This window comes from Salminus brasiliensis, chromosome 25 (genome assembly GCF_030463535.1).
Source record: "Salminus brasiliensis chromosome 25, fSalBra1.hap2, whole genome shotgun sequence".
Classification (NCBI taxonomy): Eukaryota; Metazoa; Chordata; class Actinopteri; order Characiformes; family Bryconidae; genus Salminus; species Salminus brasiliensis.
This window is the reverse complement of record NC_132902.1, coordinates 8,109,129-8,181,217: the sequence shown is the minus strand read 5'-3', so window position 1 is coordinate 8,181,217 and position 72,089 is coordinate 8,109,129.

Sequence of the window (72,089 nt, the reverse complement as noted above, 5' to 3'; positions counted from 1 at the left end):
CGACATAGCTAACGATGCTAAGGTCGGAGTAGTTAACTACCCCATAGCGTCTCTCTTTTCTCAAGTAGACGTTATGTTGGGAGATCGTCTCATAAGTCAGTCGAGTAATACGTACTCCTACAGAGCAATTATGGAATTGATTTTAAATTTTAGCAAAACTGCTTTGGAAACGCAATATTCCACGGGGCTATTTTACAAAGACACCGCCGGACATATGGACGTGACGGACCCACAAGGCCGTAACAACGGACTCAGAAACAGAGCCCTTTTTAGTATTCACTCCAATATATTTTTTCAGGATAAACTGTTACTGAACGGTGTTGATTTAAAAATTAAAATGGTTTGAAGTAAAGATGAATTTTGTTTCATGAAAGAAGGAGTCAGGGATTACAATCTTAAATTACTTTCTGCGTCTCTGTTTGTGAAAAAAGTAACGGTGTCTCCGGCTGTAAAGTTGGCACACGCGCAGGCGTTGCTCAACTCCACAGCCAAATACCCGATCGAAAGAGTAAGCATGAAGACCTTCAGTCTACCGGCAGGGAGTCATATATGCACCCAAGAGAATCTATTCCTGGGACCTCTCCCTAAAACCGTCATTTTTGGAATGGTTGACAACGACGCTTTCAGCTGAGTGACGGATAAGAACCCCTTCCATTTTAAACATTACGATACAGAGTTTGTCGCTCTTTATGTTGACGGAACACTGTATCCGGCAAAACCATTTCAGCCTAATTTTGAATCAGGAAACGTCGTATGTGAATTTCATTCGTTAACTTTAGCGTCCGGAAAAGACAAGATTACGCGCGAGGCTACACCCTGATCGCGTTCAATCTGAGTCCCGATGATGACTGCGGACCTATCGTTAATAAAGTCTGGAAATATGAGACTGGAGCTAAGATTTCGAAACCCTCTTCCGAGAACCGTAAACCTAATCGTTTACGGCAGTTTTGATTCGATTCTGGAAATCAATAATCGGCGAAACATTCTCATCGATTATCAGTAAACATGGATACCGGAGAACTTTTGGATGTGATGAGAAGTTGCCCCGCTGTAAAAAAGATATTCAGAGGCGTCTTTGCCTGCGATGAACTACCCGAGAACACCGTGACACAATTTCCTGCGCTTTTCATCGTAAACACTCACCCGAGTTACATGCCAGGGGAACACTGGCTGGCTTTAAGCCTAAATGACGAAACCTCCGGAGAATTTTTGACTCGTACGGAAACCCACCGACTTATGAACTCTTTCCTAAATCTATTTATTCATTTTAAAAAAAGAACTGCTTTAAAATAAGTCACAACTCTAAGCAAGTTCAAAGGTTTGAATCTGTTTGTTGCGGACAACACTGCATATTCTTTTTATGTCACAGAGCTAAAGGATATTCATTTAATCATATTATGTCTATGTATACCGGTGATTTAAAAAAGAAACGATGCGGTTGTATCTTTCGTCAAACAAATGTATCCTAGAGTAAATAAAACTTGCCTCATGAAATGTGTTCAATGCGCTGACTGCGGTGAAAAATTTAGAATGTAATGCATAGTGAAATAACGCAAGAAACGAGAAAAAAAATCTATGCACCGTTTATTCAAATAAAGAACAACTTACAAGGTTATACAACTTTTTCTCATCATTTATTTATATCAACACGACAATACACGTCATTAAAAATTTAACCAGCTTCACAAAGTAAAACTGGGGGATTTAAAAACAGGTTCAAGGGTACCGTGACTAGATGAGTCAGAATCGCTTCTTTTATGATCCGAGCTGTTTGAAACTACCCGAGAATACAATGACTTGGTTTTCTTCACGTCGGATATTTTACGCCGAACCCCAGCGTTAGAAATGGTTGATAAGGGAATGTTTAAGTCGGCTACGGTTTGTAGCATTTCGGACCATCCTAGGGGTCTCCGGTCATCGGATACTTTTAGAGGCGCAGTTAGATTTTTAACCAAGTCCAACATGTGCGATCCTTTGATCGCTTTACCTTTGAAAATAAACTCTCCATCGTCGTTCCATGAAGCAACGCTGCTAGACTTTGATATTTTCTCCATGATGTAGGAAGCATTTTTTCTGGTTCTGGACGGTACATTATCAACGACCTCTTTGACAATTTCATCTTCGGTCAAACTACCATCCTCTTCCGAACCGGTAACCGTTTTATTTTGAGATTCAAGGGGAAGTGAAAGCGTTAATTGAGCGGTTCTTTCATCCCCTCTTTTGACTAGGTTTAGAAATCTTTGCAAGGTTACGGCGTAAAGTTTTGCCTTTTCATAAGGATTCAAGTCGGTCCTAGTCAGAATATGACGCATCTCTTCATCTATACCGTTTTCTACAGTCTTTCTACCATTTTCTTGACCGCTCAAGTTTTTCGAGTTGGTGGTGAGGTACCAAATAAATGTTTTCGGCAGTTTCCATGTTATTTCTGACGCGATGCTATTAAACTACTAATGAAGGGTGTAGCAACGCTTAACAAAGGTAAAAGAAACCCCCCGGTTTGTTTAATAGACTTTCTTTTAGCTTCCACAGACATTTGTTTATCTGCAAAAAGTTTAATCGATTTTTTCAGTTGCTGATACTGATGAGTCGTTAAAGGAATGCGTCCTCTCAGTAGATTTAGAGCTATTTCGCAGATGGCGAGTATGAGATCCTCAGGGGCGTTACATAATATAAGCTTCCTTTCTCGAGGAGTAGCTTGATATAGAGCCCTTAACACGTGTAAATTTCTCTTGAGTCGGGCAGATGTCATTTCAGTTTTTGTTTTGTTTTTTTCGGTACATACACTACCGGATTCTCCCAGGAAAACAGTCCTGACCTGAGACGAAGTTCTTCTGGCGTTGATGCTTTCAAGTCTACAAATAAATATCCGTAAGGCCTAGAGGTAGCGTCCTGGAAACTTTCTAAAAAGTACTTGCTGTTACCCGGATACATTTGACGCGCCAGCACGCTAATCTGTAACTTGTCCCTAGGATTTTTAAAAAGAACCATGTAGTTGGTGTTTAAGTTGATGGTTCTGCTGCTTCTTCCTTGAAAAAACAGATTTTGAACCATATAGATAACGCTCAGATTTCTATGATGAGTATATTTTGTAAAGGCTTTTTCTACTTCCTCATTCTTGCTAGCAGTTTCCATTAAATCGTCAATCACCAATAAATTAGTTTTGTGGGGAGGAAATAGTTCATCATCACATAGGCTGCCAACAGGTATAACACCAAACAATCTGATCTGGAATTTTTGACATGACATTCTTACAATTTTCAAGCAACATTTTGGTAAAAAAAAAGATTTCCCGCTATTGCTGGGACCACAAACGATGCAAGAAAAAGGGAGCTGAAGCCTAGCATCAAACCATTTTTTACCGTCCATTTTTTTTTAAATGTTTTCTTTTATTTTTTATTTGTTGACAAATAAACTCGATTAATACCCATAAGGTAAGGTTGTAAAGTCCGGGAATAGAATGCGTTTATCGTACACGACTCTGAACCTTTTCATCTGAGCTTTGTTTTTCAAGTGAAAGCCTCTTTTATCTCTGACAATTTGATTGTGGGAGGTCATTATTTCATCGTTATGATAGGGGGTTTTCACACTTTTGTCAACCAGTTCTGTCAAGGATTCCAAATTTACAACTTTAGTATTAGCATAGTTTAAAGTAATGCCTTTGACTTTCATCGTAGTCTTACCCTTGAAAGTTCTGTAACCGTAGGTTTTTGGTCCGCCGCTTACAAATTCTACAATATGATCACCCGGGTCCAGTTCACTTGTGAGACAACCCAAGTAATCCCCCAGAGGCGGCATTCAGTCAGCCGGTTTACTTTTGAAGATGACGCTGTCAGTATCTGTGTACAAACACCTCTGTTGCAGACGATCAATAACGCTGTACAGTTCGAGTCTAGCATAGGCCGTAGTGAAAATACCAATAAAGACGTTAGCTTTACCCGGTTAGACTGTTCCGGTTGGCGGCGCGTTAACACGCAGCGGCCACTCTTGGTCCGAGAAATGGTGCTTTTTGTGTCATTGTTTGTGGATATTTACATCCATCTCTGCAAATATGTGCACCGGAACACCAGTGCACATATTCTACCACCGCCAGACCCTGCTTCAGTGGAGAAATCAGCCTAGAAACAATCTTCCGGACGACGTTCTGCAGACGCTACAAGAGCTCAGCCTGCTACAAGACCCAGGCCTGCAGTCCGCGGCGTTTCCTGATGGCGGAGCCCGGCGGAAGTGTCATCGCAAGCGGTGCGAGCGAAAGCGCGGTAAGAGAGCCGGGGTTCGCGCGAGGCTAAAGGCTAGCCCTAGCCGTCCGGCTATACCATCGCTATTCCTCGCAAACGTCTGCTCCCTCGACAATAAACTGGACTGCATTCGACTCCAGCGAGCGACCCAGCGAGAGTTCAGAGACTGCTGTGCTCTAGTCTTTGTGGAATCGTGGCTCAGCGACAGTATTCCAGACAGCGCCATTCAGCTAGACGGGCTAGCCTCGTTCAGAGCGGATAGGAGCGCGGCTCTGTCCGGGAAGACCCGCGGAGGAGGCGTGTGTGTGTACATCAACACGGAATGGTGTAACAATGCTGTGACTGTCGCCAAGCACTGCTCTCCGCTGGTGGAGTTCATCATAGTCAAGTGCAGACCTTTTTATTTAGTACGGGAGTTCTCCGCCGTGCTGATAGCCGCCGTGTACATACCGCCTAGCGCTAGTGCTAATGCTAATGCTAAGGAGGCACTGTGGGAACTGCACGGGGGCATCAGCGATCTGCAGACCAAACATCCAGACGGGCTGTTCATTGTCGCCGGAGATTTCAACCATGCAAATCTCCAGTCAGTCCTCCCTAAATTCCATCAACATGTGGACTTTGCCACGAGAGGAGCGAACGCGCTGGACCTTGTTTACACAAACATCCCCAGCGCGTACCGGGCGGAGCCCCACCTCACGTTCTCGGACCACATGTCTGTGTATCTGACTCCAGCTTACACACCCCTCATCAGACGCTCCAGACCAGTTCAGAAGCAGGTGAGAACCTGGCCGGCAGTCCTTCAGGACTGTTTTGAGTGCACTGCATGGGACATGTTTAGGGAGGCTGCGACAGAAGGCGACTCTGTTAACTTGGAGGAGTACACAGCATCAGTCACTGGCTACATCAGTAAGTGTATTGATGATGTCACTGTCTCCAAGACCATCACCACACGCCCAAATCAGAAGCCGTGGATGACTCCTGAGGTGCGTGCGCTACTGAGGACCCGCGACTCGGCCTTCAGAGTGGGTGACAAGGCGGCCCTAAGGAAAGCAAGAGCCAAATTGTCACGAGCCATCCGAGAGGCAAAGCGCGCACACGCCCAGAGAATTCACAACCACTTTAAGGACACCGGTGACACACGGCGCATGTGGCAGGGCATCCAGGAAATCACAAACTACAGGACAATGCCACCGTCCTGTGACAGTGATGCCTTCCTCCCCGATGCCCTGAACGACTTTTATGCACGGTTTGAGGCACAGAACAACACGTCGGTGAGAAAGACCACACCCAAGCCGGACGAGCAGGTGTTGTGCCTGACTGCAGTGGACGTGAGGAAAACTCTGCTCAGAGTCAACCCACGAAAAGCTGCAGGACCAGACAACATCCCCAGCAGAGTGCTCAGAGAGTGTGCAGACCACTTGACAGATGTTCTCACAGACATCTTCAACGTCTCCCTGCGCAGCTCCACTGTCCCAACGTGCCTCAAGACCACCACCATCGTCCCCGTGCCGAAGAAGTCCACGGTGTCCTGCCTCAATGACTACCGTCCCGTAGCTCTCACGCCCATCATCATGAAGTGCTTCGAGAGGTTAGTCATGAGGAACATCAAGAACCAACTGCCCTCTTCATTGGACCCCCTGCAATTTGCATATCGTCCCAACCGCTCCACGGACGATGCCATCACCACCACCCTTCATCTCTCCCTTACCCACCTGGAGAAGAAGGACACCTACGTCAGAATGCTGTTCATAGACTTCAGTTCGGCATTCATCATCCCACAGAACCTCACGAGGAAGTTAAGCCTGCTGGGCCTCAACACCCCCCTCTGCAACTGGATCCTTGACTTCCTGACAGGAAGGCCCCAGTTAGTCCGGTTCGGGGACAGCAGCTCCAGCACTATCACCATGAACACTGGGGCACCTCAGGGCAGTGTACTGAGTCCTCTGCTGTTCACCCTGCTGACTCATGACTGTGTTGCGAAACACAGTTCTAACAGCATCATAAAGTTCGCCGATGATACAACTGTGCTGGGTCTCATCAGCAAAGGCGACGAGTCAGCATACAGAGAGGAGGTGCAGCAGCTGACAGACTGGTGTACAGTCAACAACCTTCACTGGAATGTAGAGAAGACCAAGGAAATGGTTGTTGACTTCAGGAAATCAAGACCGGACCACTCTCCGCTTAACATCAACGGCTCCTCTGTGGAGATCGTTAAGAGCACCAAGTTCCTTGGTGTCCACCTAGCGGAGAACCTCACCTGGTCCCTGAACACCAGCTCTACAGCCAAGAAAGCCCAACAGCGTCTCTACTTCCTCCGGAAGCTGAGAAAGGCCCGTCTCCCTCCACCCATCCTCACCCTCTTCTATAGGGGAACCATAGAGAGCATCCTAAGCAGCTGCATCACTGCCTGGTTTAGGACCTGCACAGCCTCTGACCGCAAGTCCCTCCAACGCATTGTGAGGACAGCTGAGAAGATCATCGGAGTCTCTCTCCCCTCCGTCATGGACATTTACACCACCCGCTGCATCCGCAAAGCAACCAGCATTGTGGATGACTCCACCCACCCTTCACACAGACTGTTCTCCCTCCTGCCATCAGGAAGAAGGTACCGCAGCATCCGGTCCAACACGACCAGACTCTGCAACAGCTTCTTCCCCCAAGCCATCAGACTCCTCAACACAACTCAACTTCTGAACTGATATCTTTCTGGTACATGTACACTCTCCCTCTCTCTCTCTTTCCAACCATTTATCCCAGATAACATGGGAAGCATTTTTTGCACAAGCATTTGCACTATTAACTTTACTACCTCACTGGACTCTATTTATCGCACATTGCACAACTTGCACACTACAGTCATTATTTATTATCCTCTGTCTGTACTGTGTTGTCTGTCCGCACTTGTTTGTTTGTGTTGCACTTGTGTCTTGTATGCACTGTCTGTTGCACCATGGTCCTGGAGGAACGTTGTTTCGTTTCACTGTGTGCTCTGTATGTAGTTGAAATGACAATAAACCCACTTGACTTGACTTGACTTTAAGAAACCTATCATCTGCGTACCTCCACGGCACCATAGCTACCTCATCGTTTAAAAATGAGAAATGATTCACGTCGTACATATCTGAGAACATGTATTGTAAAAACTCGCTAGGGTCTTTGATTAGGGAAGTGTTTGACCTGTGGGGTCTCTGACACATCTTACCCCACAAAGAATTCAGAGCCAGTTTAGCCACAGATCTCATTGGCCGGATTTACGGCGATGCGAGATTCATCTAGCTTGACCCCTTCATTCTCCAGATACTTTTCAACGTATTCCCTTTTACCGAACTCATCAACCGCCCAGGAGGGATAACCTGAGCTCTCCTGTTTCGTCTTAAGAAACATTTTGATGTAGTCTGCAAACAACTCTGTCTGATTGGGGAAATGCCAGATTTCAAACACCTTCATCACTCTGTACCCCTTCTCGAGGGCTTTCATCACCTCCACGCTACACCAGGTACCTGTCAGAGCCCTCTCCTCCTCCCCGTGGTTGCAACTTTTCAGTTGCAGGTTTGCGCATGTTCGACATAAAGGAAACACAAGCTTGTTTTACACCCGATAGTGAAGGACGGGAGCCCATAACCCCCTAGGAGGCAGAATTTTTATTCTGACGAGACCAAAGTAATTTTCCAAAGGTTTAAAATTGCGAAAGATGATGGTGGGGTGTCCCACCGGATAGCTCTTTGTCTTATCTACAGGTAGAGAGATGTGAAATCATAGTAATCTATTCTCTCACCTGGTTGAGCTACGTAGTGAAGGTGTACAGCGTTTGTCCGACCGCCGAAAAAGCGTCTCGCGGGTTCAAACGTTCTGGAAAGTCAAAGCGATCAAGAAACCGTTTCACATCCTGATTTGATCTTTTCATCTCGTTCCACACATGTTCCCACATTGTTGTTACATGCAATTTGTGGGTGCTTCGTAATACCTGAATTTTTTCCAAACTCTGTTGGCGAATGTCACCAAAGGAATGTGATTCCTTACTCAGAGGATGGGTCATGTTTAAAGGATAGCATTTATCACATCCGTGATAAAACATCCTAAAAACTCGAAAGCTTTTCTGACGCTACAGTCTTCAAAGTATCCGTCTACATAGTAGTTTCCGAACTTGACTTCGCCTTCGTTAAGGGCGTGTCGAATGGGAATCTTGTCTCTTCAGAGATGTACTCTAACCATTGAATGGCAGGTGTGGAAAACGATTTCTGTCTGTTGATGTAATTATCTAAAAGCGGGATAGCTAGTGTGTTTTCAGGAAGAAAGTTGGTTCTGAAAATTTTCAAACAAACGCTCGTGATGGTAATACACTTGAAGGCGTCTACCCCTGTGCTGTTTAGTATTTCACTCCTGAATGCCAGACACCCCATCCTCAGAATACGAACGTCATTTTCACAGTATTCAGCCATCTCTTTCCTAAAGTCAAACACCTTTCCTGCGAGTGTGCTGTACCAATCAAAAAATTCACCTCTCTCTTTGCTCATCATGGTGTCTACACCGTAGAACTCTGGTTGAGGATAAAGCCCTACGTAGTTTTGACTTTCAAGGGTATTCCAGAAATGTGGAAAATAACCTTTCTTTTCCGACGTGAACCCCATAGCCTTTGGAATTGCGCTGAGTCTCATAGGAAGAAAAGAAAGGCTGTCTGTATCTCTGATTACAGTTTTCATTTTCAAAACACAAGATTTTACCGCCTTGTGCTATGATTCTAAGAGTGATTCCTTCCTTTACCAAATGGTTCAACAAAATGTAGGAATCATACCCCCGGGCATTGTGCGCTATGAAAGTATAGCCTTTGTATTTCTTCCTGCGAAACCGGTTAAAAAATGCCGCTACACATTCAACGCCTTCCGCAGACCACACATTACCTTTAAAATCCATGCAACATACATAATTTGCCAAATGAAACCCTGTCTTCTGGTTTGTCTCTAAATCATAAAAGATGTACTTTTCATCCGCCCACTCTATTTTTAACGGTTCCATAACACATTCGTGCTCAATTTCAGAATTAACTTTGACGCCGCAGTATTTACAGAGACTTTTTTATGACAATGATGCTTTTTGGATCCTTTAATTCTATCTTGCGAAGTGTTGCACTCAGGACAGTAGTACCTTAAATTACACGGTGGGCAACTTCTACCTTCTTGAGATTTGTTTTGCGTAGCAATATGCCGATCTACAAATCCTTAGGCAATCTTTATATTGCACAGATTCTTTAGGATGACCGCGACATTCACCGTCAAGACAAACATTGCAATGGAAATCACAATTATGATGATTCATATTGTTAAATCCTGCATAGCAGTAAGGGCATACGTAGGACGTGCCTAATAGAGCTTTGAGGTTTTTCACACTGTAATAATGATTTTCATGTAGGAACAAGAACAAGATTTTGTCATGCGGCATCTTGCTGTTTTGAAAATAAGAGTACCCGTTTTTGTTTCCGTCACAGGACATCACTACAATTTTACAGTTCAGCAGCTGTTCAAAATGCGCTATGTCAGCCAGACTGACTGAATCATTTACAGATTATCCTGCATTGTGTTGCAATTGTGTCGCGAGTTGTTTGATTTCAGAATCATTTTTGTCAGGGTTCAATAATTGGGAAACGCATAAGGCAAAACATAGGTTATCTTTGTTTTGAAAAACATACAAGTGTTTCATCTTTTTCTGAACAGTGTCCGAGTTGAACAAGTGTGATAGCTCCACCACGGGGTGCATGTACGATTCGAATCACCAGTTGCAAAGTTTCGAAATTTACTCAAATTTACTCTGAACAGCGTTTTCAATCATCTTTAGAATTGATTCTAAATCTACAACCCCGTTTCTTACCTGAACAGGGGATGAAACATTCAGAGTATTACCTTGAATTTCAACGTGAACAACGTCACGCGGGCCCACTTCCTCATTAGCGACAGTGAGCATTTGATTTATGAGTTCTAGTACATAATTGTAAAACTCTGCAAAACTGTCAACATTTCCTAACGATGCAAAGTTTACCCGCCTTCTAATTTCTGTGGTATGGAATCTTTTAAGACGATTGATTACAATATTCGGATCTATGCCATATCCCATTTGATCATCGTCACTGTCGGACAAAAGGTTAATAGAATCTTCCAAAGGGAAATTACTTGGGTTATGTGTTGGGTTACTTGTTTCATTATCGTGAACAGAACTGTTTGACGAAATGTGTGATGCCTGACTTAAATTTTCCAGATTATCATTTAATCTCGATAGACTTTCAATCAGATCAGAGAAAAAATCTTGAGGAGTTGGGTCATACGCTTCACTATTGTCGGAAGATGATACAGAATCTATATGAGAATTGTGATCGCAGGGTTGCGACAAAGATTCATTGAGTCGATTCACCGCTTCTAACAGGAAAGGGTTTATTGCGGTAATCGGATCTTGTTCGTTCAGCACATTTTGCAATCTTGACAGACTTTGGTTTAGTTCATTAAAGACGTCGTGTTGAACGTCTGATGGGTTTTCTGAGTTAACGACTGAGTGTGACAACTGTGTAATTGGGTTATGTTCCTGAGATAAAGATACACTTTGATTAAGATTATTCACAGCTTCTAAGAGGAAAGGGTTCAGAGCCGCGCACGTACATCCTGAGGTGTTTCATTCGCTACATTAATGTCGGGAGATGATACAGAGTCTATATCGGGATTGTGTTCACAGGGTTGAGCCAATCTTTGGTTAAGCTCGTTTATAGCATCTGTTAAAAATGGGGTGATGTTAGGCTTCTTAGCATCAATGTTTAGAGGATCACCGTTGGGGCGTGAGACATGACTAAACAGAGTATTACAATGAGTAATAAGAAGATTCACACGGGTTTTAAATGTGGAAAAAGCGGATGCAATATCGCTACTTGACCCGTGCGTAGTCATAAACTCCAGTCGTCGATGAGATATTTCCACCGCTCTTGACAGATATCGGAAGTCGTAGAGATGATCCAATGTTTCGTCCCGATATAAATTGACGCCGGAATCTGAAACAATCAAATAAAATGAATAAAAATTCATAATAATTAAAACAAATAAATAAATGTGTGTATATATATATATATATATATATATATACATAAATTACTCAAAATCTACACACCGAATGGATGGGTGTCGGAGAAGCGGTCTGCAGATCCTTCATCTATTTGAGGTCCTATTAAAGGTATTAAATATGTAATTAAGTAAAGAAATATAAATAATTTTCTGACAAAATAAATGTGTTTAACATCACTTACTTGGAGAAGTTGGTTGATAGAGTTGATCGGATTGGTTGTCAAAATCTGAAAGCGAGGGATCGTATAAATAAGTATAACGTGTATTTAAATAATGTATTTACTTTAAATGAAATATAATTAACTGACCGGATGGTGTGTTAGATCTCTGATCGCTATTTTCCTCTAGAAAATCACTCTTCAGATTTGTAACCTAAACAAATAATACAGTAAGTAAATGCATTCATTCTAGAAAACTGGATGAAAAAAACATTGCTGTATTCAATTGACTTACTCAGTGGATTGTATTGTTGAACAAATATAACGTCATCAGATTGTTCATACGAATCCTGATCTATGAATAAAATATATAATTTTATGTCACAAGGTTATATCGCACAGAATACTAGTCATCATCATTTTAGCTAAAAAGTTACTTACTTGATGCGTTTGACAATGTTCTTCCGGAAGCTGATCAAAAAAAAAAAAAAAAAAAAAAAAAAAAAAAAACTATTACAAACTATGCGCATCTTCATTTGTGTTTAAAATTACTTCATAATTCACATTTGTAGATCACCAGGAAGCATGCAATACATATAACTTTAAAATATTACTTACATTACTTATGATCAAAAGTGTATTAAACCTTAAGAAGATAGATAAAAACATGCGTTGACTTAATTTCTAACGTTATACTTTACCTATTTTCTAATAAATGCATCGTATGTAGAAAAAAAAACGTTTTCTTACCTTGAGAGTATTCCATTTTGCTGAGGATTTCTCCAAAAAGAGAGACGCTTTCAAAATGAACTTCCAATTCGACCAAGCTGTTGCTTAAATGCAGTTTTGAAACAAAGGGGGTTGGGATAGTGGTCGTAAAAGGTAATACCCCCAATTTCCTAAGGGGCCATCAGGCAAGGAATCGGTGCCGCATAGTTTTGTCTTCAAGAGTTTTAAGGAATGAAATATGCAATGGTCGATTTTATACATATGTGACCGTGTAAAGAATTATTACAAAAATAAATAATAAAAAAAAAAAGATTCCGAAGTCGCTCTTGTTTTCTATGTTTTTTCACTATTGAATGCGCAGTCAATTTTTGCAAAATATTCGAGAATCATCTTTTGAAAATCTTTCCATGTAAAGACAATCTGAAAGTCTTTCATCAGATTCTTCCTCAAACGCGCAACATCTGATCATGTAAATTACGGTGAGACATACTTCAAACTTTTCTTCACTCCTTTTCGGACAGAGACTGAATGTTCGCAGTGACTTGCAAGGTTTCCATGTTAGATTAAAAATCTCGTCGTATTCTTCTTTGCAATCCGAATATCTAAATTTAATATAAGTATACATACAACCAAAATGTCTTTTAAAAGTATGCCATTCATCGCGTTGCAAGGAAAAAAGTTCAGAGGCATCCGCAAAACTTGATGTCGGCCCGCTGTCCAAGATCAACGCATCATTTTCTTCATGATAATAGACCCCGAAATAATAGCCGTTAGACAAACGCCAGGCATAAATTGTGTCTGTGTCTTTCAAGCGCAATCATTGCGTGTAATATGTAAATGACTCGTAAATAAAAGTCTATAGATCTCTGATCAACTCTCTCTCCGTCTCTCTCACGTGGCACAGGATGGGTTTGGCAATGGGTAACAGATGTCCGAAGGGATATCTATATTTTGCTGAATCAGGGTCTAGGTTCGTTCGGACTTTTTGACCCCGGCTAGGCTTCCCTTGTTTACACACACACACACACGGGCACAGGGGTGGGGTGGGGTGTTTGAGTAACAGATGAGTTACTCATGAGTCAGATAATGAATCAGGGTCTAGGTTCGTTCAGACCTTTTGACCCCGGCTAGGCATTGGTATGTGAGAATGGATAACAGACCTGTCAAATAAGTTTGATGAAAAGTGCCCAGCTATCCCATTGGACGGCAACACAATAGGCGGGACTTCCGGAAGGAGGGATATCCAGAAGGCGGGACTTCCGGTGAAAATGCACGCTTTTGATTGGTCGAACGGAGGGACATGCAGGGGGCGTGGCTTGATGACGTGGCATGATCTGATTGGTCGAGACGACCTGTCAAAACTAGTTTGATGAAAAGTGCCTCATATATCTCTCTCTGCGATGGTTTGAATCATACCTGCAGGGACGCTCATACCAGGTAAGATGGCAGGGAGACACGTCCACTCCTTGTAGTCTCTCCACTGGTGTTCCACAAGGCTCGGTTCTTGGTACTCTTCTTTTCGCACTCTACACTAGCTCTCTTGGTGAAGTGATATCCTCACATGGATTCTCTTACCACTGTTACGCCGATGACAGTCAACTCATGCTCTCTTTCCCACCGTCTGACAGGTTTCTGCCCGCATCTCAGCATGCCTCGCTGACAACTCTTCTTGGATGGCGGCTCACCACCTCAAACTCAACCCCAGCAAGATGGAGCTGCTGGACCTAAAAATTATCTTGCCATCTCTTTTGAGAACTCACTGGTCACTCCTTCTACAGAAGTTCGAAGCCTTGGTGTAGTCATGGATGATCAGTTATCATTCTCAAGTCATGTTGCAAACGTAACTCGGTCCTGCAGATTTCTCCTGTACAACATCCAGAGAATTCGACCCTTCCTCTCTAGAGAGGCCACCCAAGTGCTTGTTTAGTCTCTCGTCACTTCCAGACGTGACTACAACTCTCTTCTGGCTTCAATGGGTTGTCTTCAATGTCCCTAAATTCAGCCATGTCACTCCACTGCTGTGTTCTTTTCACTGGCTTCCTGTAGCTGCCCACATCAGATTCAAAACCCTGACGCTGGCCTACAAAGCCAAGAATGGCAAACAAAGCCAAACTTGATGGCAATGGTCAAAAGACCCCTTCGCGCTTCAAGTACGGCTCGGCTCAACCAGCCATCCCTCCGTGAAAGACAGGCTTGTCCTGGCACCAAAGTGGTGGAACGAACTTCCCCTGGGTGTCCGAAAGGCCGAGTCGCTCGCTGCCTTCAAATGCAGACTGAAGACCCACCTCTTCAGAGAATACTTGGACGAATAGAGTACCATGGTCACCTTATTGTCTTGTGTTTAGTAATGTCTAAGCTTAAAGGTATTTTTGAACTATTAGTCTACTCCAACTAGCTAAGGTTTTCTTGGGTAAATAGCAAAGCACTTTGTAAGGCGCTCTGGATAAGAGCGTCTGCTAAATGTCGTAAATGTAAATGGTCTGTTCTGTGGAGCGGCGTTACTTTCTGAAGCCCGAATCATTTTTGGGGCCTGTCCTTTCGACGAGCCATTAAAATGTCTTAAAGGTTTAAAAAAGGGAAAGACTCCGGGAGAGGATAGACTCCCCGTAGAATTTTATTTGACCTTTTTGGACATTTTAGCAACAGACGTTCTGACTGTTTTTAATGAGTTTGAAAAGTTTGACCGACTTCCAGACAGTTTTAGATTAGTGACAGTTACTTTACTTTTTAAGAAAGGCGACAAGACAGACCTGAGAAACTGGAGACCTATTACCCTTTTAAATGTAGACTGTAAACTTTTTAGTAAACTTTTATCAAGACGCATGTCGCCGGTTTTAGAGGACGTGATCCACCTGCCAGGAAGGCAGGTCTCAGACAGCCTAGTGTTGGTCCAGGACTCCATCTGTTTTGCGAGGTACAGAAAAATTCGGCTCATAGTTCTAAATTTAGACTTTGAAAAAGCCTTTGATCGGGTTTTGCACCAGTACCTGTTCCAGGTACCTGTTCCAGGTACTGCAAAAAATGGGTTTCCCCGGGAGGTTTTTAAAGTGGGTGGGTCTGCTTTACACAGAAATAAGCAGTAAAATCCTGGTAAATGGGCACCTCACAAAGGCGATCAGAGTTCACTCTTGCGTCCGCCAAGGGTGTTCGTTATTTCTGTTACTGTGCATGGCACGCATTAAGCCACTGGTGCAGATCTTGAGAAAGGACAAATGGATCAAAGGACTGGACTTGCCAGGCGGACTGACGGCGACCTGTACTTTGTACATGGACGACATTCCGCTTTTATGTTCCGACTTTTTAGCGGTCCAAAGAGCACTGGACTTGACTGACTGGTATGGAAGGGCTTTGGGCGCTAATCTTAATAGAAGCAAATCCGAGGCCCAGCTCTTTTCACCGTGGAGTAACATATGAGCAGACCTGGATCTGGATTTTAAAGACGAAGAGCGTGGCGGACGGGGCAACTAGACTCACACGTTAGGGAAAATCAGGCAGTAGTTGGGATTTTGGGGACTAAGACAGTTGACAATAGAATGCAGAGTTTTAATAAGAAAAGTGTCACCTGGAGAAGGAGGACACTACCCCTAATTATGTACTATTCTTTATCTGTATTGTGTTGAATTGTCTGTCTGCAAAGCAGTGTATCCAAACATGACTGATGTGGTGAATGATCTTTACTGCACAATGTTCTATGACCCGACAAATACCAACACTGAGTATGATGCAACATGGACACCAAACATGCAAGACTCCAGCATTCTCCTCACAACAGGAGACATCTTCATCGGTCCTCAAAGAGTGGCAGCTGCAGCTGAACTAGACCCCAAAACTGCTCAATGGTACAATGTAAACAACGCAGCTCCCCATGTTTCCCTAATGATTGCACAAGATAGCCAACCTCAAGACCTAGGACCGATGAAGGTATGTAGGGAAGTTAATTGGGTTAAAACTGACAACAAATACATTGACAGGTCAGCAGATGGTTCCTAATACAGGATCATTGTAGAATCAGTTGATAGAACCATAGCAGAAAGTTTTTGTTGACTGAACAATCACCCAAGAGCAGGCCAAAGCCAGACAAGTTATGGACCGCTTATGACACCGATATAGGCCTAGTAACATCTGGAGGTGAAGTCCAAATTCAAGTAAAAACCGAATGCCCACCTGCCGTACCAACAATGGGAATAACCAACTATAGAGGGTTTGTTAAAAGCAGGGGTTTTAGTCAAAACCAAAATGCCATGTAATACACCAAGTGGATGCAGAGACACCGGTAGTACCTGACCCTACACACTACTTTCCAACATTCCACCCGACACAGAGTGGTATACAGTCATTGACTGACCTACGCTCAGTATTTCCCATTGCATGAAAAAATTTAACTGATTTGCATTCACTTATGGACAGTTAACAATCAGCAGTCTACCACAGGGGTTAAATGAATCTCTATTGGTGTTTAACCGAATACTTGTGATGGACCAGGCTGACAAATGTAACTAGTACTGTTCTGCAGTACTGTGAGGATATCTTGATTTGTGCCCAAAATAGAGACCAATGCGAGGCAGACTCAATAACAGTCCCAACAGCGCTAGTAGAGAAAGGCCACAAGGTAAGCAAAACAAGTTACAATTCTGTCAGAAAAAAGTAGAGTACTTGGGCAGAAGACTAAAAGGAGGACAAAGAGCCATCACCACAGCGGCACAGAACGCACCTAGACCTACAGCGGAAAAATGCTAACGGAAGTGCTAACCTTTCTGGGCATGGCAGGCTACAGTAGACAATGGATCTGTGATTTTGCTTTGAAAACATCCCCTTTGCGAAGGTTCATTCGTGCAGCTGGTCAGCAAAACCTGAAGGGACAGTTAGATTGGGATGAGGAAGCACTCCAAGCCTTTGACTGTGGTACTAACTTCCACCTTTCTGAAACCTAGCGAAAACATGTATAGTGATCCTTTACCAGATGCTTTACAAATTTTATTTGTTGACAGTTCTTGCTTTAAAGGCCCAGGTGGTAATGACACATGGGACGGCCATATCTAAACTGTTGGAGGCCATTCAGATTCCTTCAAAACTAGCTATAGTCAAATGTGCAGGATATAAGACACTTCTGTAATCACTAGGGGAAACAATTTTGCTGATCAACAGGCTAAGGAAGCAGCATTCTCCACCCTACAGTGCCCCGTAGGTCTGTTTGGCAGGAAATATATCCTATATTCCTGATGACCAACAAGCCTACATAGCTGATCTCACTAGCTTAAAAGAAGCGCAGTACAGCGATAGTGTATTGGAAAAATTGCATGGAGAAAAAGGGGTGCCATGTGTATTTATGTCCTAAGGTACAGTCCCAATGGACTGTTTTTGGCCCCGTGTAAACTGCTCCCAACACTAATTTCGGACACACATGCCCCAGCCCATAAACAAAGAAAAGACATTTTAAAGGATATCAAAAGAGACTGGTGGTCACCTTATTTAGTCCCAACTGTAAATCATTTTTTTGTCCAACTGTGCAGTCTGTATTGCCTACAATTACAGAAAATCATTCACAGCAGCCTTAGGATACATTCCCGCTCCAGATGGTCCATTCAGACATGATGGATTATGTGGACATGGGATCTGAAGTCAGAAAATGTAGGTACATCATGATCATTGACGTCTTCAGTCGATGCGCTGAAGCCACCGCCACACGTCATGCCTCAGCTGCAGCATTTGCTAAATTTTTACTGAGAGATGTGATTCCTAGATTTGGAATTCCAGACAAGATCAGCTCAGAAAATGGGCCTCATTTTGTCAACTCTACCATTCACTACCTCACTTACGAGTGAAACCGTGACTGGGATGCGTTTAACACCCCCCAGAGCCAAGGTCTTGTAGAACGATACAATGGTATGTTAAAGGACAAAATAGCAAAGATTATGGATAGTGGAGACAAGATTAACTGGTAAGATGCTTTGCCTTTAGCTTTGATGGCTATGTGGACGCCTCATGAAATGATGACTGGTCGACCTATGCCAGTCCCGTACCTTAGAGTCAGATGGATGACAACATAGACAAGTGTGACCCATTCTTGCTCACATGGCCAGCTACACCACTGCCATCTAAGATCATAACTTCTGATCAAACTTACCCACTTTGTTTTTCTTCTACTCTCAGTAATACTAGGATGGCCCAGCAGTCGGTACAATGCAGTAGGAGGAAAAATCATTGTTAAGTCTAATCGCACCTTTGTTGCCAAGACTAACTTCATGCTGGATTTCACTGAGGGCACTCTCCCTATTGCAGACATTTTTTGGGTGTGCGATGACACAGGACTTATACAGACCATCCCACCCAACTGGTATGGTTGTTGTGCTCCTGTAGCACTAATGGGTAGTGTTATCTATTTGATTCATCCTCTTTAGTTAATCCAATTGCAGCCCAGACGGCCAGCCCTACAACAAACATTCAGGAACAGTACCATATCACCTATTCCATATCCATTCTATCTGGAAACCCAGTCATATCACTAGAATATTTTTCATGGGCAAAAGTTAGTTATACAATTGCTTATGGGTTAACTAACAGCATTTCTTAAATTATACTATTGACTCTTTGCAAGGAAACAACTGTGTGACATTGAGAAGCTGTATCACTCAAAAAGATTAGTAATTGATGCACGCAAGGCCTATATAGCAGGTATCTGTGTAATGTTTGGCAACCATTGCTGTACCTACATCCACCCTGAGGGGAATGTAGATAACCTAACAAGTATACTGAACATATTGACTAAGCGTTGTGATCAATACCTAGCCAGTATTGATCCACAGGATATCTCCTGGTGGGCCTGGAAGGAATCGCAGTATTGGCAGACCAAGCTGCCTCAAATTCTAGTTACTATAATTTAGTATTCCAAACTGTTCCAACACACCCTAGTGTCATTAAAATTGTTCTTTTCACTTATGTCTGCACAGTATCTCTCTCCTTGTATTTTAAAGGCACATTTTAGAAACAGTCTAATGCCAATGTCTCAATTCAGATCACAAATGTTTGGATGTCTTACGTATCCTTCACTGCCTGTTCCCTGACTAAAGATAATAGTGTCGTTTGTGCCAAGGGACGTTCGCACTCCTGATTTGGCCCGTCCCCTTTAACTCTTCTGACTGTGACAATAATCCTTGATGTCTCATCTAGTGACCTGTGCCTGTTTTGGTGTTTGATGTATAAGGGTAATTCTCTGTATTACAATTCTAAATAACCAAACCAGTTGTTACTGGGAACCAAACCAATTTGCTAGCCTTCTGGATCAATACCATTGTTTGCCCTGATTGTTTTTATGCCCCGATTGGCACAGGTCCCCAGCTGAACAACTTTACTGGCCATTGTGAAAGAATTGGGTGATACGACAGCGTTGGATATAAGCAGAGTCAAAAAGTACATAGGTATCTGGGAAAGGGACCTTTCCCTGGACATAAACAGATACAACCTATATGCATTGAACCTAAAAAAATATGCGTAGGGGTAACTATCAAGATGAGGATGGCATAAAAGACACAAGCAGAGTCAGACTGTCTTAGACTGCTTTGAGGAAGTGCTGGCTGTCTCAGGCTAACGCATTATGTTACATAGAGCCTTAGTCTTTATATCCTTTGTACACTATAAAAGTATATAAAAATAAAGGTTGTACTTTGCCTTTCTATTGACTATGGAGCTGGATTCTTTAATGCATCATATGCATAATGCATTATAATTAAAAGCTAGTAGATATAAAGCTAGTAAAATGGCCGTCAGGCAGCATGGCCAGGAGGAGAAAGAGAAGGAAAGGGAGGAGGAAGAAAGCACTTCCTCCCTGATCACGGTGCCGGAGGGCAACGTGGCCTCCAGTGGGAGTGGATCTGATGGCTCGCTCCCCAATGCTCAAGTAGGGAAGAGATCCTTGGGGTCTCCCTTGTCTGAACTGGCAGAGAAGAAACAGAGGGCAACACAGGATCCAGGCAGTTCCTCCTCGGAAAGTCTGGATCATCCGATGAATCCCCCAATGAGGTGTCTTTTCTGCACTTGCAGCTAAAGACATCTACTCCCAGGATCCTACAAGAGCATCGCTCTGTAGGCCTGGAGGCTGGAGACACCGGCCAACCTCCTAATCCCAGAACAGTGGGGGTAAAAGAGGAGCAGGTGTCACAGGAAATCATGTGATTTTAAAATGCCTTTTTAATCTTTTATTTATGTAGTCTGTTTTTATTTTCATGGTCTTTTAATTTCTTACCTGTCTTTTAAAACCTTACACTGCTCATGGCTCTCATCATTTCAACCATCAATGTTAGGAGTGTGAGAGCCTCCACTAGAGCAGAGAGTGTCTTGTCCCTTTTAAAAGATTTAAAGTCTGATGTGTTCTTACTGCAAGAGTGTGCTTTACCGTTCCTGAAGACCTACAGAGATTGGGAGCAGAGCTGGGCTGCCTTTTACGGAAGTGCATTTTCCTGCCAGATTAAAAAGACACCGTCCAATCGGATGGCTGGGGCACTTTATCAAACTTATTTCACAGGTCCCTTCCTACATCTGTCTCATTTTCTCCCCCCAAGCCTCTCTTCATAAGGTTTAATACACTTTTGATCGTAAGTAATGCAAGTAATATTTTAAAGTCTTAAGTAGCGCATGCTTCCTGGTGATCTACAAATGAGAATGATAAAGTAATTTTTAACAGAAATTAAGATAAGAATAGTTTGTAACCTCTTTTTCTTTATCAGCTTCTGAAAGAACATCAAACATATCAAATAAAGGCAAACAATCAAAGTAAATTTTTAACTAAAATGATAATGCTTAGTATTCTGCGTGATAACCTTGTGATATAAAATGTATATTTTATTTATAGATCAGGAATTGTATGAACAATGTGAAGACGTTATCTTTGCTGTATTTAATTGACTTACTCAGTGGATTGTATTTTTGAACAATGTTTTTCATCCTATGAAACTGAGAGTTTTCAGAATGAATGCATGTATTAATTATTTAGGTTACAAATCTGAAGTTATTTTTGAGAGGAATAGTGATCGGAGATCTAATACACCATCCGTTCAGTAAATATTTCATTTCAATACGTTATATTTATTTATACGATCCCTCGCTTTCAGATTTCGAAAATCCCATCAGTTGTATCAACCAACTTCTCCAAGTGATTTTAAAGACATTTTGTTATGTAATTAAGTAAATTAATATAAATAATTTTCTATTTAATACCTTTAATAGGACCTCAAATAGATGAAGGATCTGCAGACCGCTTCTCCGACACCCATCCATTCGGTGAGTAGATTTAGTAATTTACTCTGGTACTTTTTTTTTTTTTTACTCTGACACATTTATTTGATAGTTTCAGATTCCGGCGAAGATTTATATCGGGTCGAAACATTGGATCAACTCTACGACTTCCGATATCTGTCAAGAGCCATGGAAATATCTCATCGGTGACTGAAGCTTATGACTATGCACGGATCAAGTAACAATATCGCATCTGCTTTTTCCACTTTTAAAACCCGTGTGAATCTGCTCAATACTCACTGTAATACTCTGTTTAGTCGTGTCTCAGAATTGCCCCAACAGTGATCCTCTAAACAGTGATGCCAAGAAGCCTAACATCACCCCATGTTTAACAGATGCTATAAACAAGCTTAACCAAAGATTGGCTCAACTCTGAACACAATCCTGATCTAGACTCTATCATCTCCCAACAATAATGTAGCGAATGAAACACCTCAGGATTTTTTGACCGAACTAAACCGATGTCTGTCAAGATTGCAAAATACTCTGAATAAACACTATACGTGCATGCCTCCGAACCCATTCCTGTTAGAAGCTGTGAATAATCTTAATCAAAGTGTATCTTTATCTCAGGAACATAACCCAATTACACAGTTGTAACGGTCAGTCATTAACTCAGAAAACCCATCAGAAGTTCAACACGAGGTCTTCAAATAAACTTACCTAAGTCTGTCAAGATTGCTAAATGCACTGAACAAACAACAACCGGTTACCGCGATAAACCCCTTCTTGTTAGAAGCGGTGAAAACTCAATAAATCTTTGGCGCACCCCTGCGATCACAATCCTCATTGAGATTCAGTATTATCTCCTGACAATAGCAAGGCATATGACAACTACTCAGGATTTTTTCGCTTATCTGACTTAGTCTATCGAGATTAAAAGATAATCCGGTAAATTTAAGTCAGGCATCACACATTTTGTCAAACAGCTCTGTTCACGATAATAAAACAAGTAACCCAACACAGAACCAAAAACATTTCCCTTTGGAAGATTCTATTAACCTTTCACCAGACAATGAAAATCAAATGGGATATGGTGTAGATCTGAATATCGTTATCAATCGTTTTGAAAGATTCAATACCACAGAAATTAGAAGGCGGATAAACTTTGCATTGTTAATAAATGTTGACAGAGATTTTAGCAGAGTTTTACAATTATGTACTAGAACTCATAAATCAAATGCTCAATGTCGCTAATTAGGATGTGGGCCCGCGTCACGTCAAAAGGGGTTGTGGATTTCGAATCAATTTGAGTAGAATCGAGTCAATTTGAAATACTTTCCGATGAAACTTTGCAGCTGGTGATTCGAATCGTATACGCTCCTCGTGGTGGAGAACGTAATAAGCCATCACACTTGTTCAACTCTGACATCGTTCAGAAAAAGGTGACACACCTGTATGTTTTTCAAAACAAAGATAACCTGTGTTTTGCCTTATGCATTTCCTGATTATTGAACCCTGACAAAAGTGATTTTGAAATCAAACAACTTGCGACACAATTGCAACACAATGCAGGATTATATGTAAATGATGCGGTCAGTCTGGCTGATGTAGCGTGTTTTGAACTGCCACTTTTTACGGAGTGAAAAATGCTCTATTAGGCACGCCCTACACATGCCCTTACTGCTACGCCGGATTTAACAATATGAAACATCATGTGATTACTTTGCAATGTGTAAGACACAGTAAATGCCCCGGTCATCCTAAAGAATCTGTACAATGCAAAGATCACCTAAGGATTTGTAGATCGGCATATTGCTACGAAAAACATAAATCTGAAGAAGGTAGAAGTTGCTCACCGTGTGATTTAAGGAACTACTGTCCTGAGTGTAACACTACGCAAGATCAAATTAAATGATCCTGTAGTGTATATACATTGGCTCTGCGGGTATTTATAGATCTAAAGGAATGGTATGGAGTTGAGAGACAATATGGTGAGGCCCATGGGTTAGCCTTAAATGGGAGAGCATGAACCATTCCCAGGCCTAATTTGGTAAAGCCATACATGAACTGAACATAGTATGTGTGACAATTGATTTACACCCCTCATGGAGCTAAACAGTGACATCCTATATATGGAAAAATAGTGCAACAATACATGACCTGTAGAAGGGTATAAAATGGGAGATGCTCCTCTGTCTAGGGAGAGAGAGCAGAGGGGCACGGAGAATTGGCAGGCTCTCTCCACACTGTACTTTTGAATAAAATGTTTCATCATTGCAATTGAAAGACAGTGGTCACGAGTCTCCTTTCAGGAAGAAGTCCTCCAAGAACACCACGACAATCCAAAAAGCATCGGTGTCGTCAAAAAAAAATAAAAATAAAAGTGTCTAAACACTGCGGCGTCAAAGTTAATTCTGAAATTAAGCACAAATGAGTTATGGAACCATTAAGAGCAGGCGGATGAAAAGTACATATGTTATGATTTTGAGTCCAATCAACAGACAGGTTACCACGTAGCAAAGTATACATGTTGCATCGATTTGCATAGCAGCATTTTTTAACCAGTTGAACCATTTGGTAAAGGAGGGAATCACTCCTAGAATCATAGCACAAAGTGGTAAAATCTTGTGTTTTGAAGATAGGTTGTAGATGAATCTCATAGTTTTTCTTTTCTTCCTATGAGACGGAGCACGATTCCAAAGGCTATGGGGTTCATATCGGAAAGTTTATTTTCTGCATTTCTGGAATACCCTTGAAAATCAAAACTACGTAGGGCCTTATCCTCAACCAGAGTTGTACGGTGTAGATACCATGATGAGCAAAGAGAGATTAATTTTTTGAGTGGTACGGCACACTCGCAGGAAAGGTGTTTGACTTTAGAAAAGAGATGGCAGAATACTGTGAAAATGACGTTTGCATTCTGAGGATGGGGTGTCTGGCATTCAGGAGTGAAATACTAAACAGCACGGGGGTAGACCCCTCCAAGTGTATTACCATCACAAGCGTTTGTTTGAAAATTTTCAGAACCAGCTTCCTGCCTGAAAACACACTAGCTATCCCGCCTTTAGATAATTACATCAACATGCAGAAATTGTTTGACACCCGCGATTCAATGGTTAGAGTACTTATCTTAGAGTGTAGTGTGAGAAAAGCTTTCGAGTTCTCTTTGTTTGGCGGTCGAACAAATGCTTTACACCTTCACTACGTAGCTCAACCAGGTGAGAATAGATTACTACAATTTCACATCTCTATCCGTACGTGAACAAGACAAAGAGCTATCCGGTGGGACATCCCACCATCTTTCGCGATTTTCAGCCGTTGGAAAATTACTTTGGTCTCGTCAGAATAAAAATTCTTCCTCCTAGGGGGTTATGGGCTCCCGTCCTTCCCTATCGGGTGAAAAACAAGCTTGTGTTTATGTCGAACATCCTGCAACAGCACAGTTGCGACCACAGAGAGAAGACCTGGTGTAGCGTGGAGGTGATGAAAGACCTCGAAAAGGGCTCTAGAGTGATGGTCTTTGAAATCTGGCATTTCCCCCAATCGGACGCATTTACATCTAAATGTTTCTTAAGACGAAACAGGAGAGCTCAGGTTATCCCTCCTGGGTGGTTGATGTCTGGTAAAAGGGAATACGTTGAAAAGTATTTGGAGAATGAAGGGGTCAAGCTAGACGAATCTTACTTCCGTAAATCTGGCCAAGAGATCTGTGGCTAAACTGGCTTTGAATTCTTTGTGGGGTAAGATGTGTCAGAGACCCCACAGGTCAAACACTTCCCTAATCAAAGACCCTAGCGAGTTTTTACAGTACATGTTCTCAGATATGTACGACGTGAATCATTTCTCATTTTTAAACGACGAGGTAGCTATGGTGCAGTGGAGGTACGCGGATGATAGGTTTCTGAAACCAGGTAAAGTTAACGGCTAGATCTATATTTTCACTACGGCCTACACTAGACTCGAACTGTATGGTGTGATTGACCGACTGCAACAGAGGTGTTTGTACACAGATACCGACAGCATCATCTTCAAAAGTAAACCGGGAGACTGGATGCCGCCTCTGGGGGATTACTTGGGTTGTCTCACGAGTGGACCCAGGCGATCATATTGTAGAATTTGTAAGCGGTGGACCAAAAACCTACAGTTAAAAGATATTCAAGGGTAAAACTACAAAATTCAATGAAATCCTATGAAAGTCAAAGGCATTACTTTAACTATGCTATTATTATTATTATTATTAAGTTTTAATGCTAGGCTTCAGCTTCGTTTTTCTTGCATTGTGTGCGGTCCTAGCAATGACGGGAAATCTTATCAAAATGTTACTTAAATTGTAAGAACGTCGTGTCAAAAATTCCCGATCAGATTGTTTGGTGTTACACCTGTTGGCAGCCTATGGACAATGATCTTATGAAAAATATAAACGTTCGATTTGTTCAAGTAATACCCGAATCCTTGTGTGACAATGAACTATTAAAAAAAATGGTGATTGACGATTTAATGGAAACGACTAGCAAAAATGAGGAAGTAGAAAAAGCCTTAACAAAATATACTCATCATAGAAATCTGAACATTATCCATCTAGTTCAAAATCTGTTTTTTCAAGGGGGAAGCAGCAGAACCAATTAATTGTCAAATGTATCCTGGTAACGGCAAGTACTTTTTAGAAAGTTTCCAGGACGCTACCGCTAGGCTGTGCGGATATTTATTTGTAGACTTGAAACGGATAACAGGTAACAGATGTTGGAAGGGACCGATAAAATATTTTGATGGATCAGGGTATGATTGAGGGTCTGGGGTATAGGTTAGGAACTTTTGACACCTACTAGGCTTCTCTTCCAATCGGCCGAAGGAGGGGCATTCAGGGGGCGTGACTTGATGCAAGATCTGATTGGTCAAAACTAGTTTGATGAAAAGTGGCCCCTATATCTCTCTTCACACTACAATAGAGCTGATGGTGTTGCCGTTTTAATCAAAAACCCTCACATCTTGGTGAAGAGCTGCTGCTGCACTGTGGTGAAAGACGGACGGGCTCTTTTAATTAATCTGAATTTTTTTGGAAAAGATTAACTTAGTGTATGGTTTTAACAACAAAAATGACCGGTATAAACTTTTAGAAGACCTGCAGCCCCACATGCTGGGGAGGGTGCCTTTAGTGGTGGAAGGGGATTTTAATTGTGTTTTATCTAGAAAAGATAGAAAAAGAGTAGGGGAGGATTTTAAATTAGTCGACTGCTTCAGAAAAATACATCCAGAGGAGGAGGGCTTCACCTGGTTCAGTGGCGACTGCGCCCGAGCCTCCCGCATCGACTATATTTTTTACAAGAGACTGCCCGCCGACTGATGCAACATTGACCCCCCTCTGTTTTTCTGATCAACACTTACTGTCATGCACCCCGAGTAGAGAGAGACGACGCATGATGTAAAAAAGACTACAAAGATATTTTAACCTTTTAAACAAAGGCATTGATTTTAGTGTCGAAATAAAAAGTTAAAAGGGAAATGTTTGTTTTAAACGAGATAAAAAGTAAAGGAACAATTTTAAGAAGCAAAGAACAAGGTGAAAATGCACATGTTACTAAATTTTATCTAGGGGGGGGAGAGGTTACAAAAATAACAAGAGAGGGAGGAAACAGACTTTTAGCAACGAACATCCTGACTGTTTTTAATGAATTTGAAAAGTTGGACCGACTTCCAGACAGTTTTAGATTAGGGAGGGTTATTTTACTTTTTAAGAAAGGAGACAAGACCGACTTAAAGAACTGGAGACCGATATCTCTTTTAAATATGGACTGTAAACTTTTTAGTAAAATTTTATCCAGATGTATGTCACCATGCAAAACATCAGCAGTAAAATCCTGGTAGAGAGGGCTGGAGAGAGCAGTGTTTTATTTCCTGTGGGGGTCCAAGTGGGAGAGACTAAGGAGGGCTGTGGTGAAGAAGAGAAAGTAAAACTGAGGGAAAGGGCTCCCAGACGCCCACCTGTTTTTAGGAAGCAAGTTCGAATATTTTGTGTAAAGCAGTGAAGAACCCCTCCAGAGACCGTCGCAATGGCAAAGTTCTGGATGGAGTCGTACTTGTGCAGTATAAAGATTTTACATCTGGATTTAAGAACACCCATTTCGTTTAACCAGCCTAAAGAATACAATTTTATTAGAAAGTTTTTAAGAAAATATGATTTAGAAAAGGAAGATGTCACCGTTTTAATGCAAAATCTCTCCTCTCGTGCAGGACCGGGAAGAGGTGAGCCCAGTTCCCGACCTCACACCAAGTAAGGCCAAGAGGGTTTGGAGGAACGCAGCCCACCCCGCTCTTCAGAACAAGCACAAGGATCTGTCATGGATGGCGGCTCATGAGATCCTCCCGGTCAGGGCCGTGATGCACTCCCGGGGAATGGCGTCCAACCCCACATGCCCACGGCCTGGGTGTGGCGTACCTTAGACCGTGCGGCGTGTGATCTGGGAGTACAGTGTGGTGAGGGACCTGTGGGCCATAACCGGTCCCATGCAATGTCCAAGCCTGCCAGCAGGGGAGGTCCAGCCATCAGTTTACAGCAGCGCTAAAGAGGCTGCATTTTGCTATAGAGCAAGAAGCTAATTCCTGCATTTGAGTACTGTTCAAACCAGTACCTTTTCAGGTTAGGCTAACCTGACTTTCTTTTATCTAGCGGACATTGATACTACACACAGTAGCAATCTGCCAGGTGAAGCCCCCTATGATTATCTTTTAGATAAGGTATTAGGTTTACCTACAACTTAATTATATTAACTAAGGCAAACAATTGCCTTTCCCAAAAAAATTGATGAAAATTAAATGATTTTATAGTTTTTGTTGTGCAGCTAGGAAAACTTCTATAGGACTCCTCCAAGGAAACTCCTACTGTTCAGGAAACAGCTGTACAAATGTTCTTGCATTTTCAGCATCAAGCTAGTTCAGAACTAGAAACATTGCTTAATGAGTTTAGCTCTGAGGTTGAAAGCCTCAGACACAACCTTAAACTAACTATGGACACACTGAATGAGTTGCTCATTGAAAGTGAACATAAAGCAGGCTTATCAGAAACTGCCCAGACATTAGTAACAGAACTCTGGTTACTCCAAACCATTCTAGCCTAGCAACTGAGGAAAGTCTAAACCCCTCAGCATCCTAGAGATAGATCATCCTAGGGATGATGTTACCTCTGTGGCACAGCTCTTTAAGGACCATGCTCAGTCCTTCAGTCTTACTGCCAGGTTATGTGTCACCAGCTCTTCATCTGAGTATCCCAATGACTCTTCGGAAGCTGATGCTGCAGTCTCTACAGAAAACAAGTTTAAGAGTAGATGCCTCCTCTGCATGCTCTTGCTTTGAGTCTGAAGACTCCGCTTATTCCACTCTAGGTTCTGCATCCTCTCTTCAACATGGGGAGAAATGCAAAACTCACCCTTTTTCTTTTCCCCTCATCAGGTGTACTCTTTCTTTTCCCCTCATCAGGTGTACAATGTCCAGTACAAAGACATCCCACTAGGCAAAGCAGCTAGCAGTCCTTGCATGAATGAGCATCATTCCACTTCTCAGCACACTTGCTGGCAAAGTGACAATGCTTCCGCTTTTCCCTCAGGTAGAAGGGAACAAACATTTCTCACCTTGAGATGCGAAAAGGCTTGTTGTCGCCTCCTATTGACCGACGTCTGGTCACCTAAGTAATAAGAACCTAGATCCTTCCAACAGCGAACAGGTACTAGAACCTGCCCCTTGCTTCAGACAGTAAGATGCCTTAGCCAAGGACATCGAACAGTTTGACCTCTTAAGGGCAGACTACAATATTGAAGACTACTTCAGGGAAGTTGAGTGTAGCCTCTCTGACTTGCCCAACGCAATTCAGCGAGAGAAGATTAAGCTATGTGGAAAACAACCTCTAGGTCTGTCCCTGCATTCATAGAATCACAACCATTGTCAGTTTGAGACAGTTACTCAGCTACGCAAAGCGCTAGTTAAAGGGTTTTTTCTTTTTACTGATGAAACAGTAGCAACAATCTCAGCCATCAAAGTCAAACATGAATGTACTCCACACCCTAGAGATTACTGTAACCGTTTAAAGAAAGCATTTTTCCATGGCAGAAATGGATCTGGTCTTACAGAAGACCAAGCTTTTAAATCACTCTTTTTGCACAATCTTCAACCTTCTGTGCAAACCCATGTTACACTCTTGGCATGCCAAGGTAAGATTTCCATGTGAGATCAAAAGGACCACGCAGACGATTTGGGAAACTGTGGTACGCCCAAGCAAGCCTGAAGAACACTGAAGTCTGACACTTCCCTTTCAGAGTTTCCTCTTGAGGACATCCCTCACCACACCTCAAGTCACAGAGACAGAGCAAGGAAGTGGAAAGAGCAGAACAAGTCGTAGGGGGATAGCTATCGACACAGCCAGAGTGATGACCCGTACCTCCAGTCAAATAGAATGCAAAAGCCCAGGCACAATCCTGAGCCTGAACGGAGTTCCCTTTGGGATAGCGTGGCAGACATTAAAGGCATAATCTCACTTCTTTCACCTTCGTCAAATGACCGAGAATCAGTTAGTAGCTCTCCAGCCCGATTGAGGGGGGAGGTAGAACTAACAAACCTATGCACATTGTTAGGTACATGTTGTACATCAGGCCATGGGCATGTAACTAATTTTCCTTTAGTCTCTTACTTTTAAAAGGAAGATGTTTCTCAGCATCATCTTCCAAACACATTTCCCAATGTGCAAGAGATAATTAAAAAAAAGGGGGGGGTGAACCTGCTGTTGCCTTCCAAACTTCATAACCATTTAATTTCCTTTGTACACATGAAATGTGTACATCAAAATGATGGTTTTTTTTTTCTCTCCAAGTTTGAAAGACCGATTTGTGTCTTTGGTCGCTTGCTAGAGCTTGTGCGGGTGGGTGTGGTTTGTGACCTTGGTCTTACACACCAGAGAGGAGATTGTACGGATCCCTGGTGTTTGTCGCATGAGTCTTGAGACTCTGTCTGTCTGGCTGGCTCTGGGACTCTGGGATTTATCAAGTCATTAAGGTAAGTACAATCTTTCTCTCATTTGCTGTTTTTAGTGTTTATCTGTTTATTTGTATTTATTGTTTTAAGAGTTTTATTGGCCACCAGATGCCTCCAGGCATGTCGATTGTTCGTGCCGGCATGCGGAGGCACCATAGCATGTGCCTATTTTGAGAGGAAAATGTAAAGCTCTTGGGGATGTCTAGGTTGGACTTTTCCAGGAAGCTTATCCAGAAAACTCACGGTTTTAAACCCACCGATCTGAACTGCCTGTTGACTCTGCCTGGAAACAAAGGTTTTGACATTAGCTTCTGCTCGGCTTCCCTGTTAAAAGATTTTTGGACGAGGCTAGAAACTGTTAAGGACCAGCTCTCCATGTTCAGGGTGGAGAAACTTGGACAATTTCCACAAGGTGGTGATGGTCAGAATGTTTAATGAAACTGTGACTGGAGAGAACATTGTGACATGGCTGGCTAGATTTTGCACCATCAAAAGCCCACCTGTCAAGGTTTTGGATGAGGACGGCATTTGGAACTGCTGGTGGAGAGTTCCCATTAAACAATGGGAAGACCCGAGCAGTTACCTAGGCCTGAGACAAATACAGTCTATGATCGTTTTGGGTGAAAACCGGGGCTACATTTATCATCAAGGGATGCCCAAACTCTGCTGCAAGTTTGGGCATCTAGTTGAAGCATGCCAAGAAATCGTTTGTGGGAAGTGTTGAGAAATTGGGCACATTTTTGGGGAATGTCCCAATGGCAGATGGTGCAATCTTTGTGGATAATCTAAAATCATCTTTATAGAGATTGCCCAAAATCTTTTGCCAACAAGCTAAAAGCAAGCAAAATGGCCACCAGGCAGCATGGCCAGGAGGAAAAGGAGAAGGAAAGGGATCAGGAGGGGGCGGTCCCTGGGGTTTTGGCCAGAGATTTATATCCCTAGCCAGCACCAGGGATTGGCCAAGAAAGAGGGCGGGGCTAATGTCCAAGCAGAGTAACAGCAGGAACTGGAGGCCACCCCCTCCCAGTTAAAAAAGGAGGGGACATCTACGATCCTTCGAGAGCATTGCTCTGGCCTGGAGGCTGGAGACACCAGCCAACCTCCAAACCCCAGAACAGTGGGGGGTAAAAGAGGAGCAGATGTCATAAGAACTCATGTGATTTTAAAATGCCTTTTTAATTTTTTATTAAAGTAGTCTTTGTTTTTATTTTCATGGTCTTTTAATTTCTTACCTGTCTTTTAAAACAGGTTAGGAGTGTGAGAGCCTCCACTAGAGCAGAGAATATCTTGTCCCTTTTAAAAGATAAAGTCTGATGTGTTTTTACTACAAGAGTGTGCACTACCGTTCCTGAAGACGTAAAGAGATTGGTAGCAGCGCTGGGCTGCCGGTCCCTCTCTCTGGAGCGGTTCACACTACAATAGAGCTGACTGTGTTGCAATTTTAATTAAAAACCCTCACATCTTGGTGAAGGGCAGCACGGTGGTGAGAGATGGATGGGCTCTTTTAGCAAATCTGACTTTTTTAGGAAGGGATTTTAACATTATTAACGTGTATGGTTTTAACGACAAAAACGACCGGTATAAACTTTTAGAAAACCTGCAGCCCCACATGCTGGGGAGGGTGCCTTTAGTGGTGGGAGGGGATTTGAATTGTGTTTTATCAAGGAAAGACAGGAAAAGAGTAGAGGAGGATTTTGAATTAGACAAAACATCAGTTTTATTGCAGGGTTTAGTTAAAGATTTTAACTAATTCTGCAGCCAGAATTATCATCTGGCAAGATCAAGAGATCTCCCCTTCAGCATATAAAGAGATTTTGGACAATTTCATGCTCTCAACTGTAGGAACTGTCCCTTCCTGTTCCAACATGACTGCACACTGGTGCACAAAGCAAGATCCATAAAGACATGGATAAGTCCTGACCTCAACCTGATAAAACACCTTTGGGATGAATTAGAGCGGAGACTGAACCAGGCCTTCTCGTCAAACACACACACACACACACACACACACACACACACACACACACACACACACACACACCCACACACACACACCTTGTGGAAAGCTTTCCCAGCAGAGTTGAAGCTGTTATAGCTGCAAAGGGTAGCCCAATATCATAATATGCCTATAGATTAAGAATGGGAGGTCACTCAAGTTTATATGCGTGCAAAGGAATACGAGCAAATATTTTAAAGTTTAATTCCGAGCACTATATATTAAATTGATTTTTGAACAGGAAGCTGGAGGAGAAGCTTGCTCCTTCTGCTTCAAGCATTAACCCGGTATTGGAGTACCTTTCGTTTCCTCGTTTTGGTGGGGATGAGTAGTTGCGGTGCGTATTCCGGTTTGCATAGAGTTTGTACTTAGATATATTTGTGCCAACCCTTTTAGAGGAGGAGACAACACAGTGTAGAAAGGTTGATAGAGTTTTAACATGCCTGTCTTGTGCTCAGCTAGGAAAGCAGAGATAAGGGATGTTTTGCTTGCTAAATGAGGGAGCTCATCTTATAACCCAGAAGAAGGGCATGCTATATGCATTCCTCTTTTAGGCTAGGACTCCAGCAGAGGGTCTCACTGCAAACTTCCTGGATGCGACCAGGGATCGCCCGCCAGAGGACAGCAAGGTTTTGGAAGGAGAGAGGTCACTTGGCGAAATGAAGAAGGCCATGCTTTCTTTGAAGTGTGGCATGGCTCCTGGTCCCTTAATGGTCCAGAATTAGAATAAATGGATAGGATGAAAATTGCTTATAAATAGTTTGTGTATTTTGTCTGCTGTGCATGCTGCATGCAGAGGCACCATAGTGTGTGCAGATTTAATTCAAGCTGAGGGACAGCTTCTAGGGATGTCTAGTTTAGTCATCTCCAAAAAGCTTATTTATAAATAAATTAATTAAAATAAAAACAATTCAAAAACCCTCAGTGTCACACCAAAAGACTTTAACTGATTTCTGACTCTGCCTTGTAACAAAGGTTTTGAAGTTAGCTTCTGCTCTGCTTACTTCTAAAAAGATCAGTTTTTCATGTTTTAAGTTGAGAAAATGTCTGACAAGTCCCACGAGTGTGGTTGTCAGAATTTTCAACGAGAAAGTAATGTAAGAGGACGTAGTAATGTGGCTGGCATGGTTAAAAGCCCACCTATAAAAGGTGCTTTAAGAGGATGACATTTGGAACTGCTCGTGTGGAAGATTTGGGAACTTGGCTGAAGTGGGCCAAAAGAATTGTGTAGAAAGTGCACAGAAATTGGACATACTTTATATTTCTGTGGTGAATCCAACCATCTCTACAGAGACTGCCCTAAATCTTTTGCCAACAAGCTTAAGGCAAGGAAAATGGCTGGCAGGACACATGGCTAGGAGGAGAAAGGGAAGGAAGCTGCCCCTAGGGATTCAGGCAGTTCCTCTTTGCAAGGCCTAGATCATCTTCCAGCTAAAGACATCCATGCCCAAGGCACCACATAAGCATCGCTCTGTAGGCCTGGAGACACCGGCCAACCTCTAAACCCCAGAACAAAGGGGGTTAAAGAAGAGCAGGTTTCACAAGATAAAGGTTATATATTTAACCTTTTACCAATGTAGTCCTTTTTATTTTTTTAGATTTTGTATTTTAAATAAAATAGGTCTTAAAACCTACACTGCCCATGGTTCTTACTATTTCAACAATCAAAGCCATAAGTGTGAGAGCCTCCACTAGAACAGAGAGTGTCTTGTCCCTTTTAAAAAGATATAAAGTCATAAAGTCTGCCAGTCTTTTTTACAATAATTATCTAGGGTGGAGGGGGTAACAAAGCTAAAAGAAGGGAGGGAGGAAACTAAACAAAGGATATTTTAAAAAATGTTTTATGAAGAATTATGTAATGAAAAAAGTGTAAAACTATGAGAGAAGGTTTTAAACTTAAGGACAGGATGCTTTAACAGGAAGACATGAGCCTCACATTAAGGGTCCTCTTGGACAATATTTATCTGAATATTTTACATTTTTAATTTAGGCAATACAAAGTGAATACTGTGTACTTTAGTAACTTCTTGGGGGTGGAGGTATACTAGCCACTTTTTTACACCACAAAAGGACAGCAATAACTCATGAATAAAATAAAAGGACAAACAGGCTGACAAGCTACCAGCTGGCCTTCATGTGGTCTCATCAGAAAGAAAACCTCAGCAAAGGTGTGAGGATCTAACAAAAACAGAAGCTACTTTCTTTTTTTTTATGATCTCTCAAATAACTCGAATTAGCTAAGAGAAAGCCTCTAGGGTACTGGTTCCCTATGAAGCAGCTCTCAGAAAGACCAACAGAAAAGAAAAAAAAAGGCAACAAACAAACTGGGTTACTGGCACAATTTGGTTTCTAAAGGCAACGCCCAAGCAAGACAAAGTCCTTATAAAAGAGAGTACCCAGCTGAAATCAATCAAGCTGATTGTCGCTGGGTTTTGAGCACAGCCACCCTCTGGTGATGGGAGGACGGTGGTGCATTTACTTTGAATTGCTTAAATATTTAAATATTTTAAATATTTGTATAAATTCAACAGTAGGTTAATCATGCGCATACGGTGGCAACTTCAGTCGTCATAGACCCCTGTGCACATTGTTTGCCATATAACATTACTGCAGGCCTCCCTACTGGCTTTATATTGCCTAAATTAAACATTTACAATATTAATATGAATTCACAGACACATGTTTTGGCTTGGTCAGTCATGCCAAAGGGTGCATTTATTGCCCAACAGTTGCCATGTACAACAGTTGTACAACTGTTGCCCAACAGTTGCCATGTACATTTGAAACCAGACATTTACATACAGTGTATAACAAGACACAACCTTTTTTTCCTCACTGTATGATCTTAAATCAGACTAAACCTTTCCAGTTTTAAGTCAGTTAGGATTACCATAATGATTTCTATTTACTAAATGCCAGAATAATGAGAGATATGAGGTTTATATCCCTCTCCTTCTACTATGCAATGAAAAAGTATGATAAAATGTCCTAAACCCTGCAATAAGAAATCTATTCTTGCCAAGACAATGGTTTACAACCTTAGGAAGTCCCTCATGTATCAATTGTTTTTTTTTTTTTACAATCTTTAGCTGATGTTGACTTTTTGGTCCTCAACCAGTCCTTTGATGTAAAGTGTCCATGCAGGTGTCTTCAATGTAAAACGGTCAGTGTAAACTTCAGCTGACACACATGGACACACATACATCCAGCCAGACTGTAAGATAACAGAAAAAGAGCTGAATTGGCCCCATCGTACTACAGCCACTGAGGTATGAGTTTTATATATATGAGTATTTATAGGCATCTACTCATACTATCGCCATTTGTTCAAAGGCTTTGCAGAGAAGCAGCCCCATTACACAAGAATTTAGTGTGCCAAAGCATACTCTTTTTTTGTGGGGGGGGGGGTGTTCTGTATTTTTCCACACTGTGATTAATATGAGACAGTGATTTTAGTTTTTATTTTGAACTTTTTTGTGTTACTGTACAAGTTAGGTTAGGGACAATGTGGTTGGTGGTAAAGAGTAGCAATAGCCATTCTTGTGCAGTCCAGTCCGTTCTCTTTGTTATTTACCTTTTTAAAGATGTTTCCTTTTCCACTAGTTCCACTAAAACTCTCACCTTTTACACTAGTGCTTAAGTGGTCTTATTGTGTTATTGTGTTTTTATTGCGTTCCTCAGGCTTGTGGGCCGTACAGCTTGAGTTTTTGAAGGCAGAACTGAAGTCCAAAAAAAGCATCTACACATAACTGTTCTTGTTTTCCAGTTTGTGCTAAACTCAGGTGAAGCACTGCTTGATATGGCATTATCCGTAGAATGGTTGGGACGGAATGCAAACTGGAGTGGGTCAAATGTTGCAGGGAGTCCAGATGTGATGTGTTTTTTGACTAAACCTTCAAGCACTTTAGCATAATTGGAGTAAATGTTATAGTTATCTGTGAGGATGTGTATCAGTCAGCACATACCCTAAGTACACACCCTGGTAAATTGTCAGGACCTGCAGCTTTTTGGGGATTAACCGCGTACCTTGTACAGGTTTGTATTGTAAGCAGGCAGCGTGTACCGTCAGCTTCCAGCAGGGGGCCTGGCCAGCACAGTAGGAAAGCTCGTGGAGCTGGAGCAAAGAACTCCAAGCCCCAGAAGCCCAAGCAGTAATCAATGCTGACCAGACCCACCTGTGTGACACGGTATAAATACACCCAGCCAAGCACAATTCTCTGTCGCACCTTTGTAGAGGGGCGAACGGTAACAGTGGTTTGAAAAAAAAAGTTGTGAACAGTGAAGAAAAGCTGAAGTTAAAAAGAAAGAGTTCAAGCTGTGAATGGTGAAGAAAAGGTTAAGCTAAAAGAAGTTTGTTGTAATCTGTGGTGAAAAGGGAAAACTAGGAAAAAAGTTTTTGAGTTGAAAAAGGTTTAGCTTGTTTTTTGTTTGAGTACACATCACTCCTGGTGTTTCCTTTGTTTGTTTTCCCGCCCTTTTTCCATATAGCTTTTAAACAGTTGGAATACTGCTTCCTCTCACAGCTGTGGTGAGAGGGTTGGGAGTTCGAGCCCCACCACAGCCGCAGCCTAACCAAGCACCAATCTTGTATTGACTTAAGATATTAATCACTTGTTACACATGCCATAAAATATTCCCCCAAAAAGGGGTAGTATCATTTAAATAAATGACTTAACTGCACTTGAGTCCAAATCCCACACCATAACCTGTATAGTATTGTGGATAAATGGACTCTTAACTATCTGCCACTATTAACTCCTTACTCTGACCGTCACTGCCATCACTACAGGATGGGCCATTTATATGGATACACCTAAATAAAATGGGAATAGTTGATATTAACTTTCTGTTTGTGGCCCATTAGGACTTTTTAAGATGGGTGGTGGCCATTTTGAAGTCAGCCATTTTGGCTCCAACGTTATTTTTTTCAATGGGAAGAGGGTCATATGACACATCAAACTTATTGAACCAAGGTGTGCTTGGTTTTAACGTGACTTTATTCTTTCAAGAGTTATTTACAAGTTTCTAACCACTTATAAAATGTGTTCAAAGTGCTGCCCATTGTGTTGGATTGTCAATGCAACCCTCTTCTCCCACTCTTGACATACTGATGGCAACACCGCAGAAGAAATGCTAGCACAGGCTTCCAGTATCCGTAGTTTCAGGTGAAAAACTCCAAGCCGTTGCTGAAACAGTCATGTGCGAATTACAAGATGAACGTGACTTCAAGACATCTCTGCAAGAAATCAAGGACAAAACTGTAACTGTTAACAACAATGGAGTAAAAAGTTATCGACTATTGGAATTTTCATTGCTCTCTGGACCCCCTTGAGCCATCTCTGACATGGGTATCATCTTCTCTTCCGCCAAATCCTTCTCCAAGAAATGCCTGAGGAACCGGGGTAATCTCTGCTCCGCAAAAATGATTGAACTGAGAGTCCATGATGAAACATGTCTGAGACAGATATCTGCGGATGACGCTTTATCAAAATTAGATAGAAAAATGGAAGTTGTGTGATCTTCATCCTCGAATTGGAACAGTTTAATTTCTGTTGCGACAAATAGTTCATACCCCTTACATGAATATATGCATCATGTTTTGTCTCATATGTTTGAAATATTGACTGAATATAACTCTGGTCACTTACATAGGTAAAGATACATAGTAACTGACTGTGTGTGTGTGTGTGTGTGTGTGTGTGTGTGTGTGTTTTGAAAATGTTAAACAAGGAAAATGTTGATGTTGAAAAAACAATTGATTTGTTGTCTTTTTTTTTTTTTTTAACGGAACATAATGTAAATATCTTTTATATGGCGTGACTTTTGTAAGAATAAATGTTGATTAAACAATCGTTTTTGACCATTATTGCAGAGACACTGCGATATGTCCGAGAGGTTGTTGCAGAATATATATTATAATCCCTCAAATCCGGGGTCTTCTGGAGGGATTGAGAGTTTACAAAGAGCCGTCGTTGAAAAACTAGGTAAAAGGGCAAACGACAACGATGGTTAGCGGCTCAGGATGCGTATACTCTTCACAAACCCATTTCTGTGAAATTTAAAAGAAACAGTTTTTGTGAAAGCTGTTGATGAACAATGGCAGGCCGATTTAGTGGATATGACAAATGTGTCGGATAGTAACGACGGTATGAAATTTGTTGATGTGTATCAATATTTTATCTAAATATGCTTGGGTATTACAAAACAAGACCGGAGCTGAGGTGAGCAAAGCTTTTGATTCCATTCTAAAGGAAGGGCGAGTTCCAAGAAAACTACAAATCCAATCAAGGAAAGGATTTTTTTTTTTTTTAACAAACTTTCGAGGCTTAATGAAAAAGCACAACATTACTCACTTTGCTACGGGTACAGGACTGAAAGCTTCTGTCTGCGAGCGGTTTAACAAGACGCTCAGGAATAAAATGTGGAAATATTTTACGGCCTTTAATACGAGAAAATACTCTGATGTAGTTCAGGATTTGGTTAACGCCTACAACCACAACTACCACAGCAGTATAAAAATGAATTCCGCAGAGGTCAATGAAACAAACTCTTTCAAAGTATTTAAAACCTTGTACGGATTGTTTCCTTCAAGTGCAAAGAAACTACGGTTTAAGTTTAAGGTCTGTGATGTTGTAAGGATTTCACGTTTTAAAAAGTCAGTTTGAAAAAGGTTACGAACAAAACTACACGGATGAATATTTCACAATTTCCGAACAGATACCGAGAAAGCCTCCGGTATACAAACTGCAAGACGCAGATGGTGAAAAAATGGAGGGTACGTTTTATGAACAAGAACTGAAAAAGATTGTAGTCGGAAAATCATTTAAAATAGAAAAAATATTGGATGAAAAGGTACAAAATGGTAAAAAGATGTGTTTAGTGAAATGGGTGGGGTGGCCCGACAAATTTAACTCTTGGGTTCCGTCCGCGGACATTGTCAAAGTCTAAATCGTTGGGGCGATATCCGAATGAAAATCATAATCGGTGCACCATGGAAGAGAGTGAGTTCTTTGTGACTCTACTGAGCAACTCATCCATCGACGTTTATCTTAACAATAAGATTTTGAATTACACTACTAAATTTGCTAAACCCATCGAGTTGGTTGGCGATTGGGAGGTGGCACTTACAGAAGTGCAATATCCCCATACATGGTACTCTTTGAGAAATTGGGAAAGTCTATTTTTTTTGTACGTTATGACAACGGTGTTACCAGAGATTATCATGCCTGTCAAATGAGCCAGGAGTATTACTGTGACCTGGAAGAATTGGTTAACGAAATGAACAGTGTTTTAAAACTTTTAGGCCTTGAGGTAAGAATTAAATACAACCCCCCCCCCAGACCAACAAAATCCGTTTGGACACAAAGAAGCCCTATTCCCTAAGTACATATGGAAAACTGGCGCATGTGCTTGGTCTGGAAGGAAAAAAAAGAACTCCCTATCTCCCTAGCCTTCCGACATTTACGGGGGATGTTTGTGTATACAGATATTCATTATCAAAGAGTAGGGGAAAGTTTTGTACCTTTGTTGAGGTGCGTACATATAAGCGGTAAAAACAACAAAATTGTCACATTAACCTAACAAGCCACACTACGTACATGTGGGTAAGAATCTGATAAGCGATATAATCATCAAAGTCAAAACTGACCAAGATCTGCATATTCCTTTTCTCTACGGGAAATTTGTGGCTAAACTTCACTTTTGTGATTAAACGATGATTCGCCCAAGGTACGCGGACCCTCAGGTCTACGTGGACTACTATCAGCAGCAAGCGGGACATGGTCTTCCCAGCTATCACGGAAGTCCGACCATGTATGGGTCGGGGTTAGGCGGAATCTTTTAAAGCGCTTTTTAGGATGGCCGTTCCTATTATAAAAAGGGGACTCCCTATCGCAAAACCATTTAAAATCCGCAGCAAAAGGTATCGTAAGCGATGTGGTGAGTAACATCGTCACAAACAGAACTTAAATACAGGAGGGATCAGGACTTGCTACGATAGCCTACTAAAACGCTAGGTGGCCTCCTGGAAGGAGGTACGTCATTCCGAATAAAAAAACGCAAAATCACGCTAGGTAAAGTCAGAGTAAAAAAGACCAAACGAAGAGGAAACAAGCGTTCTACCTCCATTATCATCCGTCAAACAGAGAAAGGTGAAAATTTTTAAAGCCATGGCTTTCCTGCACAGTCTATCGTCAGAATGCACCAAGTCGGAATTAGATATTTTTACGCTACAGTACACCCAAACGAGCATTGAAAAGTACGTTTACATCGATATTCTGCCGCTTTCAGCCATAACAGAAAACGGACCCTTGGAGTTTTTCGTGCCGGGCAATGGTGAAGACTATCTAGATGTAAAACAACTCCGGTGTAAAATCACAAACACAGACGGCACCGACATAGCTAACAATGCTAAGGTCGGAGTTGTTAACTACCCCATAGCGTCTCTCTTTTCTCAAGTAGACGTTATGTTGGGAGATCGCCTCATCAGTCAGTCGAGTAATATGTACCCCTACAGAGCAATTATGGAATTGAGAATCTATTCCTGGGACCTCTTCCTAAAACAGTCATTTTCAGAATGGTTGACAACGACGCTTTCAGCGGAGTGACTGATAAGAACCCCTTCCATTTTAAACATTGATACACAGTTTGTCGCTCTACGTTGACGGAACTGTATCCGACAAAACCGTTTCAGCCTAATTTTGAATCAGGAAACGTCGTTCGTGAATTTCATTCCTTAATTTTAGCAACCGGAAAACATCTTAAGGATCAATGTTTGTTGAGAAACCCAAGATTACGCGCGAGGCTACACCCGGATCCCCTACCCCTGAGTCCCGATGATGACTGCGGACCTATCGTTAATAAAGTCTGGAAATATGAGACTGGAGCTAAGATTTCGAAACCCTCTTCCGAGAACCGTAAACCTAATCGTTTACACCAGTTTTGATTCGATTCTGGAAATCAATAATCGGCGAAACATTCTCATCGATTATCAGTAAACATGGATACCGGAGAACTTTTGGATGTGATGAGAAGTTGCCCCGTGGTAAAAGATATTTAGAGGCGTCTTTGCCTGTGATGAACTACCCGAGAACGCCGTGACACAATTTCCCGCGCTTTTTATCGTAAACACTCACCAGAGTTACATGCCCAGGGAACACTGGCTGGCTTTAAGCCTAAATGACGAAACCTCCGGAGAATTTTTTGACTCGTACGGAAACCCACCGACTTATGAACTCTTTCCTAAATCTATTTATTCATTTTAAAAAAAGAACTGCTTTAAAACAAGTCACAACTCTAAGCAAGTTCAAAGGTTTGAATCGGTTTGTTGCGGACAACAGAGCTAAAGGATATTCATTTAATCATATGTCTATGTATACCGGTGATTTGAAAAGAAACGATAATGCGGTTGTATCTTTCATCAAACAAATGTATCCTAGAGTAAATAAAACTTTCCTCATGAAATGTGTTCAATGTGTTGACTGCGGTGAAAAATTTAGAATGTAATGCATAGTGAAATAACGCAGGATACGATAAAAAAAATTTATGCACAGTTTATTCAAATAAAGAACAACTTACAAGATTATACAACATCATCTCATCATTTATTTATATCAACACGACAATACACGTCATTAAAAATTTAACCAGCTTGACGAAGTAAAACTGGGGGGATTTAAAAACCGGTTCAAGGGTACCGTTACTAGATGAGTCAGAATCGCTTCTTTTATGATCCGAGCTGTTTAAAACTACCTGAGAATACAATGACTTGGTTTTCTTCACGTCGGATATTTTACACCGAACCCCCGCATTAGAAATGGTTGATAAGGGAATGCTTAAGTTGGCTACGGTTTGTAGCATTTCAGACCATCCTAGGGGTCTCCAGCGCAGTTCGATTTTTAACCAAGTCCAACATGTGCGATCCTTTGATTGAAAATAAACTCTCCATTGTCGTTCCATGAAGCAACGCCGCTAGACTTTGATGACTTTGAAGCGTTTTTTTCTGGTTCTGGACGGTACATTATCACAGTTTTATTTAGAGATTCAAGGGGAAGTCAAAGCGTTAATTGAGCGGTTCTTTCATCCCCTCTTTTGACTAGGTTTAGAAATCTTTGCAAGGTTACGGCGTAAAGTTTTGCCTTTTCATAAGGATTCAAGTCAGTCCTAGTCAGAATATGACGCATCTCCTCATCTATACCATTTTTCTACAGTCTTTCTAACATTTTCCTGACCGCTCAAGCTTTTAAGTTTTTCGAGTTGGTGGTGAGGTACCAAATACATGTTTTCGGCAGTTTCCATGTTATTTCCATGTTATTACCCCCCGGTTTGTTTAATAGACTTTCTTTTAACTTCCACAGACGTTCGTTTATCTGCAAAAAGTTTAATTGAATTTTTTTTTTTTTTTCCAGTTTTTTCAATTGCCGATACTGATGAGTCGTTAAAGGAATGCGTCCTCTCAGTAGATTTAGAGCTATTTCGCGGATGGCGAGTATGAGATCCTCAGGGGCGTTACATAATATAAGCTTCCTTTCTCGAGGAGTAGCTTGATAGAGCCCTTAACACGTGTAAATTTCTCTTGAGTCGGGCAGATGTCATTTCAGTTTTGGTTTTTTCAGTATATACGCTACCAGATTCTCCCAGAAAAACAGTCCTGACCTGAGATTAAGTTCTTCTGGCGTTGATGCTTTCAAGTCTACAAATAAATATCCGTAAGGCCTAGAGGTAGCGTCCTGGAAACTTTCTAAAAAGTACTTGCTGTTACCCAGATACATTTGATGCGCCAGCACGCTAATCTGTAACTTGTCCCTAGGATTTTTAAAAAGAACCATGTAGTTGGTGTGTAAGTTGATGGATCTGCTGCTTCTCCCTTGAAAAAACAGATTTTTAACCAGATAGATAACGCTCAGATTTCTATGATGAGTATATTTTATAAAGGCTTTTTCTACTTCCTCATTCTTGCTAGCAGTTTCCATTAAATCGTCAATTACCAATAAATTAGTTTTGTGGGGAGGAAATAGTTCATCACACAAAGAGTCGGGCATACCTTCAACAAATCAAACATTTATATTTTTCATCAGATCATCGTACATGGGCTGCCAACAGGTATAACACCAAACAATCTGATCTGGAATTTTTGACATGACATTCTTACAATTTTCAAGCAACATTTTGATAAAGATTTCCCACTAAGTGTTTTTTTTTTTTTTTTTTTAACAAACTCTATTAATACCCGTAAGGTTGTAAAGTCCGATAATAGAACGCGTTTATCGTACACGACTCTGAACCTTTTCATCTGAGCTTTGTTTTTCAAGTAAAAGCCTCTTTTATCTCACACTTTTGTCAACCAGTTCAGTCAAGTATTCCAAATTTACAACTTTATTAGCATAGTTTAAAGTAATGCCTTTGACTTTCATCGTAGTCTTACCCTTGAAAGTTCTGTAACCGCAGGTTTTTGGTCCGCCGCTTACAAATTCTACAATATGATTACCCAGGTCCAGTTCACTCGTGAGACAACCCAAGTAATCCCCCAGAGGTGGCATCCAGTCACCCGGTTTACTTTTGAAGATGACGCTGTTGGTATCTGTGTACAAACACCTCTGTTGCAGACGATCAATAAGGCTGTACAGTTCGAGTCTAGCATAGGCCGTGGTGAAAATACCGATAAAGCTTTACCCGGTTTAAGAAACCTATCGTCCGTGTACCTCCACTGCACCATAGCTACCTCATCATTTAAAAATGAGATGATTCACGTCGTACATATCTGAGAACATGTATTGTAAAAACTCGCTAGGGTCTTTGATTAGGGAAGTGTTTGACCTGTGGGGTCTCTGACACATCTTACCCCACAAAGAATTCAAAGCCAGTTTAGCCACCAATCTTTTGGCCGGATTTACGGCTATGCGAGATTCGTCTAGCTTGACCCCTTCGTTCTCCAGATACTTTTCAACGTATTCCCTTTTACCGGACTCATTAACCGCCCAGGAGGGATAACCTGAGCTCTCCTGTTTCGTCTTTAGAAACATTTTGATGTAGTCTGCAAACAACTCATTCGTCCGGTTGGGGAAATGCCAGATTTCAAACACCATCACTCTCTACCCCTTCTCGAGGGCTTTAATCACCTCCACGCTACACCAGGTACCTGTCAGAGCCCCCTCCTCCTCCCCGTGGTTGCAACTTTTGCATTTGCAGGTCTGCGCATGTTCGACATAAAGAAAACACGAGCTTGTTTTTCACCCAATAGGGAAGGACGGGAGCCCATAACCCCCTAGGAGGCAGATTTTTATTTTTTTTTATTTATGCTGACGAGACCAAAGTAATTTTCCAAAGGTTTAAAATTGCGAAAGATGGTGGGGTGTCCCACCAGATAACTCTTTGTCTTGTTCACGTATGGGTAGAGAGATGATTCTCTCACCTGGTTGAGCTACGTAGTGAAGGTGTAAAGCGTTTGTCCGACCGCCGAACAAAGCGTCTCGCGGGTTCAAACGTTCTGGAAAGTCAAAGCGATCAAGAAACCGTTTCACATCCTGATTTGATCTTTTCATCTCGTTCCACGCATGTTCCCACATCGTTGTTGCGTGCAAGTTGTGGGTGCTTTGTAATTCTGTAGGCGAATGTCACCAAAGGAATGTGATTCCTTACTCATAGGATGGGTCATGTTTTGAAGGATAGCATTTATCACATCCGTGATAAACATCCTAACAACTCGAAAGCTTTTCTAACGCTACAGTCTTCAAAGTATCCGTCTACATAGTAGTTTCCGAACTTGACTTCGCCTTTGTTAAGGGCGTGTCGAATGGGAAATCTTGTCTCTTCAGAGATGTACTCTAACCATTGAATGGCAGGTGTGGGGGAAACTATTTCTGTCTGTTGATGTAATTATCTAAAGGCCGGATAGCTAGTGTGTTTTCAGAGAGAAAGTTGGTTCTGAAAATTTTCAAACAAACGCTCACGATGGTAATACACTTGAAGGGGTCTACCCCTGTGCTGTTTAGTTTTTCACTCCTGAATGCCAGGCACCCCATCCTCAGAATACGAACGTCATTTTTACAGTATTCAGCCATCTCTTTCCTAAAGTCAAACACTTTTCCTGCGAGTGTGCCGTACCACTCAAAAAATTAATCTCTCTCTTTGCTCATCATGGTGTCTACACCGTAGAACTCTGGTTGAGGATAAGGTCCAACATAGTTTTGATTTTCAAGGGTATTCCAGAAATGTAGAAAATAACCTTTCTTTTCTGATGTGAACCCCATAGCCTTTGGAATTGCGCTCAGGTCTCATAGGAAGAAAAAGGCTGTCGATGTGTCTCTGATTACAGTTTTCATCTTCAAAACACAAGATTTTACCGCCTTGTGCTATGATTCTAGGAGTGATTCCTTCCTTTACCAAATGGTTCAACAAAATGTAGGAATCATACCCTGGGCATTGTGTGCTATGAAAGTATAGCCTTTGTATTTCCTCCTGCGAAACCAGTTAAAAAATGCCGCTACGCATTCAACGCCTTCCGCAGACTTTACATTACCTTTAAAATCCATGCAACATACATAATTTGCTATGTGGAACCCTGTCTCCTGGTTTGTCTCAAAATCATTAAAGATGTACTTTTCATCCGCCAGCTCTATTTTTAATGATTCCATAACGCATTTGTGCTCAATTTCAGAATTAACTTTGACACCGCAGTGTTTACAGAGACTTTTTTTTTTATGACAATGATGCTTTTTGGATCCTTTAATTCTATCTTGCGTAGTGTTGCACTCAGGACAGTAGTACCTTAAATTACACGGTGGGCAACTTCTACCTTCTTGAGATTTGTTTTGCATAGCAATATGCCAATCTACAAATTCTTAGGCAATCTTTATATTGCACAGATTCTTTAGGATGACCGCGACATTCACTGTCAAGACAAACGTTGCAATAGAAATCACAATAATGATGATTCATATTGTTAAATCCTGCATAGCAGTAAGGGCATACGTAGGACGTGCCTAATAGAGCTTTGAGGTTTTTCACACCGTAATAATGATTTTCATGTAGGAACAAGAACAAGGTTTTGCCATGCGGCATCTTGCTGTTTTGAAAAGAGTACCCGTTTTTGTTTCCATCACAGGACATCACTACAATTTTACAGTTCAGCAGCTGTTCAAAATGCGCTACGTCAGCCAGACTGACCGCATCATTTACAGATAATCCCGCATTGTTGCAATTGTGTCGCGAGTTGTTTGATTTCAAAATCATTTGTCAGGGTTCAATAATCGGGAAACGTATAAGGCAAAACATAGGTTATATTTGTTTTGAAAAACATACAGGTGTTTCATCTTTTTCTGAATGATGTCTGAGTTGAACAAATGTGATAGCTTAATACGTCCTCCACCATGGGGTGCGTGTACGATTCGAATCACCAGTTGCAAAGTTTCGTCGGAAAGTATTTCAAATTGACGTTTTCAATAATCTTTAGAATTGATTCTAAATCTACAACCCCGTTCCTTACCTGAACGGGGGATGAAACATTTTGGAGTATTACCTTGAATTTCGACGTGAACGTCACGCAGGCCCACTACCTCAATAGCGACAGTGAGCATTTGATTTACGAGTTCTAGTACATAATTGTAAAACTCAACATTTCCTAACGATGCAAAGTTTACCCTCCTTCTAATTTCTGTGGTATGGAATCTTTTAAGACGATTGATTACAATATTCGGATCTATTCCATATCCCATTTGATCATAGTCACTGTCGGACAAAAGGTTAATAGAATCTTCCAAAGGGAAATTATTTGGGTTATGTGTTGGGTTACTTGCTTCATTATTGTGAACAGAACTGTTTGACACAATGTGTGATGCCTGACTTAAACTTTCCAGATTATCGTTTAATCTCGATAGACTTTCAATCAGATCAGAGAAAATCTTGAGGAGTTGGGTCATACGCTTCGCTATTGTCGGGAGATGATACAGAATCTATATGAGAATTGTGATCGCAGGGGGGCGACAAAGATTCATTGAGTCGATTCACCGCTTCTAACAGGAAAGGGTTTATTGCGGTAATCGGATCTTGTTCGTTCAGCACATTTTGCAATCTTGACAGACTTTGGTTTAGTTCATTAAAGACGTCGTGTTGAACGTCTGATGGGTTTTCTGAGTTAATGACTGAGTGTGACAACTGTGTAATTGGGTTATGTTCCTGAGATAAAGATACACTTTGATTAAGATTATTCACAGCTTCTAAGAGGAAAGGGTTCAGAGCCGCGCACGTATAGTGTTCGTTTAGAGTATTTTGCAATCTTGACAGACATTGGTTTAGTTCTGTCAAAAAATCCTGATGTGTTTCATTCGCTACATTAATGTCGAAAGATGATTGGCTCAACCCTGTGAACACAATCCCGATATAGACTCAATCTTTGGTTAGGCTTGTTTATAGCATCTGTTAAAAATGGGGTGATGTTAGGCTTCTTAGCATCAATGTTTAGAGGATCACTGTTGGGGTGTTTCTGAGACATGACTAAACAGAGTATTACGATGAGTAATAAGAAGATTCACACAGGTTTTAAATGTGGAAAAAGTGGATGCAATATCGCCACTTGACCCGTGCGCAGTCATAAACTTCAGTCGTCGATGAGATATTTCCACTGCTCTTGACAGATATCGGAAGTCGTAGAGATGATCCAATGTTTCCAATGATCCAATGTATATACTATAAATTACTCAATCTACACACCGGATGGATCCTTCATCTATTTGAGGTCCTATTAAAGGTATTTAAATATGTAATTAAGTAAAAAAATATATAAATCATTTTCTGACAAAATAATGTGTTTAACATCACTTACTTGGAGAAGTTGGTCGGATTGGTTGTCGACCGGATGGTGCGATCTCTGATCGCTATTTTCCTCTAGAAAATCACTCTCTTCAGATTTGTAACCTAAACAATGAATACAATAAGTAAATGCATTCATTCTGAAAACTATCGGTTTCATAGGATGAAAACTTTGCTGTATTCAATTGACTTACTCAGTGGATTGTATTGTTGAACAAATAACGTCAAATTGTTCATACAAATCCTAATCTATAATAAAATATACAATTTTATATCACAAGGGTATATCGCACAGAATACTAATCATTTTAGCTAAAAAAAGTTACTTACTTGCATTTGACAATGTTCTTCCAGAAGCTAATAAAATCAAAGAAGAGGAAAAAAAAGAAAGAGGTTACAAACTATACGTATCTTAATTGAAGTTTAAAATTACTTCATCATTCTCATTTGTAGATCACCAGGAAGCACGCGATACATATAACATTACTTGCATTACTTACGATCAAAAGTGTATTAAACCTTAAGAAGATAAATAAAAACATGCGTTGACTTAATTTCTAACATTATACTTTACCTATTTTCTAATAAATGCATCGTATGTAGTAAAAGACAAAGTTTTCTTACCTTGAGAGTATTCTATTTTGCTGGGGATTTCTCCAAAAAAGAGATGCTTTCAAAATGAACTTCCAATTCGACTAAACTGTTGCTTAAATGCAGTTTTGAAACAAAGGGAGGGAGGATAGTGGTCGTGAAAGGTCATGCCCCCAATTTCCTGGGGGGCCATCAGGCAAGGAATCGGTGTCGCATAGTTTTGTCTTGGTCAATTTTATATGTATATATGTGACTGTGTAAAGAATTATTATTACAAAAATAAATTCCAAAAAGAAATGATAATAAAAAAAGGTTCTGAAGTCGCTCTTGTTTTCTATGTTTTTACCATATTGTATGTGCTGTCAATTTTTGCAAAATATTCGAGAATCATCTTTTGAAAATCTTTTCATGTAAAGACAATCTGAAAGTCTTTTTCATCAGATTCTTCCTCAAACGCGCAACATCTGATCATGTAAATTACGGTGAGACATACTTCAAACTTTTCTTCACTCCTTTTCGGACAGAGACTGAATGACTTGCAGTGACTTGCAAGGTTTCCATGTTATATTAAATTTAGATATTCGGATTGCAAAGAAGAATACGATGAGATTTTTAAGCTAAGTATACATACAAGCAAAATATCTTTTGAAAGTATGCCATTCATCGCATTGCAAGGAAAAAGTTTAGAGGCATCCGCAAAACTTGATGTCGGCCCACTGTACAAAATCAACGCATCATTTTCTTCATAATAATAGAACCCGAAATAATAGCCGTTAGACAAACGCCACACATAAATCGTGTCTGTGTCTTTCAAGCTCAATCACCTTTTAGCCAGAGTCAGTTTCATCTTTTTGGGAGTATCAGACGCCATGATTATTACGGCTATCTTCTAACCCTAACCACCGCACAAACACTGAACCTTTAAGTGCTTCGGCCTACAGGGCCTGTTGAATGAATGGGTGGAGACTTATGACGTTGCGTACTCTGATTTGCTCGATCGTATGTATCTCGGTCACCTGATTGGGCACCTTTTTTAAATGATGTTACCGAATCATTGCGTGTAATACGTGATTGACTCGTAAATAAAAGTCTAAAGATCTCTGTTCAAGTCTCTCTCTCTCTCTCTCTCTCTCTCTCTCTCTCTCTCGTGGCACAGGATGGGGTGTGACAATGGGTAACAGATGTCCGAAGGGATATCTATATTTTGCTGAATCAGGGTCTGGGTTCGGACCTTTTGACCCTGGCTAGGCTTCCCTTGTTTACACACACACACACACACACACACACACACACACAGGGGTGGGGGGGTTGGGAATCACCATCTTGCTGGAAAAACTCAGGGAACGTGCCAGCTTCAGTGCATAAAGAGGGAAACCTCATGTAGCAATTTCAAATATCCAGTGGCCTTGAGGTTTCCATTGATGAAGAATGGCCCCACTATCTTTGTACCCCATATACCACACCATACCATAAATTTTTGTGTTCCAACAGATCTATCCAATGTGGGTTAGTGTCAGACCAATAGTGGGGGTTTTGTTTAACTTCACCATTCACATAAGTTTGCCTAATCACTGAACAAAATGTTCTGTGTAAACTGGGGGTCCTGCTCCAATTTTTGTTTTGCTCAATTTGTTCCAATTGCCAGTTTGCTAACTGTAGCATGGGAGATGGGTGGTCTCGTAGGGTGTCTTGCATTGAAATCTGCTGCAATGACCCGGGTACTGCGTTCACCAGACATCAACACAATTTCTATCCGTTCCTCACGTGTTAACCTCTGCAACATGTCAATGGCTGTAAACAAAGAGAAACTTGTAAATAACTCATGAAAGAATAAAGTTACATTAAAACCAAGCACACCTTTTTGTTTTTGTTTTTTTTTGTGAAATTCTCAATAAGTTTGATGTAAAGGTGCACGTATTTGTCACTGTACAGTGTACACTGCACAGCGAAATGTGTCCTCCGCATTTAACCCATCTGTGGTAGTGAACGAACACACACACACACACACACACACACACACACACACACACACACACACACCCCTAGAGTGGCAGCTTGCCAAGCCTGGGTATCAAACCCACAACCCGGTTATTGATAGCCCGGTGCTCTAACCGCTGAGCCACCACTGCCCCTGTGTCACATGACCCTCTTCCTATTGAAAATATTAAAGTTGGATCCAAAATGGCCACCATGGTCACCACCCATTTTGAAAAGTTTTCCCCCTCCCATATACTAATGTGCCACAAACAGGAAGTTAATATCACCAACCATTCCCATTTTATTTAGGTGTATCCATATAAATGGCCCACCCTGTATATTAAGCTCTACTACAGAATCAGAATCTGACTTTATTGGCCAAGTATGCTTACACATACAAGGAATTTGTTTTTGGTTACAGTAGCTCACAGTGCACAATAACTGACATTACAGAAGTAATAAACACACCCACACTGTGACATACACGCACACACACCTGTAAACTTGGCACTTTACTTTAAATATACAACTCTGCACATGTTAAGTGCAGCAGTAAAGAACTATGCATACTGGATTAAATAGATATAAATATGGAGAACAGAGGAGTCACTGGTTGAGACGGTAGTACAGATTGTTCTGAGACACTATCAGATAAATAAAGGTGCAGTACAGAGAAAGGAGTGAGGGAACATCTGGATAGGATGTATGTATGTAATGGACTATATTCAGAAAGTAGTGTTGTAATGTTCAGCTGTTCATTATTGTGATGGCATGTGGGAAGAAGCTTCTCTGTAGCCTGGAGGTCTTGATCCTCAACTGGCTGAAATGCCAACCTGAGGGAAGATACTGGAACAGGTGAGGTGATTGATCACGGACTATGTTCTCTACACGTTCCTGGTTCTGGACGTGTGCAGGTCCGGTAGGGAGGGTAACTTCACATCGATGGTTCTCTCTGCAGACCTAATGATGCGCTGCAGTCTGTGGGTGTCATGTCAGCTGACGCAGGAAGTACAACCTCTGCTGAGCTCTCTTGATGATGGTGCTGATGTTGCAGTCCCATTTCAAGTCCTTGGAGATTATTGTGCCCAGGAACACAATCTCTTCTTGTAGGAATTCACAGCCGTTACAGTACTGTTGAGGATGGTGAGTGCAGGAAGGGTTGGAGGACTTCTCCTGAAGTTCACTCTCATCTCCACTGTCTTGGCTGTGTTCAGCTCCAGGTTGTTGTGATTTGTTCCAGAGAACCACCTGCTCCACAACCCATCTGTAGGCAGACTCCTCACTGTCCCGGATAATACTGATGACTGTCAAATCATCTGCAAACTTCAGGATTTTAACTGAGGGGTCCATGGAGGTACACATTTGTGTAGAGTGAGAAGAGCAGTGGGGAGAGAACACAGCCTTGTGGAGCTCCTGTGCTGATGGTACTGGTTCCTGAGGTGATCTTTCCCAGCCTCACCTGCTGCTCTCTGCCAGTGAGGAAATTTGTGATCCACTGGCAGGTGGAGGCTGGCACACTGAGGTGTGTCAGTTTGGTGTGTAGATGTCCGGGGATGATTTGTTTTGAAAGCGGAGCTGAAGTCCAAGAACAGAACTCTTGCATACATACTTGGCCGGTCGAGGTGCTGGAGGATGTGGTGAAGTCCCATGCATTGTCCACAGACCTGTTGGCCCAATACGTGAACTGTAGGGGGTCTAGTTGGGAGTTGATCACTTCAGGTGGGTGAGAACCAGCCTCTCGAAGGATTTCATGACCACAGAGGTCAGTGCGACAGGTCTGTAGTCATTCAGTCCTGAGATGGTTGGCTTTTTGGGGATGGGAATTATTGTGGAGCGCTTGAAACACACCAGTATGACACACTGCTCCAGTGAGTTACTGAAGATCTTGGTGAAGACAGGAGCAAGCTGGTCTGCACAGTTCCTCAGGCAGGAGGGTGACACTCCATCTGGGTCTGGTGCCTTCCTCACTCTGTGTTTTGAAGAGGTGGTGCACATCTGCTTCACAGATCTTCAGGGCGGGCTGTATGGGTGGCTGAGAGTCAGAAGGGTGTGAAGTGGTGTTGAGTGGAGCTGGGCTTTTCAAACCTACAGTAGAAGGTGTTTACCATTTGTCTGGTGGGGTGGTTGTTTGTAGCCTGAGAGGTTGTGTAGACATTTCCAGACGGCTGAAGGCTCGTTTGTGGACATCAGTCTGCTCCGCTTGGTGGAGTAGTTCTTTGCAGCTCTGATCTCTCTGTTCAGTGTGTTCCTAGCCTTGTTGTAGAGCGCACGGTCCACTCCTAAATGCGTTCTCCTTGGACTGTCGCAGGTGTTTCAGTTTGGTGTTAAACCAGGGCTTGTATTATATCTAATGCAAGTCCTGGTCAGATGTCAGACCCAACACAGGTGTCCTCACAGAAGCTGATGTAGGACATCACTGTATCAGTATTTTCATCCAGGCCGCTTGAGTCCTTAAACACCCACCAGTCTGTTAACTCCATACAGTCTTAAAGCCTCTCTTTAGCCTCACTGGTCCACTTCACAGTACTAACCTGAGGCTTGGCCCACTTGAGCTTTTGTCTATAGGTTAGGAGCAGCTCGGGGAACAGAGCTATATGCACCCTTTAATACAGTATAGCAGTGGTCTAGGATATTACTCTCCCTGGTGGGGCAGGTAACATGCTGTCTGTATTTGGGCAGCTCACTGTTTCGCTCTGTTGAAGTCCCCAAGAATGATGAAAATAGACTGTGTTTGTGCTCCGTGCTGGTGATCTGGTCTGTGAGGGCGCGCAGTGCCCCGCGCACGCACGCGCTTGGTGTGATAAACTCCAACGAGCACGACGGAGGAAACTTCCTGCGGGCAGTAAAAAGGTTTAGTGTATAAACACAGACTCCAGATCAGGACTGTTTTCATGAACACACTGACGTCTGTACAGCAGCCGCGGTTGATGTAAAAGCAGATTCCACCGCCTCTAAGCTTTCCCGAAGTCTCTGTGACGCGGTCCGCTCTGTGGAGATGAAAGCCGGCGAGCTGGAGCGCACTATCCAGGACTGCCTCGGTGAGCCAGGTCTCAGTGAAGCACAGCGAGAGAGGAGAGAGAAGTCCTTGTTGGTCCGGTTCAGAAGTGAAAGTTCGTCCATTTTGTTGCCTAGTGAGCGGAGTTTGGCCAAGTGTATGCTAGGAAGCGCTGTGTGCAGTCCGCGCTGACTGAGTTTGACGAGCGCTCCGCTGCGTTTCGCACCTCTGCGCGTCCGCCATCCGCCCGTCCTTTGATACTTCATGTTGTCTTGCGTTATTTCTTTTTTTTTTTTCTGTCGTTTACTAATTATGTAAAGCTGATTTGTGACAACAGTTGTTGTAAAAAGTGCCATACAAATAAATTTGACTTTTTTTTATTTTATTTTTTTTAAGCCGCCCCAACTCTGGAATAACCTCCCAGATCATTTTTGGTATGCAGTCCTCAAGTCTAGGCTGAAAATAATCTGTTCTTGGTAATTAAGGTTTAAATTTAGACCGATTGCAGATTCATGGGGTCATGGACACAAGAAATTCTATTATGCTGAGATGTTGGAGCGGTCATCCTGCCACTTGCATGCAATCAGTCAGGTTTGTGAACAGTGGAGGAGATGGACGCCAGTGTTTCAGGGTGCTCCTGTGGCTCTTCTACCCTCTTGCTTTTAATTAGGCTATTATATTCAAACCTGCTGGCGTCAATCCCATACTGCTTAACATTTTCTGCTCTCCATAAATCCATTCAGAACTAGATCTGTCTCTTTACCTTCTGAGTAAATGGCAGTCCACTCACCTGGCCTGACTCATTAAAAGAATGACCGCTGGGGTCTCCTTTACCTGTATCAGACCAGCTGCCACACACCAGAAAGGAACGGTCTCACCAAAATGGCATTCAGATAAAGACCCATAAACTTGCATAATAACTTCTTGCATTGGTTCCTACCTTACAGGAACTTTACGCCATCTTTTCCTTCCCTGCAGGCACTGTGTGGTTCATAATACAAACTGTGTTGTATTCTCTGTACAACAGACACAAGGACGTGGCTGTCATTCTTATGGGCTTTGTTACGTTCCCTGCATTCTCTTATATTTACTCCCATAAGATTATGCCTCATACCCAAGTACTAATGGGTCTTAAAGATACATGTAACAGTTGTAGTGGAAGAGGGATATAGATGACCTCTCATGATAATCACTCTTTGTAATTAAGTTTTTTAGTTCACTCTTCTCTTTAAATCAGAGAATTTCTGAAGGTGGCAGAGTTCTGACCTGTACTGGAAGTCAGTGGTGTACAGGGTAAAGAGGAAGAGAGAGAGAACAGTTCCCTTGAAGGAGGAGGTGGTAGACTTCTTTGGACAGGAAACCAGGCATGATGTTTTCCACAGCACTGGCACCTTTTCCTGTTTAGGCTCAAGTTGAAGGGGTGCTGTAGCACAGACCTTCAGTACCCTTGTGCTGATCCCATCAGGTCCTGAGGCTTTTCCCAGTTTCAGCTTCTCTAACTGTCTCTTCTTCTGGGTGGGTGATGGTCAGGATTGATTCAATGATGCAGCTGTAGAAGTTGCTGAGGATTCTGGGTGACATGCCAAATTTCCTCAGCCTCCTGAGGAAGTATAGCCGCTGCTGAGCCCTCTTTAGCACATATGTGGTGTTCAGTGTCCAGGTGAGGTCATCACTGATGTGGACCCCTAGGTACTTAAAGCTGCTAACCCTCTCTACCTCAAGGTCCCGGATAAATAGTGGCTGATGAGGTCTCCTCTCCTTTCTCATGTCCACTATCATCTCCTTGGTCTTGTCCGTGTTGAGGGTTAGGTTGTTTTTGGTACACCATGCCACCAGACTGTCCACCTCCTTCCTGTAGGCTGCCTCGTCTCCGCCAGTGATACGACCTATCACAGCGGTGTCGTCAGCAAACTTCAGAATGATGTTGCCAGGATGGGTGGCGACACAGTCGTGGGTGAACAGGGTGTAGAGGATAGGGCTAAGGACACAGCCCTGCGGGGTACCAATGTTGGTGGTGATGATGGCTGAGGTCCTGTTTCCAATCCTGACAGACTGGGGCCTGCCAGTCAGGAAGCTCAGTAGCCAGTCACAGAGGGTGGGATGTAGTCCAAGAGATGAGAATTTATACGTGAGTCTGTGGGGGACGACCGTGTTGAAGGCGGAACTGTAATCAATAAAGAGTATCCTAACATAGGAGTCTTTATTTTCCAGGTGGGATAGGGAAACATGAAGGGCGGCGGCAATGGCGTCTGAGGTAGACCTGTTGGACCTGTATGCGTATTGCAGAGGGTCTGTAGTGTTCAGTATACTGCTCTGAATGTGGGACCGCACCACTCTCTCTAAGCACTTCATAATGATTGGAGTGAGTGCTACTGGTCTGTAGTCATTCAGGCAGGATGGGGGATTCTTCTTAGGGAGGGGGACAACAGTGGTGGTCTTGTAGCAGGTGGGAATGGTGCATTGTCTGAGGGAAAGGTTGAAGATGGAGGTGAAAACATCAGCCAGCTCGTTAGCACATGCTCTGAGGGCCCGTCCAGGAACGTTGTCAGGTCCTGTAGCTTTGCGAGGATTAATCCTCCTCAGGGCTTTGTGTACCTGGGCTGATGAGACGACTGGTGGGGGGGAAGGGGGTCGAGTGGTTGAGGTGTGTGTGTATTCTGTGGGGGTGGTGGGGGTTGGGGTCTCAAAGCGCGTGTAGAAGGCATTGAGGTCGTCGGGAAGGCTGCCTGATGAGCTGATGTTGCCGGGCCTGGACCTGAAGTCTGTAATTTGGTCCAGACATTGCCACATTCTCCTGGGGTCAGCGGTAGAGTACAGTCTCTCTGTCTTCTCTCTGTGCTGTCTCTTGGCTGATCTTATGGCCTTCTTCAGTTTGTACTGCGCAACTTTGAGCCCAGTCTCGTCGCCAGATTTGAATGCGACAGAGCGTGCTCTTAGCATTTGCAGTACCTCACTGTTTACCCAGGGCTTCTGGTTGGGGAACTTCCGGACTTGTATGATGGGTACAATGTTTGCAATACAGGTGTGAATGTACCCAGTCACATACTCAGCAGTCATCTATGCTTACAGAAGAGTCCTCCAGAGTGGCTGCAGCTCTAAACACATCCCAGTCTGTTGTAGCAAAACAGTCCTGTAGAGTGCTTTCAGCCTCAGGTGTCCATAGTTGAACCTGTCTGCTGACAGGGTCTGACTGTTTGAGTCTTTGTCTGTAGGCTGGGTACATGAACAAAGAAATATGGTCCGAATCTCCAAATGAGGGGCGGCGTGCAGCCTTAAGTCCACCACGTATGTTGCTGTAAACGTGGTCTAAGGTGTTCTTGCCACGGGTGGGAATGTCCACATGCTGGTGGTATTTAGTTAATACAGTCCGTAGATTGCACTGGTTGAAATCACCCGCGACAATGAAAACAGCATCAGGATGAGCCGTCTCCAACGCGCTGATGACGTCATAGAGTTTGCTGAGCGCCGCTGTGTAGTTAGCCCGCGGATGAATGTAAACAGCAGCCAAAAACACACACGTGAATTCCCTTGGTAGGTAAAAGGGACGGCATCTCAATAATAAAAACTCCAGATCTTGGGAACAGTGCTTATAAACAGTCCGTACATCCATACACCACGAGTTGTTGACATACATACACACACACACACACACACACACACACACACACACACCTCCCCCTGACATCTTACCGGAGGCTGCAGTCCGGTCTCCCCGATGCAATGAATGAGTCTCTAGCTGTACAGCGGAGTCCGGGACGGTTTCTGAAAGCCAGGTCTCGGAGAAAATCAGAGCGCAGCACTCTCTTACTTCCCTCTGCGATGTAATCCTGGCTCTCAGTTCGTCCAACTTGTTCTCCAGAGACCGTACGTTAGCTAGCAAGAGGCTGGGTAGCGGTGGACGGCTAGCGCGAGCTTTTAGCCTAGCATGGAGCCCGCCTCGCTTGCATCGCCGTCTCCGAAGCGCTATTCTGGGGTCCGCGTACTCACTCGAGGTCGTTGGTTCGGGGTCTTCATGGGGGTGGTGGCGGTGGCTTTCGGGGCGCACGATGTATTGCAGCTCCGGCGGAATTTGTCCAGTAAATTTCCAATTTTGTGCAGCAATGTCCAGTAATGCCTGCCTGCTGTAGGTGTGTAGCGCAAGGCATTTATGTACTGTGTCTAAAACGAAGAAAAAACATACAAAAACGAAAAGAAAAGCGAAAAAAGCGACATCCAGGAGAGGAGCGAACAAACACATCCGCCTCGGGGGGCGCCATGCTGGCTTCTCCCGATTGAAAAAACTCGTTTAGAAAAAACTTGTTTAGAAGTTCCTTCAAGTTCTTGATGATCCAGGGCTTGTTAGGAAAACAACACACCCTCCTGACTGGAACAATAGTGTCAGTGCAGAAGCTGATGTAGTCCGTGATGCAACCTGTCCTGTTGTCAATGTCCTCATCAGCTGATTCACACAACACCTCCCAGTCTGTCAAGTCAGATTTATTTGTATAGTGCTTTTTACAACTGTTGTCATCACACAGCAGCTTTACATAATTATTACTTGATAAAGGACAGAGACAGAGAAGAAAGAAGAAATAACATGAAGGACCCCCGTGAGCAAGCCAAACGGCGACAGTGGCAAGGAAAAACTCCCTCAAAGCTGGAGGAAGAAACCTTGGGAGGAACCAAGACTCACAAGGGGGACCCATCCTCCTCTGGTCAGAACTATTTAAACATTAATGATAAAAATTACTAAACCAGATACAACAGGAAGTTAATAGTGGTGATAATAGTGGCAGACAGCCACGAGTCCATCTAGGTTTCAACACTGCCACCAAACAGGCAGCAGCAGCAGGCGGGAGAGCCGCCAGTCCGCCGTGGGTGGTGGCGGGTGGGGGGGCCCACTGGCCGGACTGATAGGTGGCAGCTGGTTTGACGCAGGTAGATGGGACCTCAGCGGGCCTGCTTCCAGCAGGTTGGGCTGGGTGGCCATTTACTCGGAGAAGGTAAAAAGAGAAAGAGAAAGTTAATTCTGAGAGGAATTTTATGGAGGAGAATGTTGAGCATCAGCATCAGAGTGTGTCTGACGACTCCGGCAGGTTTGATTATAACAGCCTAATTAAAAGGAGAGAGCCAGAAATCTGAATCAAATGTGACCCCAATATTTTTAGCTGCTAAACTAGAAATGATGGAAGCATCGGCCAAGTCTAACGTCAAGTCAGACAGTTTATTTCTAGTGTCTTTTGGACCTAAAAGGAGAACCTCAGTTTTGTCACTGTTGAGGAGAAGGAAGTTGTGACATCCAGTTTTATATCCTTTACACAGTCATCCATTTTCTGTAGTCTAAATTTATCATCAGGTTTGGCTGAAATATAGAGCTGTGTGTCATCTGCATAAAAATGGAAATTAACATTTACATTTACATTTATGGCATTTAGCAGACGCTCTTATCCAGAGCGACTTACAAAGTGCTTTGCTATTTACCCAAGAAGCTTTTTTTAGCTAGTTAGAATAGACTAATTATTCAAAAGATACCTCTAAGCTTAGACATTGCTAAACACAATACAATAAGGCAACCATAGAACTATTCGTCCAAGTACTCTCGGAAGAGGTGGGTCTTCAGTTTGCGCTTGAGGACAGCGAGCGACTCGGCCGTTCGGACACCCAGGGGCAGCTCGTTCCACCACTTTGGTGCCAGGACAGAAAAAAGCCTGGACGCTTGTCTTCCGTGGATTTTGAGGGATGGCAGGTCGAGCCGAGCCGTACTTGAAGCTCGAAGGGCTCTTGACCATTGCCATCAGGTACGGAGGGGCTGGTCCGTTCTTGGCTTTGTAGGCCAGCGTCAGGGTTTTAAATCTGATGCGGGTAGAAGGCTTCCAGCCTTTGTTCTACAACTAAGTTTTGTTCTTAAGCAGCTACATCAGGTGATGACCATGTTTGATTTAATAAGCAGGGTTGGATTTGTTGTCTAATATTTTCTATTTTATTATTAAAATATTCAATAAAAACATGACTGGTTAAAGATGTTGGAATCTGGGGTTGAGTATCTGCCTGGTTTTTAGTAAGTTTAGAGATCTCATTAAAAAGAACTCTTGGATTGTTTTTGTTTTTCTCAATCAGCGAGGCCAAATACACTGAGCGAGCTTTAATGAGTGCCTTTCTATATTTTTATTAAGGCTGTCCTTCCACGCAGAGTGGAACACCTAGTTTGGTCGTCCGCCGTTTCCGCACTGTTTGTTTTAAGGTACGAGTATGATCACTGTACCATGGTGCGAGCCTTTTTTGCCTCAACATTTTATTTTTAAATGGTGCTACTTTGTCTAAGGTTGATCGAAGGGTATTTTCTAGACATTTTGTTAATTTAACTAGCTCTGTTTGGTCTGACTGAGTGTAAGCTGGATAGGGGTGGGAGGTTTTTAGTAAACTGTACAGCTGTCATTGTGGTTATTGTGCGCTTTAGACAGTGTTTGGGGGACGAATTTACATTTTGCCTAAGATGTAGCTCAAAGGAGATTAGATAATGGTCTGATATTACTGAGCTCTGAGGTAGAATATTTAGCTGATCAATGCTAACACCCAGGGTCAGGACTAAATCTAGGGTATGATTACAGTAATGTGTGGGTCCAGTTACGTTTTTTGTAATGCCAACAAAATCTAAAATTGATACAAACGCCTTTGATATTCACTTCGAAAAAGCAGACGATCCATTAACAAAGTCTCCTACTATTATAACTTTGTTGCTGCACACTGCCAAGTCTGCAGCAAAATTACTAAATTCTTTTAAAAATTCAGAATAGGGCCCTGGAGGCCTATAAATATTAATCAATGTGAAAGTATTTTTATTTGTGGCTGGATTTGATATATTAATGTAGAGAATCTCAAAAGAAGTGAAGGTGTTACAGTATTTTTGAATAATCTCTAGTGTATTCTGGTAGATTATGCATACTCCACCTTCTCTGCCTGATAATCTAGGGCTATGTACATATTTATATCCTGTGGGGGTGGCTTCATTTAGTGCTATATATTGATCAGGTCTAATTCAGGTTTCAGTGATGCAGAAAACGTCTAGTTTCTGATCACATATAATTTAATTTACGATCACTGCTTTCGAGGTTGGTGATCTAATGTTAAGTAGACCGAGCTTTAGGTCTGAGGTGCTGCTGTTATCGTTTGATTGCGAGGATTTAACACTGTCTGTGCCCTGAATTAAACCTAAACATAGAACATCTAAATCAGCTCGTGTTAATAATTTAATCACAGTCTCAATACGGTAAAACTTGGGTGACGCCTCGAAGCAGCTCGCAGACGGTCGGTTTAGCCTGTCTATCTGCGGCCTGGTCCTGACTCTGGATTGTCAGCAGCCTTTTACACTCCTCTGCCGACTAACTAGCAGACTATGCGCTATGCTGCATGAAAGTAAGGCAGTACCCTCCCGCGTGGGGTGGACGCCATCCCTACCTAAAAAAACCAGGCTTGCCCTCAAACTGTAACCAATTATCTATGAAGCCCACATGATTTTCTGAACACCACTTGGACATCGGTTCAGCGCTGTGAGTCGGCTGTAGGACTCAGCGCCGCGCCTCGTTGGAATGGGACCAGAGCAAATTATGGCATCGGACATCGTCTGGGCCAGTTTAACCACCTCTTTAATATTATTCTCAGTAACTTCTGACTGCCGCAGACTAATATCATTGGCCCCTACATGAATAACTGTCCTCGAATATCTCCTGTTTGCTAACCACTTAAGGTTGCCGCTAATGTCCGGTGCTCTGGCTCCTGGTAAACAGCTAACTGTTACTGCTGGAGCCCCTAAAGGACTAGCTATCTTCACGTGTCGAAGAATAGAGTCTCCTATTACCAGAGTACTGTGAACAGGCTCCTCAGCGGGTGTATCGGTGAGCGGGGCAAACCTGGTGGGGGGTGGGGGCGTGGTGTTCCGATGGCCTAGCTTCGGCCTTAGCGCTAGCATTAGCCTTAGCTTTCCGGCTATGCCGCTGAGACGTCACCCATTCGCCCCGCCAGAGTGGGGGGGATGCTAACTCTCCCTAAGGCATCTGGGGCTGCTACCAGTGACCCCTGCTCTCTATCCTTCAGTAACCCCATGATGCACACCTCTAACTGGTCCACCTTTTCCACCAGAGAGCTAACTAACTTACATTTAGTACAAACACTATTATCACCAGCGGTGGAAAAAGGGTCTAGACTAAACATGCCACACTTCTCACACTCAAAGTCCAGCAACAGCCATAATAAAGTAGGAACTTACCGCCTGCAGTCGACTTGGGCACCGAAATAAACGTTGTTGTAGGAGTACTCCGCTTTTTGTTTTGTCTTTTTGATAGACCTGTGGAAGGCACCTCGGGTACAGAGTCTCTGAGTCAGTAGAGCGACTGAATTGACTCAATCACTCATTGGGATGATCAGTGTCTCTGAAAATTCTGGACCCAGAGGAATATTGGGATCTCGGTGGAACCTCCAAAACTGTGGTAGTGGGATTTGATTCTCCACGCTTAAAGCATCAACTTTCAAAAATAACCTGTATTTTTAGAGTTAGAGTTTTAAGTTCATCATAAATACAGAAACACTCAGATTCCAGGGGTCTCCGTGTGAACAGATTTTATGACCCCCACCAATGTAAAACAGACTCCTGATTTTAGTTTCACAGAGATCTAGTGAACTAAGGAGGTTCACTTCAGACGGGTCTGGACATGTGTACTGGCTTTGAGTCTGTGATCTCAAAACAGACCTGCAGAGCCTCTTCAGCCTCTGGTGACCACTTCCTGATCACCTTCCTTGTCACAGGCTGTCTTAGAACCAATGGGCGGTATGTGGGTGTCAGCAGAACCAGGTTGTGATCTGATCTCCCCAGTGGAGGTAGGGCAGAGGACCTGTATGCATCCTTAACATTTGCATACAGAAGATCTAGTACTCTGTTCTCCCTGGTATCACAGTCAACATACTGGTGGAACTTTGGCAGCGTGGTTGAGAGTGCAACATGATTAAAAGCCGGGCGTAAGCCGACGGCTAACAGTTCAACGTTCGGGCAACAGTGCTGTTCCTTCACGGTGATATGCAAGTTTCTTCAGTTCAGAAGATCTTCAGCTCAGCCAAGAAATCGCTTATTTGCAACTTTCCCACCCCAAACGATAGAGCTCCTTTTTTTCTTTTCTTTGGTTTTGTCTATTACTTGTTTAAGCTAGATTTTGTTTTTCTAATTGCCACACATGCTCTGTAACAGCCTTGTTGGATTTCCAAACTTTAAACCGGCCAATTGCAACTACCGTAAACCTCTCACTGTGACTAGCCTCAGTTGATAGAAGCCAAATTTAATGATAGTCCTGTACTTATCCAAATGGTGCCCCTTTGAATGTGAATAATTAAACAAGTTATTGATTCATTGATTTGAAATAAGGATTCGATCCTCATTGATTAAACTTCTGTGTTTGAATATTGAGCTATATCAAGCTCAATCAAGCGCTGGTATTTAAGCTGTGATTTGTCCTCTATACATGTATGTTTTGTATGCAGCAACTGCGTCGTCTTGCGGTTAACTGCATTACGTAGCATTGGTGAGCCACCATGCTCACAGTAAAGGTACCCTGTAATGTCTCTCAGAATTGCCCTGGTTAACGTGAACTACCGCTTTAATTACTCAATCATAAACCTTTATTCCCTGCTCCCGAGGCCAAAGCAGAAGCTAAAGTAGAGATAAAAGTGAACCAATCTCCACAGGTTAGCAGCAAAAAGAAATTCCTTAGAGGTGGAAAACTGACATCAAGGTCTAGGCACCCCAAGACATACCCTAGGAGGACTGTTGTACTCTGGCGACGCTCAGGCTGCCACAGCAGAGCCAGCTCCCTTACTAATAGACCAGGGTTATCTCAGGGGTCCCTCCGATCGTGATGAAGATAAAATAGCTTGCACTATTCCCCGGATAGTTTCCTCTCAGACCGGGTTAGTGGCTGCCTTGGCAGCCAAGCAACTAAGGCAGCAGTCTCCACAAGCTTATCACAACCTCAGGCAAGCCTACTTTGGAGCCAGGAATGAGGTAGGCATGGGGGAAGATGTGCTTTTTAAAACCCTGTCCTCCAAAACCTCCATCCAACTACTAGCCATTACCTTGGTGTTGTGGCATGCCCACAACCGCTCTTCAGGGCCTTGTGGTCGTAAGCAGTACAGCTGCCATACCAGACAGTGATGTAGGCCATGAGGATGCTCTCTATGGTGCATCTGTAGAAGTTGGTGAGGATGTCAGGAGGCAGACCAAACTTCTTAAGCCTTCTCAAGAAGAAAAGGCGCTGATGGGCAGACCTCACTGCTTTGTTGGTGTGGAGGTTTTCCCTGAGAAACCTAACACTGTTTACCCTCTCCACTTCAGCTCCATTGATGTATAAGGGAAAGTGACCACCCCTTTGCAGCTTCCTGTAGTCCAATAATCTCCTTAGTTTTGCTGATAAGACTGAGGTTGTTGTGGTAGCACCACTCTGACAGGGCACTGACCTCATCTCTGTAGGCAGTCTCGTCTCCATCGGTGTTGAGGCCTAGGATGGTGGTGTCCTCAGCAAACTTGATGTTGGATGTGTGCCTGGCTACACGGTCATGTGTATACAGGGAATTCAAGAGGGGGCTGAGGACACAGCCTTGAGGAGCCCCTGTGCTCAGTCAGCGTGGACGAGAAGCGGTTTCCTACTCTCACCACGTGGGGTCTACATGTTAGGAAGTCCAGGACCCAGTTGCACAGATGAGAGTTCAAACAAGTCTGTGAGCTTGGGGATGAGTTTAGCTGGGATGATTGTGTTCAATGCTGAGCTGTAATCTATGAACAGCATTCTCACATAGGTGTTCTTTCTGTCCAAGTGTGTGAGGGTAGAGTGCCCTGTTCTGTTGTGCAATAGTGTCATCTGTGGATCTGTTGGGATGGGTATGCAAATTGGTGAGGGTCCATGGTGGCTGGAAGCGAGGAACAGATGTGGGTTTTGACCAGCCACTCAAAGCACTTCATAGCTGTTGATGTCAGTGCAAGCAGTCATTCAAGCAGGTGATGGCCGGTGTCTTGGGAACTGGTACAATTGTGGTTCTCTTGAAGCATGTGGGAATCACTGACCGTCTTAGGGAGAGGTTAAAGATGTCCATGAAAACCTCAGCCAGCTGGATGGCACATGCTCTGAGCACCCGACTGTGAACGCCATCAGCACCAGGTGTTTTGCGTGGGTTAACTGCCTTGAAGGATCTGACCACCTCAGATACAGAAATGGATGGAGCACAGCTCTCCTGATCTACTGGGAGTTTTGTCGCTGGGGAGGTGTTTGCCTCAAAACGAGCATAATGTGCTTTGAGGAGGACAACCCCATATCACAGATCCCACCACCTTTGTAGTCAGTGATTGTGCGGAGACCATTCCACATGAGTCTGAGATCAGACCCACGGTAGTTAGACTCCACTCTGTCCCTATAGTTCCTTTTGGCCAGCCAAGGTCATATCTGGCTTTCTTGTAACTCTCCAGGTCACCAGTGTAGGCTGTGGTCCGAGCTCTTAGTTTGGCTCGGACCTCAGTGTTTATCCAGGGCTTCTGGTTGGGAAATGTTCTGACCTTGATCTTTGAAAAAAAAATCAGCAGTGCATTTACTGATGTAGCTTGTGACTGAGTCATTGATGTCAATGCCAGCTGCATCACGAAACATCTGCCAATCTGTGGTTTCAAAGCAGTCTTTGTCTGCATGCAGGCAGAAGAAAAATGGAGGTGTGATCAGCTTTGCCGAAGGCAGGGCGGGGGAGGGCTTTGTAACTCTAAGTGCAGTGTAGCAGTGATCAAGAATCTCTTCTCCTCGGAGAGGAAGTTAATGTGCTAGTAGTATTTGGCAAAACCATTTTCAGGTTGGCCCTGTTAAAATCCCCAACAACAATAAAAACAGCCTCTGGGTGAGTTCTCAAGCCTGCTGCTGAACTCATACAGAGCCTTTAATGCATGTGACTTGTCCGTCTGAGGAGGGATATAGGCTGTAGTGAGGATGACTGAGCTGAAGTCTCTGGGTAGAAAATGTGATTGAACTTTGAGTTCAATATCTGGAGAGCAGTGACTGGCTAGAACCGCTATATCTGATCACCGTCAAGAGTTCACCATCTCACACACACTTCACCGCCTCTGCCCTTACCAGAGTCCAGCGTTCTGTCCTGCTGGTAGATGGAGAAGCCCACATCTGTGAGCGCTAACATGCTGCAGATCTCAATGTTGCGCTGAAACTTGATCCGTGTGTTCAGCTCTTCTGTTTTGTTCTTCAGTGATTGAACATTCGCAAGCAGGATGCTAGGAAGCAGAGGGTTGAAGCATCTTTTCCTAGTCCAGGATGCTAGGAAGCAGAGGGTGGAAGCACCTTTTCCTAGAGGTTTTCAGTAAACTGTACAGCGGTCATTAGGGTTATTGCACGCTTTAGACAGTGTTGGGGGGGCAGGGGGGCAATAACATTTTTGCCTGATATTACTGGGCGTCAAGGCAGAATATTTAGATGTTCAATGCGAACACCCAGGGTCAGGACTAAATCTAGGGTATGATTACAGTAATGAATATTAAAGTCTCCTATTATAACTGCCAAGTCCTGCAGCAAAATCACAATTCTTTACAAATTTCAGAATAGGGCCCTGGAGGCCTATAAATATTAATTAGTGTGAATGCATTTTTTTTTTATTTGTGGCTGGATTTGATAATGTAGATAATCTCAAAAGAAGTGAAGATGTTAGTGTTTTTGAATATCTAGTGTATTCTGGTAGATTGTGCACACTCCACCTCCTCTGCCTGATAATCTAGGGCTATGTACATATGTATAACCTGTTGGGGTGGCTTTATTTAGTGCTATATATTGATCAGGTCAAGTTATACATTCAGCAGTTACTTGCATGAGTACCTGCCCAAGAATTTGACCCAACTGACCCCGTCTGGTTCCTGTTTATCGAGGTCATTCTAAGGCATGAGCTGACTGGAGAATGTTCTTCTCTCCAGTCATGTACTCTTCTTACATCCACTTCTGCTTATCTGTGGCAGAGTGCAATCGCACCCTGACAAAGGGGATTGGAGACAGAAAATAACAGGATGGTCAGACCCTGGTGCAACATAGATAAACAACACATTGCAAGAGGTGACCGAGATCACTTTACATATCGCAGAACATGCATCAACAAACTCTTTTTTTGATTGATTAATGAATCCTCAATAATTCTTCAGGAACAGTAAACAGAGTGTAAACAACTGCACTCTTGCAGTAAAAACACATCAGACTTTATATCTTTTAAAAGGGACAAGACACTCTGCTCTAGTAGAGGCTCTTTAGATTTTAAGAAAGGTAGGAATTAAAAGACTATGAAAATAAAAACTACATTTATAAAAGATTAAAAGGGCATTTTAAAATTACATGATTTCTTGTGACACCTTCTCTTTTACCACTGTTCTGGGGTTAGGAGGTTGGCCGGTGTCTCCAGCCTCCAGAGCGATGCTCTTGTAGGGTCCTGGGTGTGGATGTCTTTAGGTGGAAGTGCAGAAAAGACACCGGGGCCATCGGGTCATAGACGATCCAGACCCTCCGAGGGGGAACTGCCTGGATCCTGTGTCTCCCTCTGTTTCTTCTCTGCCAGTTCAGGCAGAGGAGACCCCATAGGTCTCTTCACTTGAGCATTGGGGAGCGAGCCATCAGACCCACTCCCACTGGAGGCTACGCTCCCCTCAGGCACCGTGATCAGGGAGGAAGTACTTTCCTTGATAATAGATGTAGCCCTGGTTTTCACCCCTAACTATCATGCCTCAGGCCTAGGTAACTGCTCGGGTCTTTGCATTGTTTAATGGGAACTCTCCACAAGCAGTTCCATACTCCACCACCTCTGCCTGATAATCTAGGGCTATGTACATATTTATAACCTGCGGGGGTGGCTTCATTTAGTGCTATGTATTGATCAGGTCTAATCCAGGTTTCAGTGAGGCAGAAAACGTCTGGTTTCTGATCACATATAATTTCATTTACGATCACTGCTTTCGAAGTTAATGATCTAATATTAAGTAGACCGAGCTTTAGGTCTGAGGTGCTGCTGTTATTGTTTGATTGCGAGGATTTAACACTGATTAAATTATTAAAATGAGCTGATCTAGATGTTCTATGTTTGGGTTTAATTCGGGGCACAGACACGGTCTCAATGCAGTAAAACCTGGGTGACTCCTCAAAGCAGTTCGCAGACTGTGGGTTTAGCCTCTCTGTCTGCGGCCTGGTCCCGGCTCTGGATTGTCAGCATTCTTTTACACTCCTCTGCCGACTAACTAGCAGACTATGGGCTATGCTGCACGAAAGTAGGGCAGCACCCTCCCGTGTGGGGTGGATGCCATCCCTACCTCAAACTGTAACCAATTATCTGTGAAGCCCACATGATTTTCTGAACACCACTTGGACATCCAGTGGTTCAGCGCTGTGAGTCGGCTGTAAGACTCAAATTACGGCCTCGGACGTCGTCTGGGCCAGTTTAACCACCTCTTTCAATATTATCTTTCGTAACTTCAGACTGCCGCAGACCAATATCATTGGCCCCTACATGAATAAAAATCTTTGAATATCTCTGTTTGCTAACCGCTTAAGGTTGTTGCTCTGGCTCCCGGTAAACAGCTGGAGCCCTTAAAGGACTAGCCATTTTGTCGAAAAATAGTCTTCTATTACCAGAGTTCTTTGAACAGGCTCCTCAGCGGGTGTTTCGCTGAGCGGGGCAAACCAGTTTGACACGCGAATCGTGGGGGCACTCCCTAAGGCATCCGGGGCTGCTACCAGTGACTCTTGCTCTCTATCCTTCAGTAACCCCATGATGCACACCTCTAACTGGTCCACTTTTTCCACTAGAACGCTAACTAGCTCACATTTAGTAAAAATGCTAAAAATCACTAGCAGTGGAAAAAGGGTCTAGGCTAAACATACCACTCTTCTCACACTTAAAAAGCCCACCAACAGCCATAATAAAATACTTACCCCTAAACGTTTTTGTAGGGGTACACACACAATCTAAAAGCAGTTACGACAAAGTAGATGACTAAACAGATATAAAAAAAAATAATAATAAGATGGAGATAGTGATTCCTCCAAGGTCCGGGTCAGGAGTCAGGATTTCCTACAAGGGTTAGTGGCAGAGCTGGGCCAGAAAGGTTTGGAGTAACCAGAGTTCTGTTATTAGCATTGCCAAACCTACTGGCCAGAAAATCTTCCCCTCTCACACGGGCAAGTTCACTCTCCTTTTGGAGGCGGGCAGTTTCTGATAAGCCTGCATTATGTTCACTTTCAATGAGCACCTCATTCAATGTGTCTGTAGTTTATGTATGTATGTATTATTAATATCTTAATCACTAGTTTCTAACTAGAGAAAGCTATATCAATGATTTTGAGTTCTGAAGGTTTTAATGTGAATTCTTTTCAGTTATTGGCAACAAGCAGTATTAAATGATCTCAAGATTCACAACTTGATGTAAGTAAATGAAGCATTTATTAACACAAACTACTCTAAACACAACACCATCAGTCAGTATATTTACAATGTCTCAGAGCTAGATGGTTAGCTAGGAGTGTGGGCGAGAGACCGTGAGATGAGAGAACGTGTGCGCTAAACAATTGAGAGAAAGAGAGTGAGTATGCGCCCAATTTCCATGAACAAAGAAAGAAAGGCACGGATTTTGAATGTTTAAACATGGCGGTCGCCACTATATGTTAATGAGGATCTCAGCTAGAACGGAGTGAAGCTGACTGTAAGAACACGTGTTACAGCTGCTGCTGTGTTTAGCTTTAAACTATGTACTAATGTGGCTGTATTTCAAGTGTTCGGAAAGAGAGGCTGCATGCAAAGAAGTCGCTGCGCTCACAGATCTGAGTTTGCAGGGTCTAACAGTTGGTGGTTCTTCAAAAAAGAAAAATACATTAAAATGCATTAAACTTTAAGATAAAGGATTTGTTCACTAAACTATGCCCAGATGTTAAAGTTCAGTCTCACGTGACGGATATTTTCTCAAATATTTAGTGGTTGTCGTCCTCAGCTGATGTGAAGGAATTTTCACCATTCCTTGAAGAATGAAGATTCTTGACGTGCCGTCCAGGTACTGCTTCTGGGAATGCTTTTCGTTCTAGCTTCTGTTCCAGGAAAAGTTCACAGTTGCAAGTAAAGGAAATGTTCAATTTACTCTTGTTCAGGTCGTGACCACCCTTTGCAAGCTTGCTTTGAAGAAAGTAGCTGTGGAAACGCTGATCAGACGTCCAGCTGAAATTCTAAAGGTGATTAGAGTTAGGCCCATCAAGAGCTGACTGTTCTTTGTTGGGACAATGGTAGATGGCTCCTTTTGTTTCTCGGTTGGGTGTTTACCTTACTGGATAAACTCCTAGAGATGCGTAGAGCGGAAGGAGCAAGCTCCTCTTCCAGCTCCCTCTCTTCTCTGAAGAGGTGGGTCTTCAGTCCGCGTTTGAAGACAGCGAGCGACTCTGCCGTTCGGACACCCAGGGGAAGCTCGTTCCACCACTTCGGTGCCAGGACAGAAAAAAAGTCTGGACGCTTGTCTTCTGCGGATTTTGAGGGATGGTGGGTCAAGCCGAGCAGTCCTTAAAGCTCGAAGGGCTCTAGGTGCGGATCGGCTTTTGACCATTGCCATCAAGTATGGAGGGGCTGGTCCGTTCTTGGCTTTGTAGGCCAGCATCAGGGTTTTGAATATGATGCGGGCAGCTACAGGAAGCCAGTGAAGAGAACGCAGCAGTGGAGTGACATGGCTGAATTTAGGGACATTGAAGACGACCCGTGCCGCTGCATTTTGGATGAGTTGCAGGGGCCTGATGGTGCGCAGAGGGAGACCAGCCAAAAGAGAGTTGCAGTAGTCAAGTCTGGAAGTGACGAGAGGCTGAACAAGCACCTGGCCTCTCTAGAGAAGAAGGGTCCGATTCTCCAGATGTTGTACAGGAGAAATCTGCAGGACATAGTTACATTTGCAACATGACTTGAGAACGATAACTGATCATCCATGACTACACCAAGGCTTCGAGCTTCTAAGGTAAAGGTGCACGTATTTGTCACTGTACAGTGTGGACTGTACAGCGAAATGTGTCCTCCGCATTTAACCCATCTGGTAGTGAACACACACTCACACACACACATGTGTTAGGGGCAGTGAGTACACACACACCCAGAGCGGTGGGCAGCCAACTCCAGCGCCCGGGGAGCAGAGAGGGTAAAGGACTTGCTCAAGGACCCAACAGCGGCAGCTTGCCGAGACCGGGAATCGAACCCACAACCCTGTTATCGATATCCCGGCGCTCTAACCGCTGAGCCACCACTGCCCCTGTAGAAGGAGTGACCAGTGAGTTCTCAAAGGTGATGGTAAGATCGTTGATGGTGAGCCACCATCCAAGAAGAGATGTCAGCGAGGCATGCTGAGATGCGGGCAGAAACCTGTGGGGAAGAAAGCAGGAGTTGAGTGTCATCAGTGTGACCGTGGTAAGAGAATCCATGAGAGGATATCACTTTACCAAGAGAGCTAGCGTAGAGTGAGAAAAGGAGAGGACCAAGAACCGAGCCGAGCCATGTTACCTGGTATGAGCGTCCCTGCAGGTATGATGCAAACCATCACCATGCAGAGCCGGTAATTCCAAGGCCAGCAAGGATAGACAGGAGGATCTTGTGGTCCACTGTGTCAAAAGCTGCGGAGAGGTCAAGAGCCAGTTGAGGGTGAGCCAGAGCGCTGTGAACTCTGCAGCTGGTAATTTCTCTACACGCTTGCCCACCCCGTTTACCACTAGTCGGTAAACTGGCGGCTGGACCTCCCCTGCTGGCAGGCTCTGGCATTGCAGGGGACCGGTTATGGCCCACAGGTCCCTCGCCACGCTGCACTCCTAGAGCACGTGCTGCTCTAGGGTTCGCCACACCCAGGCCCACGGCCCTGATGGGGAGGATCTCATGAGCTGTCATCCATGATAAGTCCTTGTGCTTGTTCTGGAGAGCAGGGTGGGCTGCGTTCCTCCAAACCTTCTTGGCCTCACTTGAGGCTGGCAACTGGGCTCACCTCTTCCCGGTCCTACTTATTTTTCTAAATCATTTTCTTAAACCTTCTAATAAAATCATATTTTTTAGGGTGAAAAAGAGACAAGTGTTTATAAATCCGGTTGTAAAATCTTTATACTGTGCAAGTATGACCCCATCCAGAACATGACACTGCCACGGTCTTGTTGTCTCTGGGGTTTGTCGCATTCCTTGTGTAAAGCAGCGAGCTTTAAAAACAGGTGGGGGTCTGGGAGCCCTTTC